The 72,089-nt window shown below is 33.0% G+C and overlaps 1 protein-coding gene across 4 annotated transcripts; it reads left to right on the top strand.

Moving 5' to 3' along the window:
• The first annotated feature begins 1,089 nt into the window (after positions 1-1,089).
• LOC110993955 (potassium voltage-gated channel protein Shaw) lies at positions 1,090-56,197 on the top strand. 4 transcript variants are annotated; one of them, XR_006750913.1, is made up of 10 exons: positions 1,090-1,301; positions 33,360-33,503; positions 33,802-34,012; positions 37,343-37,460; positions 44,703-44,897; positions 45,869-46,549; positions 46,956-47,091; positions 48,907-49,032; positions 50,929-51,108; positions 51,849-51,981. XR_006750913.1 is itself a non-coding variant. In XM_045632929.1 (9 exons), the coding sequence occupies exons 3-9, from the start codon at positions 33,804-33,806 to the stop codon at positions 52,175-52,177; spliced, it is 1,794 nt and encodes a 597-aa protein (XP_045488885.1). In that variant the 5' UTR covers positions 1,090-1,301; positions 33,360-33,503; positions 33,802-33,803; the 3' UTR covers positions 52,178-56,197. The 4 variants fall into 4 exon arrangements, 1 of the variants encoding a protein (XP_045488885.1); XR_006750911.1 differs by lacking the exon at positions 51,849-51,981 and adding an exon at positions 49,631-49,822 and having other exon boundaries at positions 50,929-51,012; XR_006750912.1 differs by lacking the exon at positions 51,849-51,981 and adding an exon at positions 49,631-49,822 and having other exon boundaries at positions 33,360-33,424; positions 50,929-51,012.
• The last annotated feature ends 15,892 nt before the right edge of the window (positions 56,198-72,089 follow it).

The raw sequence follows: 72,089 nt of genomic DNA on the forward strand, positions 1-72,089 counted from the left end.
TATCAGTAAATTTGCGTAAAAGATTCAGTGAAGATGCTTTTTTGGTATTAGTAGTAATAATATAATATAATATAAAACATATTATTAAATCTATTAACATTATCAAGACTTCATGACATAGGACATTTGTAGGTACGGAAAAGTAATATCGTTGAAGAAAAACCAGTGAGTTCTAACACCCATAAAAGCTTTGAAAAATTATATTTGAGGAGCTTTTGAAGTTACTTTTAACCCAACTAAATACTGTCGAATTATGACTACTCAGTAGACAGGCTTGTTGTAAAAGCAATTAAAAGAAACATTGATGTGTTTCTGTTTTGAAATATAAACTTAAACATCAAAATGTTCCAAATACCAAATTTACAGCAATAGACAGCGTTAATAGACACTGATCAATCATAAATAACAAATAGTAAACTGATGTGACAGATCTCGCTGACGATTGGTAAAAAGCTGTCGAAACAATAAGTAATGTTAATATTGTATTAAGTTCGGGTCTGTATTTTTTACACACACAATCTAAATCATCAAGATAGCGTTGTACTGAATTGTTTGCTGCTGGCTTATTTATTTAACATCTTTGAATATCTTCGAATGCGTCCGGCAAAAGTCTCTATTCAAAAGCTAAAATACTCTTCTGAAACAAAATAAAACCTACACATAAATATCCTCTTTATAACTAAAAATTATTCTCGTAAAATAAACTTTATAAAAAGAAATGCATGCATAGAGCTAGTTTGCAGCAAGCATCGCATAGCCCTCCGCATGCAACTTGAATTATATACCAACACGTCAATAACTTTGACACAAATTGTATGAACAATTCATAACCCATAAACAAGAACACTCAATTAAAACACAAATACATTGTCAACCTCAAGAAGAACAAGGACAGAAAACATTAACATTTTCAAACTTCGAACGCACCTTAGTTTCACAACATGCAACTTTAACCCCTATTCACAAACCAAAAAGCCCTATAGTGGAAAATGGGGTATTTCAGTTCATTACAAAATGAAATGTGCTTAGGTATTGGTATAGTTGGCGCATGCGCGAAACGAACCCCATACATCAGTGACGCGACATACGCCGAGTGAGGCGCGCGCGTTTCACCCCATAGTGGGCGCCGGCCCAAAATTCAAATGTGGAATAGTGACCGTTACAGAATAAAAACTTAATCACGAATAAATTTAATAAAACATAGATAATATATGAATCGAGTTTTTGAATTATTAAATGTAGTGCGGCAGTGGAGTGTTTTCAATGCGAGTGAAAACTGCGACCCTTAAAAATTGATAAAGGTTTGTAAATTAAATTGCTTTGTTGCGTGTATCTTTGTAACATGAAAGCTAATAGATTATCCGGCATCGACCGAGTGGTTAAGCCATTAAAATATTTCATTCCTATTAAAGTTATTACATTTTAATTGCGTTGCCTTGACACAGTTTAAAATATGCCGGATAATAAATCATGAGAACCTACATTATGTCATTTCTTTTATGTTTACTATTATATATATTGTAACACGTTTAAAAATAATGATTTATTTAGTTCTGCGAGTGAAAAACATATATGTTATTGCCCTTATTTCAGAAACAGACTGGTACATTAAAAAAAAGTTCCGTTTTTCAACAGTTTTTAAATAGAATTTTAAAACATTTCAAGTATAGAAAATATATTTTTCAGTCACAGCATTGTTACCATTAATTGTGTGTATTAATCATATTCTATAAGACACGATGTAAATAAATACATTTGAACAATCTAATAGGTGCTCAGACATATGTGCCTGACACACGCAGTCGACTCTTTAAGTCTAAGGCAAGCCGGTTTCCTCGCGATGTTTTCTTTCATCGCTCCAGTAAATGTTAATTGAACATAGAAACAATGGTGATGCTATATACAAATTTTATATAACTTTCAACTTGGTTAAAATTCTGATTCAAACTAAGAATATAGACGATCTGCTCAGTTCTTCCAAGTCTTCAGACCAAGTTAACAACTCGGTCAACTAACTCGTAATAATAAAAAAATAAAAGGCCTTTTAATTCTTACAGCAGAACAAGAAGTTGTATTAAGTTAGTTTACTATAATACTAGTGTTAGTTTTGTTAGTAATTAAATTTGTATCCTAAATTTAGTTGTGTTAGTTTTTCCTACTGTTAATTCTTCTGTAAAAACTCCATTGTAGGTGAAGGCCTTCTCCAAAGACAGCCAGTCCTTTCTCGATTGGGCTACTTGAATCCAGTTGGGACCAGCTGTTTTTTTTGTTTCGTCTTATCAGCTAGCCACAGGTCTACTTCTCTTTCTTTTTCCCGGTGGACCCGCCCATGTGGTTACCGTTTTCGTCCATCTCTTGTCATGTAGCCACATGTCCGGCCCACCTCCATTTTGGTGACTGAGCGTGTTCTAATCCATACTAACTAACTCGTAATATTGATAATATAAGTGAATAATTGATGACCTTTTAAAGAAAACACTTTTTTACGGATTATAGTTAGTATTATTGTATTTTGTTTAAATGTGTAAAAGTTATGTTAATAAAAGACAATACTAATTGATGACCTTTGAAAGTCGTCTATTCCTAGGTCCAAGATTTTAATCGAAAGATCACAAACGAATTAATAATCTCTTTGGTTTTTGAGCCGGTTAAAAACTAGTTAAAAAAAAAGATTCCGGTTACAATTACAGATAGTAAGGAAGGGATGATGATACATACAGAAGTATTTTATAACTCTTGTTAAACAGTCATTAAATGTATAATAGATACATGGTTATAAATATATGTGTAAAGATTATATTAATTATTAACAGCAAACTAAAACTGTAGAAACATTGATATTTTTAGCATATCGAAAAGCGAGTCTCCTAGAAAATTTGAGTTCTAAAAATACAATGATTAATGAAGGACTAGTAATAAATCATGAAAATTATTCTCTTTAAACGTCAACTTTAATTTATGGTTGTGTTAAGCCTGATTATTTATCATGACTTTTCTACCTAATCCAATATAAAAGATCGATTGAGTAATTTTTACAAAGATGGAAATTCATCAATGCGAACAAAATTTTGCCTTTATATTAAGAGAGGATATTAAATTCAATATGGGATAGATATTTACGCAAAACCGTGGCTCGATAAGATTACCGTAATCGGCAGCATCATCTCAGTAAGTGTTCAATTACTGTTATAATTCAACTTGGCGAAAGGTCAATGAACTATAGTAATAAAATATATTATTTTAAAATTAGTAGCATTCTGTATTTATTTATTTATTTATTTATTTATTTATTCGGAAACCAAACAGAGACATCCTTATAATAAAAACAAAGTCAAAAATAAAACACAATACAAACACACTGAATGCATCCACAACAGGTTACACTTATACAATGTTACTCAAAATAATATATTTCTCTTGAACTGGTTAATATACACCTGTTTTTATTTTACAAAATATTTATTGCTAACCTTTACCAGTTAGTTACTCTTGTAGCATATTATTCGTAGCAGTGTAGAACTTTAGATGTGATTCGTAGTATATAATAGCATCAATTTTAATTAAAGTAATATTGAATATTTGTTTTAGTTAATCAATTGAAACGAGGCATCACCGGTTATATCATGTTTTTAAGAAATCATAATTTGTGGAATTAAACTGACTATTTACTAGTATTTAAATAAAGGCCCGCCCTTGCATAACCTTTCTTGTGTGAACAAATGTTCCTTGAACAAATTCTATGAAAACCCAGTAAAAGGTTCAGCTCTCCGATAGCGAATTTAACTTTGTTTGAATCTTATAAAATAAACTTGGGTAAAATCGCGATTGCTATAACAATTAAAATTACACGACAGCACGTGGATATGCAGAAATATAATCTGTAATAAAGACACTCGTAATATAAACTATTTTGATTTGATTTTATTTATTCATATCGTATTGAAGTGAAACTTCTTTAGGCGCATGAGGTTAATTTTTTTACGGATGAATCGTCATGAAGATGTGAAGCGTTTTTGTCGAAGAACAGGGTGATAGCGATTGAGACCGATTGAATGCGAGTGAGAATGGGAGATCAAGAAAAAAATGTATTCGTTTAGTAAGTAGTTACATATTAAAATCACAGATAGCGATTCTGTGGCATAATGTCTTGTGCAGTATACGCAGATCTTTTATTTATTTTTATTATCATTAGCACGTATACAGTATGTAAACAGTGTGAACAAAGATACACAAATACATGGAGTTATCATATACTGGTACATGATCATCTATTGGGACTTTTACCTTAGTAATAATTAATTTACAAGAAAGTTTCACTTCTGACATGCATACTTTGTAAGCACGCACTTTTTTTAAGCAGTTGCGTTACAACTTCATTTTGTACTAGCATGAGATTGCATGTATCTTGGGTATTTTGTAATTAAGAAGCCGGTCAGCCTTGTGCGTGGCTTCCAGTTTAATTGGGCATAGACCAAAAGATTAGTACCGCCGTGATACGAAGGCAATTCGAGTACATATACTAAATATAAATATGATTAGATGTATGCCTGTATTAATTTGTGTTGTAAACGCTCTGTAGTAATACTAGTTATTAAAAAAATGTGTAATAATTGCGTAAACAAAGACAAAAAAGACAAAAGTCGGCCAAAACAATTAATCATCGGAAAACGGTTGCCGAATCGAACTTTGTTTAGAAGATTTTACAAACAATTCTGTACTTCACTTTAAGCGTAATAAATTCCTGAAATATTTGGTTATTATATCCAAAGAAATATAACAAATTGTTTTAATATATAGGGCAGATAAAAATAGAAATCAGTGCCGCAACATGTTTAGATATGGGCCTCAGATTTCTGTCTCAGCCTCCTGTGCCTGATACACGCCGTCGCCTTTTTTAGTCTAAATCCAGCCGGTTTTCACATAATGTTTTCACCGTTCGAGCGAATGTTATATGTGCGCCTAGAAAGAAAGTCTATTGGGGCACAGCCGGGGATTGATCGTCATGGATGAGAGTCGCTTGCTGAAGCCACTAGGCCAACACAGCTAAAATGGCTTGAGGCAGGAAATATTTATATTTTGCGAATTTTTCTGCTTACTTAGTAGTTTATTGCCATAACTATCTATCTCCAATAAAAAATATCTATACAGACATTGACTACGTTATTTATTTAAACGATGTAAAGAAAAGAACTAGTTATTGCATGCATAAAAGTAATTAAATTTTCATTATTAAAATTATGTTAGGTATATCGACGTCAATATTGCATATTATAAAAGCAATTTGGTTAGAAGCATCGCCATATTTCATTATGTAAATTTGTGGATGGACGATTTTCTATTGTTTATAGGCCTTATTAAAAGTAAATCACTGTTTATTTACACTTCTATTTATTACTAGCCTGTTTCTTTGTTTAACTTAACAATAGCATATGTTATAAAATGACGTATATTCTATTTATGTTATATTTAATAGACCTTCGATAGAGTGATGATCACCAAATTCTCCATTTGTTTCTTATCTTCGCTACTATTTTTATGTACACACTAGCAGACTCGGCCAAGCGTTGTTGTTGCTAAGATTTTTTTATATTAGGCACATAGTAGTAAACTATTCAAGGGAAACTGTAGGAGAACTGATGTAAAAGGTATCTACCTTATGTGAAACGTTGGTACTTTTAACACAGCGCCATCTGTTAGAATTGTATCAAATAATAAACAAATAATTTGCAATAAAATAAAATTGCGACTATAATGAAAGATCTAAGCTATCCTATCTCTTATGTTAGACCAGACAGCTCATGGTGTGCAACTTTCCACACCAAATTCCGCAACTTACGTCAAAGCAAACGTACGACCCTTCTGGCAATGTAAGTGTCCATGAGCGGTGGTATTACTTAGCTGAGACGAGACTTCTATCTATTTGCCTCCTATTACATAAAAAATTGTTTCTCTGAAAGAAGTGATGCCACAGATGAAAGACAGAAAAGCTAGAAAATCGCGTTAAAATTATACCATAGTCATTACGTACATACACACAATTTTTTCGTGTCTTGCATTATAATGTTAGTTAAAACTGGCAACAAAAATGTATTTATGGAGTCGTAAAAACAAGTTATGTGAGGTTTACGTGCGACCACGTAATTGCCCGTTTTATTTCACCTCAATGAGCTTACAATAATATCTCATATTGTGTCTGTTTAACAATTGTAACGTATATTTTATGGCTGTGTGGAATCTTTTGGAAACCACGCTAAGTGTGTAAACGAACACGAAATGTTTTTATAGAAAATTCACAAAGAAATGTGAAAACTCATAGAATGTTGTCATTATTTTTATTTAATAGTAATTTTTAATATTGACTTTGATGTAATACCCCAAATTAGTTGGAGTATTTCCGCTGTCGCGCGCGCGAATACTTGTAGTTAAAAGATTCAGTGCTTTTGATCTTAACCAGCAACAGTTCCATCAAGTCTTGTATTGTAAAAGGACATTTGATAAAAAAAAGTCGTTCTTTACTAATGAAGTTTAACTATACAACCATTTTTTTACGTCAGTGTGTACCGCGCGTCTGAACTACTTGCTAATAATGTTTAATTCCTACATACTCCTTAACTCGCAATACACGTACACCTTATTAAAGTATATAATGACTATATCTATATATGTAAATATCCTATGACAGACTGACCTTGAGTAATCGAGTACCCGCGATTCCACAAGCATTAATTCCAAATCTAGCAAAGTAAATGACAGTTTCTACTGACTCGCATTTTACCCTACATTAATATCTCAGAATATTCATACGGGATAATCTTTTCCGTTCTGAATCTTGAATATGAGGAAAACGCGTTTTCCACACGTTTCGAATTTTCGGGACTTTTCTTTAATTACCTGAACCGAATATTAAGTTGTAAGTGTACGAGCGAGAATTTACATAATTAAACACGTTCTTTTGAATTATAAAAACTGGAATGTCATTATATTTATAATATATTATATTGATTATATTTTTGTACTTGAATTAAATAATATAGACAAGTATTTAATTACATTGTTTATTAATACCTAAACATAACAATGAAATATAAAGAATTTAAAATATTCATGACATTCATATTCATAATAGTAATAATAAAAATTGATAAATAAGATGCTTGCTGCTAGCTGCCTGCGGCAATGTTAACGCTGGCAACATTTATGTTTAAAGAACGTTATTTCTCATTACAAAACAGAAATATTTTATTTACATGAGAAACTTAATATTAATATGTATATATTATATACGAGCGAGATACACGTCGCCATTAGCCGTAACAATTTTAGTCAGCTATGTTCATTCTAACATGCATCTTTAATGCCTTTTTGAATTTGTCAAACACTCCAATATTGCGAATTTGAGATGGTAATTGATTAAATAATTGCACACCCTCATACCTAATAGATTTCTTCAAATAATTTGTACGCGGCTTCGGCAAGATAAGCAAACTACATTTCCTCGCTGCATTGTTATACTTATTGGTATATTGTATAATTTGACGTATTTCTAATTTTATACTTTTCTTAGTTTATTTCTTGCACTTACCTCAAAATATTTGCTTTTTCTTACCAGGGCTACCTAGTAGAGATCAATTGTTAGAGATAATGAAAAAAAAGTGCTAATGTATATAACAGTCATAAAAACGTGTAGGTTTCAGGCACGACGCATCTGGAAGATGCTTCATCTGTTGTTTGGGGATTAAATTGCATACTTAAATGTTCCCTCCATAGATATTTACTATTATTATTCATGTAATAAAGAAATTGAAATTTATATATTGTTGCTAAAGTTTAATTTACTGAAGAATATGCATGCCTATTTTATATGGGTGATCTAAATGGACCATTTTCATTGCAAAAACGATTTATTATTATTATTAATTAACACAGTTGAAACTCGTTTACAAATAAATAAATGTTTTTGTTAAACACAAAATAACAAAACTTTGCAGGTGTCGGAATTTGCAGTGAGAAAGAATATCTATGAAATTCAGAGTTTATAATGATAAAACGCGTGGTGACACTCTTGTCTTTAATGACTTCGTCCAGAAGTTCATGAGCCTTCTACACGAGTCACTTCAAGTCTGTCGAGGGTCAAAGTATACAGGTACCACTTGTGCGATTGTAATGAGAATACATTTCAACATGGCTGGCTTATTTTGTGGTGATCATTTCAAAAGATTTTTAAAGTGTATAGAACTTGAATGACACGTTTTGGCAGTTAGGATTAGCTTAATTTTGTATAGTACACGGAAGATTGGCATTCAATAATAAACTAATAAATTTATCTATGCCCAAATCGCGAACGGGTTCATATCTTGGTTGGTGCGTAAAAATATTGCGAATTGTGAAAGTAAAATCCAAAGTTGTAAATACCGCAGCTTACTTAAAACTGTCGCTACATACCTTGGTCTACGGCTAAGATATTGGTATTTGTTTGCTGAGACAGGCCGTGGAATTTTTGAGCCTAGGGCGGCCCTCACGATATTTTTCACCTAACGAGCAAATGCTAAATGTGGACATAGAAATCCTATAGGCACAGAGTTCCAGCCTACGCCCTCATGGTTAAAAGTCATCGCTAGAGCCACTAGGCTAACACTGGTCTTTTTAAATAGTTATGCATAGGTAACATACATTTAAATATCACAATGTTGTTCATTTCGTTGATTGGTATAACCCCGTAAGCTACATCAATATGGAAAATCAAACAAATACTAAATTAACTGGCCGGGGGTTGTCGTTGATCGCTTGGAAGATGGGACGGGTTTCGGATGATACTTGTGTGGAGACGTTGGATACGTCTCTGACAAATAAAAAACTAAACAGGCGGAAAAATAAACGACTTAAATATAAGAGTCTTTCTCCCAAATTTTGTTCTTTGGAGTAGATACCCTTGGGACGTGGGGTTCAAGTGCACAGGCGCTTATTAAAGATTTAAGTTGTCTGGTAGATAGTACCGGTGACAGAGCTGGTGCATTCCTCCCTCATCGAATAAGTATCGCAATACAGCGAGGGAATGCTGCTAGCGTTAAAGATATACTGCTACCGGGACCAAACTTTTCAAAATTGTTGCAATTTATTTATTTTCCTTATTACTATGTAGGTTAAGACAATTGTAAATAATGTTTATTATAAATTGGTATTCTTTTGATCCATTACTCATAGCCCGGTCCAATAAAACATTAAGCAAATAGAAATATGAATCATAATCGAAAGATAATACGAGCTCAATTCGAAAATTATCGATAAATAAAGGCTGTTGGGGACAGGCGATCAATCACATCCACCTAATTAGACAAGTAATTGTGACGAATCATTGTTTGCCTTCTTTTGTTTTGCTTTTCATATCATTAAAAGCTTCGGGTCAAAAGGTCTGTATTGATCTTTGCTATGTTTAGTCCATTATTAGTAGGCTCTTAATGATTTTATTTATAATACGGGTATCAATTCATCTATGTAAAATAACGATTAATAAAACTATTAAAGAAAAGCATCATAACAACTCGTAAATTATACGGAGTAATGTAATTAATAGAATAAGTTTTATCAAAACGTGTAGCACTTCATGTCCCAGATATAAATAGTAAATCAGTGACGCTACAACCTTTTTAGGTCTAGGCCTCAGATTTTTTAATCTGTTTCATGATCCTTCTTCAATCTAAAAGGCAATTAGGTGATCCTGTGCCTGACACACGCTGTCAACTTTTTGGGTCTAAGAAACGTTGGTTTCCTCACGATGTTTTCTTCACCGCTCGAGCGAATGTTAAATGCGATTATGGAAAGATAGTTCAGCCAAGGATCGAACCTATAACCTCAGGGATGAGAGCCTGATATTCCTGAATTTTATAAACCCTGTTTCCTCAACGTCTTAGATATCCTAAATATCCTGCATATAAAAGGAGAAGTAAAGGACGGTAATATATGAGAAGAAAACAGAATTTGCTGGACCTTCATAAATTAAGAAAGGAAAATATGGATTTTTTGAAAGCATGCTTCTACCTATGCTAAAAAGCAAGACACGGCTAATTATATGAATACATGCACGAAATATAACTTGAAATGTAGTCTTATTTCACGTCAATAAATGACAATATTATATAAGAGTTGTGTATGTACACAAATTAATGGAAATGTAAAGTATTTAATTAGTTAAACTGTGTAGGTAAAGTAGTTGCCTGGACGAAATCGCTCGAAATCGATAAGGCCGCCAGTTGCCCTTCTTTTCATTTAATAATGTAAAGTTTTTATATTGTAATGTAATGAAGTATGAATAAATAAAATAAATAAATTAATAGTTTTTGTTTCCTCTTCAATTGACAGCTATACTAGAAGTAATTTTGACTGTAAAGTTGGTACTTTTATTGTTTTCATAATTTTTTTTAGTTTTTATTTGATCAAGGTCCTTTAAGCATAAAGTATATTTTAAATGCTCGTTTGCACCAAATTGGCACAAACCCAAAATCGTAGAAATACTTTGTTACTTATTTGAAATGATAAAACATTGAAAAATCCCAATTTTAACATAGGAAGTGTGCCAAGATACTTTAGAAAATATCAAATAGTCAATATGATATATTTGTGTTTACAAACCGTGTGATGCATTGTTTAGTTGATAAATATATACGTTACTGGCTGCCCCGCGAACTTTGTTTCTCATTAATGCCTAGCCTACCTTTCAGTACATACTAACATGAAACAATTTCAGAGTGTAGCTAACAGCTGTTATAAGCGTACGCTGTCTGTGTTAGTTTTTGGAACCTTAGTCATGCCAAGGTACATTATAAGGAATATTATAGCAATGATTTGTTTTCTGTATGTTCAACGAATAAACTCAAAAAGTCTCAAAACCTCTCTTCACTTACTAATAATAGATCATTTATTCGCAAGAAAGTGGTACATTTAGATAGATCAATTATGAAAATCTGCACAAACAGTCCTATAAAAATCAGCGTACAAAAGTCATATTAATCTTCAAAAATTCATATAATAAGAACGTCAATAATCAATAATTTAAGCTTTTTATAATTGTTGTCAAACTTATGGTCGAAGTACTCGCCCACGCTACAACTTGCTTGTAATTTAATGATCACATATTGTTGAATTTTTTGGAGTAAAGACTGTTATATTGATAATATCAGTCAATTTATATTAAAGTAGAACGAATGAACTTCTACAAAACAAACTGTCTATTGCTAAAAACCCAAGGAAACGTTCCATAGTTTTTGAGTGTACCGCGTTCATACATACACATGGTCTAATAGTTCACGTTTTATAATAGGAAAGATAGCCGTGACTTCAAAACCACACCTTTATGTTTATTTGTAATGAAATTCTGCGGGAAGTTTATTTAAAGTTCTAAAATTATACATCCGTTGATTATTAAGACGAAACCATAATATGCTTTTATAAAACTCCAATGAATAAAATAGATGAACTAACAATATGATTTACATACATTCCAGCACAGAAATATACACACAATATTCTTAACCTACATAGTAATAATTATTAATTAATTCTATCATAGTCCCTCTGGCAGTGTAAGTTTAATGCTGGAAGTATTTCCTTGCTGTTTGATACTTCTATGTTGAGCGAGGGAAGCACTAGTTCCGGGGTCACCGGTAGTATCTACTAGACGTCCCAAGAGTCTCTTCTGGAAAGTTGGAGGAGACTGTTATGTTTGGAAGGGATGGTGGCCCATCCTGCAAGTACTGGACCCGATCTTCCCTAGCTTTTTGTAAAAGCGTATGGCCTGGTCTGTGAAGGATACCTGCTGTGTCAAGTATCTAATCCCATCACCCCAAGGAAAGTATCTAAATCCCATTCCCAATTATTAAATTCATAGTTTGTCATTGTTTTTTATACGATAGGTTAGATCTCAGAGGGGAGAAAACGAAAGACGAAGTTATGGTGTCTTCCATTCGATTCTGGAGGCGTGATTCGACCAATTTATCTTTTTTTGTTTTATATAGATCTGGCGTCATATTGTTTAATCTCCTAGTTCCCAATATAAATAAACACATTATCATCAAGCCCCATTAACAATTGGCAAAGCAATTCTTCAATATAAACAAAAATACCGTGAAGTAACAAAATCGAATAAATATTTATCCAAATTCCTTCTTTCTTCAATGACAAGGTGATTTTCGGAATTTCCTAATTTTAATTTTATTAAAATATGTCAAAAATTCTACGGATAAGTAGAAATTAATGTCGATGTAGGATCGTTGGTCTGCCAGACGCGTTTAATTTTATCACAGCTTAAGCACAATTCAATAGAAAGAAACGTAAATAAACAGTATACTTATGTAGTACATAATATGTATGTACTTAAATTAAAAAAGCTCAATTAGAATCATAGAGGAATGATATTAGAATACCGTATCAGCCATACATAAAATGTATGGTATTACTTCCAGTATGTAAATGATAAAAGCTTTTACCTATATCTTGACCCAAAACGCTGCCATAAAATTCTATCGCCAAACCATTACATTGATAAGTCGATACCGTACCGCGGATATAGAAAGGGGTTTCAGATTATCAGGACGGCTTTAAATAGCAGGCTAACTCCGTAAATTCAATACTTTTATTCCGCTTATAATATTATTGTATATTGGTTCTACGTAACTTAATCACGCAAATGATTTTTTTTATAGAACAGGGGGCAAACGGGCAGGAGGCAACCTGATGTTAAGTGATACCGCCACCCATGGACGCTCTCAATGCCAGAGGGCTAGCGAGTGCGTTGCCGGCCTTTTTAGAATTGGTACGCTCTTTTCTTGAAGGACCTTAAGCGTTTCATTATTAAATATTCAAAATTGTTCCATGGCGCTCTTTATACAGGGTGACAAATATCGATGAATATTTTATTCTGTAGATACCTATAAATTTCATTAAATATTATATAGATAGATTATTTCATTACATTACAGAATTGTAAGAAATGTAAGTATTCCATGGCGTTACCATGGCAACGTATTAATATCTTATTGTGATCTTTTGAAGACCACGATTACGGCAAGTTACTCAAAAGATATGTTAGTAATGTAATAACATATCTTATATATTTATAAACATTTAAAAATATACATATTAGGTATGCGACTTCTGTGTGCTATATCTTTATTTACCGCGTGCTACAGGCAACCTCAATGGGCAGCACCTAATGTTAAGTGATACATTGATTAATAGAAATTCTCAAGTGCGTTGCCGGCCTTTTAATACGTAGTTTTCTTGACACTAAGGGCCTGTTTCACAATGTCCGTATAAGTTCCAAATAAGCTATTTGTTACTTATTTGTAGGATAAATAGTATTTTTGCGTTTCACGACTGTCAGATAGCGCTATTTTGACAGAGCCTTAGGGCCTGTTTCACAATGTATGGATAAAGTGCCAAATAGCTATGCAACACATAAATTATTCGAAGATAAAAGTTACGAATAAGAAACTTCGCGTTACATGACGAAAAGCGCCATCTGACGGTGGTGAAACGCAACTATTGTGTTTTTCCTACCAAGTAGTAAATAGTTTATTTGGATTTTATCCGGACATTGTGAAACAGAACCTAAGTCGAATTTATTCGGACTCAGTTACTATATAATTTCTATTTCAAAAAATTCAAGTAAGAAAACTAAACAGAGCTATGTAGATAAAAGAACATTTATATTCTAGATAGCACAAATTATAGTCACAAAGATACTTAGTGGATCTAGGAATTACAGTAGAGCCGATCGGCTTACACTTGTAGCTTCGATACTTAAGTGATTAAGTGGACCTCAACTGCTCTCACTGAAGCTTATTTGTTGGATGAGGGTGCTTCATGGAATTATTGAAAGACTCTGAAATTCTCTTTCATTATTGCAGTAAGTATTTCTATATATTACCGATATCATGGTTGAAGATTGGTTATCAATAATATTGAGTTCTAGTTGCTCTTCAATAATTGATAATTATGTTTACTTTTATTTGATTTTTCTCTTGCTTATATGCCAACTTGCTATTGGTAAATTGTATGTACATTTGTGAATAATTGCTTAGACTTACTAATGTTTTTCGCCTACTGTTATTGTTATGTTCAAATGATTGTTTCGGTGTTATCTATCAAATACTGGTGGTGTATGAGATGATAAAGCCTATCGAAATTTTATGAATTTTGGGCAGTACTTGTATCAAAGTTTATAAGATTTCCATTAATGGCTTTCGAGATCAACACAGCCATCGCCTCAGACATAATTGTCGATAAACCACACAGTAATATAAGATGATAGGTCTAGGCCTAGCCTGCCTTAGCAACGAAAGCAGTATGGATAAGTCCAAATTGTCCTTGGTTTTGAAACAAAATACATTAGTATTGAATTGTAAATTCCTAAAATTCAAAGTCAAGTCAAAAATTATTTATTTATAAGTATAGCTAATACACTTAAGAACGTCAAAAATAAATACACATCAAAGGCTTCTTATATTACATGTACTGCCACTTCTCAAATCAAAGGCGTAGAACGGAAGAGAAGAACTGGCAATAAACTCTCTGCCACTCTTTTTGTTTTACACAACGTTTGTAAGAAACTGTAACAATTACACCATGTTCTACATTACATCTTAAGTAAATATATGTACTAATAATTAAATTAAGATTCTCTATTTGTAAGTTAATCACTACATAGTATAAAACAAAGTCGCTTCCTCTGTCCCTATGTCCCTTTGTATGCTTAAATCTTTGAAACTACGCAACGGATTTTGATGCGGTTTTTATAAATAGATAGAGTGATTCAAGAGGAAGGTTTATATGTATAATAATATCCATTAAATAGTGGAGAAGTACTGTTATTTTTGAGGTTTCTAATGTGATGTCGTAAATAATTACATTTTTTCCGCTTACATTGCAAACGCAAGCTGAACCCTACGAGTTTTATCAAAATAATGCACTAAGTATTATACACATTGAAAAGGTCTACAGAAAAGTCCATGATGGTATATGTCTATCTCTTATGGATAACCCACATTTTTATATACAACGTTCACAGATTTTCTGTTGTGTATTTAGTATGAGCATTGCACCCGTGCGAAGCCGGGGCGGGTCGCTAGTAAATTTATAAATTAGGGGTAGAGTGCATTACTAATGACTGCTTTTAGTTAATTGTAAAACTTATGGCCAGCCCGGCCATCCCTGTAGTCAATAGTTCATGTAGATATCTCACTCTGTAGTGACGTGCAATCGTTTTCATTTCTTTGTCCCTTCTGACCCCCGACAATACACTATAATAAATGAGACTATACGAAATTAATACAGCTGAAAATAATCATATGATAAAACACGAAAATATCGCATATTGATTTTCCTTATTCACCCATCAACCATCAGGTAACATATTTATTTCAAAAACATACTCCCTCAAATTCAATATCAGCCTTATTCCCTAATATTAAGATTTATTTTCCTTCAAAGCACTTATCCGATTAACCTAACCGCTTCAACGTAGCTGAACGCTTATTGGCTTAGATAAGCGTCGATAGGATCTTTATGGGGCAGATATTGTGATGCCTAGTTATCTGATTAAAATCTAGAACGAGATTTAGGTTCAGTAATGTTAGCTAAAGGTCAGGTTATTTCGAAGACTATACTTATCTTTAAGAGCAGTTTTATGCAAAGACATTTTCCGTATCAATTTAAATAATAAAATTGATAAATCAGTAGCGTTACAAATATTTTAGGCCGCATGTGCCTGACACACGACGTCGACGTCTTGGGTCTAAGGCAAGTAAGTCGATTTCCTCACAATGTCTCCATTTGAGTTATTTTAAATGCGCACATAGAAAGAAAGTCCATTGGTGCACAGCCGGGGATCGAACCTACGACCCAGGGATGAAATTCAATCGCTGAACCATCTAGGTCAATACTGGTCATTTAAATAATAGTTATATTTTGTAAATAGAATTTCAAAATGCGTGTTTATTTATTACAAGATTTGGGAACCCCGTGGAAGGAAAAATACCTGTCTCAAACTTCCCAGCTCTTTTATAACAAACAACACTTAATTTCATATTATAGTTAAAAAAAATATTTTATTTATTTATTTTAAACATACTCACATTATCTATAAAGAGTATTGTTAGAATTTAAATGATATATTCTGTATATATTATCATTTAAACTTTAACAATTACCTTCAAATGCGACATTGTATATGATGTTAGTTAGGCATTCGTATAACATAGAATTAGAGTTATAACACTAAGTTAAGTTTATTTAGGCAGTCTTAGGCTTACTCCACCAGTATGTGAAACCCACAGACAGAATCAATATTTCTAAACCAATTCGAAAAGATTATCAATTCTTAAAAGGCCGGTAACGCACTTGCGAGGCTATGGTGTGTCCATGGATCACCCATCAGGTGAGCCTTCTGAAATAGATACTTACATTGTAAAACAACCAATATTAAATTTAATTATTGAATCTTATTTAAATTGATTTTGTACTGATTTGAATTAAAATATTCTGTTATTCCAAGTCAAGTCAGCACGCCAGCTATATAAAACGGAATTTCCTATTCGTACTATTCTTGGTTCACCACACCCTTTTCAACGAAGATTGACGTTTTCGCGTGATCGCTCACGTAGAGGGTGATTGCGTGACGCACAGCAGCAGCTGAAACCCATACTCATTAAAAATGACTAGCTTCGCAGTCGACTTTGCCTATTTATTTCGCTATTGACCTACTTAGCGCTATGTATATTTGTTAGAAAAAAAAATGAATACATATTAAGGATAGGTATATCAGTAACTTTGTTTGTATATCCAGAGCTCTATTAATAAACTAAATTAAATTATTATTATTTTTTTGTTTCTTTTTTTTATTGTTTCTTCAATTTTTTACATCAATATATGAGTATGAGACAACCCCCGTAAGTAGTCAAGAGACACTCGTGTTGGGGTTGACGGGCTACTTCCTTTGTCTATACAAATTCTAAAACGAATAGCTATAAACTTAATCTATGCATGCGTGTTTGTATGTAATAAAAATGCCGTATATGCTGATGTCTTAAGCTATTTATACATATGTAAAACTAGCTAAAACCATATTTAAATTTAAATTATTTTTGTTTTAATTCTTAAAATGAAATGCCTAAAAAATTGACAAAAACTTGTAATTTTTATGTTATATATTTCGCTTCTACTCGAATACCACCATTTTCTTTCTCTAAGCTTTGAAGAATATTTTTATACATCAACGTTTAATAAGAATGTGGCCACATGGGGAGTTCATGAGCTGCAGGTCTATTGAATAAATAATATACCAAGAAAGTATGCAGAAAGTGTATATGGAAAAAGTTTCAAGAGTGCCATCTCTTGGGGCACTTTTCATAATTTTCTTCTAAGTTAGATATCACACTTGCAGTCTTTGAAATAAGTTTCCTTTAATAACTTTAGTTAACCTACGTTTTACGATGTGAAGACCTGAGGTCCGAGATTCGATTCCCGGTAAACAATACGTGTGTTCTTCTGTGCGTATCAGTTTACATTGATGATGTTTGTTCAGATCATAAATAATGGGGATATTTGGTTATTTTCTATACCTATACCTATGAGTGCGTTGCTGGTATTTCAAGAATTGGTTTGATTTATTTTAAAGGACACTAAAACAAAGTCATATTTTGTAAAATAACCTTAAAACGCTTTCTATATTTTTAGTGATTCACTCAACACTGGTTTATTCTCTCACACTTCAGACCTAGTGGTGTACGCTTTGTAACTCTCAACTCTTTGGATGTGCATTCGAATCACACTTGTGTATTTTTCTATCCGCGCAACACTTTCTCCAACGACGGACAGTTTAACTGGAGGAATCAAGGCATAAAAACAAGTTGATTGGTAGAGGCTGACCATCTTCAAAATTATTTCGAACTCAATAATAATAAACGTAAGATTGTCATTACAATAATAACAATAATTAGCCGCCATTTAAATCAAAAGAAGATGATCACAGAATGTTTTAAAAGCTTAAAGGAAATTTTAGATACTACGAAGGAATGGTTGAATTCTCTTGATAATCTTGGCGTGGATGCAATTATTGTACATTTAGTCAGATCAAAAATTCTCTTTTTTTTACGTTTATTTTCGAAACCTTTAATCGAAAATTCGCTGACTTGATTCAGGTTTTAAGGAAACGGATGTAATCAACGACAAGACCCATATAGGTATATCATTGTCATTTCTACTAAATGGAACCCAAGACCATTATATAACTTAAGAAATAAGGTGTCAGCTGCTCCGTTCTGCTCAGACGTTCCAGACATTATTCCATTTCCTTACAATAACCTCGATTCTCTATTGTAAAGCAATTCTTAAAGAAAATATTATACTCAATTTTCAACAATTCTCTAATAATTCGATTCTGTCGAAGCGTACAGTAATTTAATCTTTGGCAAGGAATATTTTTCATTTTACTTTACATTCTTCTCAATTTTTGATGTAATGAGCAACAATTTAACGATGACTTGAATTTTGCTCAAAATATTTTCTATTTTTTTATAGAATATGGGCCAATTTTGCTAGAGGCTCACCTGATCTTAGGATCACCTCTCAACCCTAGAACGTTGCCTTGTATTAGTGTATCAAGAGGTAGACCAAAGGACAAGATTGATTACATAAAGTAGAAGGTGGTAAAAATTGGATCACCAAAGCAAAAGACAGACAGATGCGCCATTTACCCGTAAACAGGGTCCATAATTATTTACAATTTTAATTACTTTTTATTTATTTATTACTTAAAAGACATTAATTTCTAATGACACATGATTGAAATTTAATTTAAGAATAAATAATGTAGTAATAGTTTACATTTTTAATGCATGCACATATTATGTAATATTAATAATTAATGATATACTTGTTTAAAATATATTATTCTTTATTGATATAAAAAGAGTATAATTATTATTATTATACTATTGTAGAAAAACTTAAATTTGTTTTTACGAAAGTGCTGATGTTTTACTTATGAGAACAGTGTAGCCAAATGTAATAAAAATCCATCAATATAGTTTATTATGACGTCGATACGCCTACATTATTTAATATTTTTTATCGATTTCAATAACTTTAGATGAAGGCCAATCCCGATTTAGTTATAAACACTTTAAATATGAGCGTATAGAAAAGATCTATTCTAAGTTTACCATACATTAACTGGAATCTATTTGAAGCGAGTCAGTTACGAAAAAGTTTTATAATAAATGAAGAGTGATATAAGATTTTATAAAATTATCAGTAGATTTAGTAATATGTATGATGTTGTAGACTTAATAAATAAATAAAAAAAAATAATAATAAAAAAGAGTGCTCAGAGGAAATGTTTGCATTACCTGCAGCTGAGTTTCGTCATCGGACGTCAAGGCAGCATACAAAATACCTTGACGTCAGTTCTACAACTGAGCATTACTTACGGCAGTTTTGGGCATCACCACTATGTGGAACCACCACCGCCTCCTGAAGTATTTCCAACTAGTTCCATTCTGTCCTTGTGGGTCCTTCAAGATTTGTGAACCTTCTGGCAGTGTGAGTGTCTAAAAAAAGTACGCCATTGGGGTACTAACAATTACAGTAAATTTATCAATACTGCATAAAAACTATTTATGTTTTATTAGGTATAAGTGATTGCGTACGGAGTTTCTTGAAGAAAGTAAACTTTTATTTTATCAAGGTGAAAATTGATAATGGGCTTTATATATAAAAATTAAATAAACATTTCTATCGTTCTCTTTCTTAACCTGCAATTGATGGATTTATCACCATAATGACAGCCTCTTTCAAAGAATTAAGTAATACTAATAGAGCTGGGAAGCTGCCAAATGCAACAGGTTCGCCAGATGTGATCTTCGTCTAATGCTAGCACTTCACATAATGACCTCTTTACTGATTTATCATCCATTATGATAATCTGAAAGAATTACGATAGGGATAAAGGTTGTATCGCTAATGTCACTGAAATTGCACCTATTATACACTTAACTAACATTGTACTATATGACAGTTAAGGTAGTACGGAAAGTGCCTTATATTGGGAGTCTCAAATTTTACTTAAAAAAATGGATTTCGAAAATAAGTAAATTTTTGTTTTTGAGTAGTGATGGCCTAGTGGCTTCAGCGTCCGACTCTAATTCCGGAGGTCGTAGGTTCGTTCTCCGGGTTTACACCAATGGACTTTCTTTTTATTTCACATTCACTCAAACGGTGAAGGAAAACATCGTGAGTTCGTGATCAATTGGTAAATGGCCTTACACAAAAAGTCGACGGCGTGTGTCAGGCACAGGCGGCTGATCACCTACTTGCCTATGAGATTGACAAATGATCATGAAACAGATACAGAAAGCTGAGGCTTTGACCTAAAAAGGTAGTAGTGTCACTATTTTTTTTACTTAACATATTTAAGGAATGACTAAGAATACCGATGACAACTCACATCAACGGAATCTAGAATCTAAATATCTCCGTCGTTAATTCTTACCATTACTAAAGGACATACAACGGAAAAAAGTACTGGCTATGAAAATCTGCCTATTTAAATAACATTTTGTATTTTAATATTATTATTATTATTTTGTTTTAAAAATGTTTGTAAACTACACCAATAACACTAATAATATATAAACGAGAAAATTAATAATGTACCCTTATAATTGTTTGGACATAAGTATTTTTTATTAAAATCAGCGTTTTTGAGCAACGCAATTTCTGGTTTGAAATATCACCCACTGTCAATGTCTTATTTACTTACTTATGGAGTCTAAAGGTTCGGCTACATTAATACAACTACCTAAGAACTATCAACATAAAGGCAGAAATGATTCTTTTCAATATCTTATGTTACGGGATTTCAAACAAAAATATGGTTATGTCAGATAAATACCGTATTTATCAAACAAAATTACGAGCCGATTTTTAAACGGATGTCTTACTTCTAAAAATCTATTGTCGTTAAATTACTATTGTTATTTTGTATATTAAGCTCCAGTCCACTGTATACAAATTACTAAAACAACTCAACCGCTAAATAACTTTAGTATAAAAGAGAATTCTTATTTAGCAATATTTCTACGTAACATAATATACACTTTATGGTGATAAAAATAGAGCATATTCTTCAATATATTAAGGATTATATAAGCCTCCTACGTACACAGTACATGGAAAATTTTTGAAGATTCAAAAGAAATTTCTGATAATACAAAAACACGCTTAGACATTCGTTAATAAGCTTTTTTACAAAAGTAGAATTGCGATAACCTGTGTTGCCTTTTGAACCATATCTTTGGACTATAAAAGAAACTTACCTAAAGCGACCTTTGACATATATAGAATTCTACAACGACCATACAAAGCTACTATATATGCAAAAAATCTAATCCGTCTCACAAAGCAAAGGAAAGCCTTCTTTCATTAACCAGCAGAATTTACTTTGAATAACATTATGGCCAAATTGCAGTTAAACTAAATTGCTAATTCAATCAAAGAATATGTTGTTAAGATTGGTTCTATTCTCGCTGATAGGAACCAGATACTTGTATACAGTACCGTTCACAAGTATAAATTTCTGTAGTACTAAAGCTGATGACTATCACAACTGTTTAGTAACATAACTGTAGCACTGGAGTGGAGTGGTAGTTAGTGTTTTACTGATAAAGAACATCTGGTTTTTCATTTATCTTATATTTCGTGATATTATTTGAAATTATCTTTTCTCTACTGTATAACGAAGCAATGTATGTTTTGATGTTCGATGTTCTTGCTCTTGTAGTTCATATTTACTCAATTTATATAATCTCTATTTTATCAGAAATAAATGACTAAAGCAGAATTGATAATCACAAGTGATTAACTCAAAAAATATTTTTATTACAAGAGTCTATGAAGTCTATAATATATATTTTTATTAAAACGGTGCCATTATCACCGAATGCCAACGATGGAGCAATTGCTGGGTGTGTTTCCCACTCCAAGAAATGGCAAACTATTTTATGTTTCCATTTTTTGCGGAAGGATTGGAAATGGTGGCGAGAGTAAGACACAATTAGAAGAAATTGGAAAAGTCGGAGTTTGCATACTAATGTTAAACATATCATGAATGCAATCCTTATGACTACATAACTACTTCGAGTACTAACTCGAATACAGGCTGTTTTAATTTATTGGTCTTTGTGGAATAAATATTACGTACGTATACGTATCGAAGGAACTGTAAATATTTAATTTGGTTCATAATTAGAGAGTGTTTTTGGAAGTAAATTCTTGATTCTAGCTACTACGATTGTACCAAAGTTTATACACTCACAAATATCTGCGATTGGTATCGGTGGTCGTCCTTTGGGCCTCACTCTCAGGTTCAGAGTCAAAACTTATAAGTCTCTTCATCACGGTGAGAGCGACTATGCACAAATCATTTAGATAAAGGTTTTAGGCGAAGATGTAAACGTCAAAATGTTTGTTTTAAGGAAATAATAAAAATGTACATATCTTTTGCGTAAAAACCTTGTTATTTCTATTTCTACGAGTAAAAACGATTTTCAATTTTGTATGACATAAACCAAAAGTGTGCCTTTTTTTCGTTGGCTACTTTGTCAGGTCACGAAAAACTGGAGTTTTTACCAAAATGCCGATTCATACTTCAGGGCTGTGACTTACCAAAGTGTTTTTATGCTGATTATTATATACTAGTGGACTTGACAGACGTCCTGCATGATATTTCAAGTGATTAGAATATTAAACAAATTATAAAAGTATCCATTGTAGCACCATCCACCGGGCTGATTTGTATTGTATGGTAATCGGCACACATGGAAATAAAGTGTGAACAAGTGAACAAGGAAATAAATAAAGAAGAATAAAAAAAATTGCCTTTATTACAATTTTATTAGAACTACACCTCCGACGGAGTGAAGGCCTCCTCTTCTTCCACTCCCTATTCCTTGCGACAATTTTCCAATGTTTCCCCGCTACCAATTTATTTCATCTTCCAAAGTTTTTGGTGTATACTCTCTTTCATCCCACTGGGCACAAACGTGTATGGAAATATTTTTAGGAATAAGCAAAACTTATGTTTCCTATGCAGTATTTTTCTTGTTATAACTCGGGATTTGTTTGTGTACCGTCATATAAAACACGCTAGTATCAAAATAAATCTAATTTATTGCACGTGCCACCCCTATCGCGACCGGACAGGCTGAAATTGATACTTTGTGCAGGCGTCAGCGCGGTTTGCCTCCGAATACGTAAAATGAATACGAGCGACGTTATTGACAACGGGTCCACATACATATTCATTTTTGTTATTTAAATAAATTTTACATGCACATTGGGACATGTTTTATGCAGTTTTTCGTATATGGCAATGTTTGTTCTAGTTTGTATGTATAAGTCACTGTCTTAGTGATTTGTTTTTATACATATATATAAATAAATTGGGCTGCTTATCTACGCACCATCCTCTATAATATAAAATAACTGGCTTTTGAACACGCCCTATACAGTGTTGGAGCTGCTTCTGAGACCATGTATGTAATAACACAATTTATTCGTTCACTGACTCACTCAATCGCTCACAAATTTGCACTCACACTCACTCATACACTTAGACTTGTTTATAATAGTTTAAAAATCAAAAACAAAAATTAATAAAATAAAAAATATAATTAAATTATGATTAATATCGAACTATAACGATGTTGCAGTTGTAACAACTAAAGTAGTTATTTTGGAGAAAGACGGTTCCCTTCCCAATTACTCTCTATCTAAATGGTTGTCGAAACCGAGGTACGCGCTCGTATTTAAAATACGTAAAACAAACAAATGTAACAGATTACGGAATCGTTTGCGGGCGTTAACGTAAACAAAGCTACTTGTTTTAAACCAATTTTATTTACTTCCTACGTTTGTTTATGAGTTGGCATGATTTATGCGGATGAAAGGAGTATTTTTAAACGCAAAGTATAGTTAATGAAAACTATATAGTACTTCTATCTTTATTATTATTGATATGTTATTGATATATAAAGCTCAAATCCACGTTCTTTCGATTAGGCATTGCACACTGAACCAATAGTTTTAGTACCACTAGACATATGGAAGGAGGACTGATTGAAAGTTGACTTGTGAACTGGTAGTAAATGTACTTACTAGTAATTTCGAATTATTTTATTTTTATTTTTTTCTGTTGAGGTTCATAAGAGCACTTGGCTCTTAAGTTTGAAATAAAATAACGTTTATGCTAACTCGTATAAAAGCTTTTCTACCTCCCACTATGAAGACTTTTTAAATACTACGTCATTACAGAACAAATTATAGATTAACATTCCATCTAAAATGGTTGAGCAGGTGGCTTTTAAATTAAAACGTTCTGCGTGATTAAAATACCGCTCTTTTCGGATTAACGAAACAATTCCGAATTTTCCGCCATTATTAAAGTAAATATTAGATTTAACAGTCTATAAATTCTTCTTCTTTTATTGCCTCTCCATTACTGGTTGACCGTCAGTCTCTTGAAGTTGGTATTGTTCTGAACCTCATGCAGCAACTCTTCCGTAGTCGCAATACCCGTCTACACATTTACGTTGGGAAACCATAATTTTTTTATTTCTAACAACACGTCGTTTACCCATTATAATTAATTGAAGGAAAAGTTAAGAGAAGAACGTTGTTTGATGTTCTGCATAAGTTTTTGACGTGATAACGTCTCATAATTCGATTCCTTTCGAACTCATAATATACTCAATGTTTCAAAGGTTAAACCTTTGTAATTCTAACAATTCGATCCCCAAAATCCGAGACAAATAGATCGTAAGGGTTGACATAGCCTAATTTCCATTGACGTGCCGTAACAAGGGTTTTTGGGGGGTGGCAATCGGCGCATGTCTCGGTTGTCATGGCAACGGAATAACAACTAGTTACCCAAGGTAAAACTTGGACATTATTTGAGATTCACGACTTTGTAAAAACGTACTTTTGCAAGGTATTTCATAATTTAATAAAATTTATGATGATATTGTTTTACGATAGTAAATATACAGCAATAAATATATATATATATATATATATATATATGTTTTGGTTACCTTCAGCTATTTACATTTAGAACATCCGTGAGCCTTCTCAGCAGTTGATCAACATTCAAATAATATATAATATTTGAAATTACTCTTCAGAGCAGTGTTGGCCTAGTGGCTTTAGCGTACGAGTCTCATACCTAAGGTCGTAGGTTCGATCCCGGGCTGTACACCATTGGAATTTCCTTTTTATCTGTGCGTCAAAATTTATGTGTTTGTTTGTATGTGTGTAAAAAAGTCGACAACGTGTGTCAGACACTGGAGACTGATCACTTACTATTACATTTAAAAATGATCATGAAACAGATTCCGAAATCTGAAAGGCCAGGACCTAAAAAGGTTGTAGCGCCACTGATTTGTTTTTACTCTTCAGATGTTAAGATTTGTAACAAGTTGTCAATGTATAAATGAAATATGTTCAAAGTGTATATAAACATAATAAATAATTCGATTAAGATATTACCGTTCGGTTGGCCTAAATAAAGCCGAGTCAAGTCTTTGTTAACAATTCCTATTTATAGGCATCGCTCAAACGACACACTTAAGTGTTACGACTATGGCAAATTACGAAGGCTCTCCGATGGGTGCTAAACGCGTTGAGTTGAGATGGATACTAAAATTGCTTCGTGTATCTATTCAAATTTACTTACGTGTCGCTGCTTAGTTGACACCTTCCAGTTATACCAATTCTTAAAAGGCCAGCAATGCACTGACAAGCCCTCTTTCAAGTGAGAGTGTCCATAGGCGGCGGTGTCACTTAGCATCAGGTGAGCTATAAAAAAAGCTCAAAATTCCTTCTCCATTATAATGTTACATTCTTGATACACAAACACACACAACTATTTAACAAACACATGCTGTTTATTTTCGAAAATTCAATTTATGCTAGCTGGGGCATGCTAATTATACCTATTGTTATGACCCACATGTCTTTGCCTTCCAATTAGAAATTGATAACCAATAAATTGAGGTATTTCACAAACTATAGCACCTAAAATATTTATTATTTATAACTTATTTTTAAATGATTTCATATTACGTGACAAACCTATCCTAAAATTTATCTGTAAGTGAATGCAAATATATAAGAAATATCTTTGAACCGAATATTATTAATACAAAATATAGAAATCTAGTTATAAAATTTTTATAAAATTATGTCAAATCGTGCTTAAAAGTATAAAAGCTTCGAACATTCACAATTTCATACATATACAAATGCTTTATTCGCTTCGGTTAATATTTCTTGCCAGAATAACATATTCAAATTTCCCAATTACCCTGGCCATTAAAACGTATCCTGTCACCATTCGTTTTCATTTTCCCGGGGCGCTTAAAAGATACTTCAAATGAAACCTCATTTTTCAGGCTTTTTCGCGAAACACAACACTTTGTAAGAGGAATTACTTATAACATTTTTGGGATGTATGTTTTGCTGTACTATTTGAAATAGACGTTAGTATATTACATTAAGATTTGTTTCTCTGTAAACGTTGTGAAAGTATTTGTTGTATTTACTTTAACCTCCAAGAGGATATACATTTATGAAATATCATTTTAGTTATGATACACTATATAAACTGACAAACAGAAACACTAGAAAAATACAAATATAGAAATGTGTTAATATATCTGAATAAACACTATTGTTATTTTGATATAAGCAAGTTGTTTGACGCAAAATGTCTTTTTCTTTTATTATGTTGTCCAGGTTTAAGTACATACTATATCGTAATAAACTTTGTATACACTAACCAAGCTGCTCCGAGGATACACGCTGTGTGTGGACGCGCCTATTGAATGTAGGGCCAAACCCATAAAGAGTATATCTGATTTATCTCTGTCTTTCGGCGGTAGCTCATGTCTAATCGTCATGGTTAGCAAGGCAGTATCAGGAGCGGACAATATGTTTCCACGGATTTTTGTGTAGGACCTCTCTTATCCGTGTATAGTTTAGAGGACGATGAGTCTTTCATTCGGTCGGTTCATCTGATTGATGGAAAGCCACAAAGTTTGCCTTCTGTGTTCCACACGATCAGTTTCTGGAAGTTTTCATCACATTTGCGCAATGTATGTGGTTTATAACGAACATATATTCCACATTGATGCAAACAATGTCGCTAGAACAAAAACTATACGAATTTCCGCCCAGTTAGTTGGCTTACGAAGGTAAGGCTAGCCCGGTAATAAAATGTGACCTTAATTTAAATTGAGTTTGGGAATCACATTCATCCAATTTTATGACAAGCAAAAGAGTAAAGGTTATGTTTATATATTGAAAGTTTTATGTTATCTATTATATTTTCAACGAATAAAATATTAAAAATACAAAGATTAAAATGCGTTTTTATATAACTGTTGTGATCAAGTTATTAGCGTTAAGTGTTTTAAAAGGCGATCTCTTTTTGATGCATGCATCCAAAAATCTTTTACGTACGTACGCTACACTTATGATGGTACTCACAGATTGTCGAAGGTTACTTGAAAAATTATTTATTCAAATACATATTATATATCTACATATAAGTTACTAGGCAGTTCTATCGCAAACAAGCGATTACTTCTAGGCAATCCTAAAATGGAACAATAATTATAAAAGAAACACCTACACAGGGTTAAGTACAAGAAGTGCGCACAACAGTCAAAAAAGAACATAAAAGGGGCTTTATCTGAGCTTAAGCCGTCAGACACTAACCTTCCTAGGCCACATTCGCTTCAGCGGGGGAACAGAGGTTTATGCGTCTAAACGAAGAGATGCTAACACATCCCTGCAAACATTGTACCCGGCCTCCACGTGCTTTATAAAACAGGGCGAATTGGCCGATGTGAATTTCCCTTGCTGAGACAAGGTCGATTCGACATCGTTTGTGGCCGTAAAGGACCGTGAGTTTCAATTGCTAATGGCGGGGCTGGATGCGGACAAGGCTACCGTGTTACCGTGTCCTGATCTGGGCGATTGTTGGTGGCGCCATGGGGTTTTAGTGGTTATGTACGTTGTAGTGGCGAGTCCCACATAACCCTTCACCATCAGGCAAACGTGCCTCGAGAGAGTATGCATAACGCATTTCCCCATGTAAGATTATACTATTCCAACCAATACTAATTTCCAACTTAGTAAGAAATTTTGTTGATGGAGAAATTCAACTTTGCTTTGCCAAAATAAATTATAATGAGCATTAATTAGACTAATTAAAACTTAAATAAGGGTCCAAATCCTTGTTGTAGTTTGCTTTAGCTTCGCAAACTATATCACTAATGATATCTCGGCTCGGATTATGAAACATGAGAATGGGACTGTTTTGATGATTAAATCTGGATTTCTGTATTCAGTATAATTGTTATTACAATAGCAATATGTCTAAGTTATTGTAATATACACAATATTTATTCTTTACACTATATTTGAAATCTATCGTAATCACACTAATAAAGTAACGTTTAGCTAAACCAATTAGGTTTTTACTTCATTAATCATTTGAGTCCAGTTCAAGTAATACATAAACTATAGACTACATAATAAGTAAGATATGGTAAAAGCTTAGTGCCATAATGACTACTTCTTATATAAATCCTATTTTACTGTCAGTGATTATTGAATGGCCCCACTGGACAAGACTTTTAAAACCGCACAGTATTACATTTTTTTCGTTATCAATGCTATCTATTTGCAGAACAGTAATAAAAAATGCATATAACAAACTCATATGTAAGGACACAGAACACAAACGATTGTTCCTACACTTTATTGTTTTTGAAGTTGGTTAAAAGTAATTAAGCCTTAGATCTTGTATTTTGCATTTAAGTTTTAAACTGCGTTATTGACGGAATAACTTGAGGGAAAATCTGCTGGGAGCTGGCAACATTAATTTTCGGAAACAGTGTTTAACTTTGCGAACTACCAACCCTGATGAACTATGAAAGCGGGTTATGCAAACTAAAGTTTTAACAATACAATTCCGCGATAGAATTTACAAATATATCGGTTATTAAAATTACATATAGACAACTCAAGAGAATTACTGCGACAGATGTCAAAATATGTGAAACGTCAAAGTCGATTGCAGACGGCACTTATATACTTTGTATAATATCCTAATTGTAATGTGCAGGACAATGTCGGTCGGGTCCGCCACTTATTAATACAATGTAATCTAATTGACTTATTCTTATTTTGATGCCTTTCTATTACTGGAGGTGGGCCCTTAGTCACGTGATGAGTGTCTTGCCAGATGCAACATCTCTTTCGTCCTTTAGAGCCTCTACCAACACACTGTTTACCCTGGATTTGACCCATTTTAAGGAGATGGTCAAGGCACAATATGTGACCTATGACTTATTCATCATACAACTATTGTGAGCGAGCCTATGGAAGAGTTATAAAAGGCACTTACCGCAACTCATGACGCAACACTTATTGGTTACACTTATATATCAAACTCAAAATATCTTTATTCATAGGTACAAGACAAGTACACTTATGAACGTCAAAAAATTAAAATTAATTGTAAATTGACTACTGGTAGTCATTTTACAATTAATTATAATTCGCACGTGAAGGACGTAGAGGGTGTAAAAAGAACTGGCAAGAAACTTTCCGCCACTCTTTTTAAGTCATACAAATTGTATGTATGACTCAAAACTCCTTTTGAGGATAAGTATGGAGTATTTTAAGTCATGGCTTAACATAAATCCGTTCTGTGAAATAATGTTTACGATTTGGAGTGAGTCAAAACTGTGTTAATTTATCGATGTTTTGAAAAAAAAATCTTACTTCATACAACCAGAAAGAAAGAAAAATATTGTCATACTTCTGACTTCCAATTATACAAAAGCAAATATCGTAATTATCTACTCAAACTAAATTGTAACTCGAGACAGTCGTATTTTAATGAGCGACTTTAATTATTAATTTTAAAGAAGTTAGATATTGCAGTGGGAAGTTGCGAAATGAAAGTTCTTCAACTTTATTATCTTTTTATTTACAAGAAAGTTCAGCTCGAAAGGTCATCTTTGAGCCTAACCTACATTTTTAAAAAGGACAAGAGCTTCCTTTAAAAGTATACTTTAATATGTATATACTTTATCTACAAGTAGGGTTCTTATATAAACGCCAGTTTATTACATTTCTATAGCACCACGATTTCCTTTACAGTGCTGTGGTGTGAGTGGTACACCATCTTCTAAATATAATTTTGGAGTTTAGAGGATTGTAGATCAGTAATAATATATATATATACAAAAGCATGAAAACAATCCTAACCAGACCTAGATACGATGCAGAGGGTATAGGGTTCGATTTATTTAATATACATTAAAATACTACTAGTACAATAACAGACTCGCTTACAACTCTCAGTGACATTCTTAAAAACAAAGTTTACGCACACACTTACACGACTAAGTTGAAGAAAGTTGGCGATTAATAAAGTGGCGGAGAGTATTTTGCTAGTTCTTCTCTGCCTTTCTACGTCCTTGATATAAAAACTGGCAGTAAATGTAAAATTAGAAGCATTTCAGATATTATTATTTTTGACTTTTCTAAGTGTGCATTGTTTTATTTACATGAATAAATTATTTTAAATTTTGAGATGTAACACTTTCTTTAAAATATTATTTAAACATGTACCTACCATGGGCTTTGTAATAATTGTAATCTAGTTACTCGCAACACTGGGGTTCGTGTGAGGAGTGGTGTAACATCAATTTGGTTAACCATATTTGAATCATGAATACAATTTACTTAATATTATTTTATTTTCCATTTGTATCGTTACCATATTATTTCGTTTTTTAAAGTTCGGGTAAAAGTAACATTAAGTTTTGTATACTTTGAAATTATAATCGTCATTTAATTAATTAAATAACAAATTAGTCTAATTGCATTGTTATAACTTAATGTGCATCCTTTTCATGACAGCGTAAACACAATTTGGTAGACAGAGACCAAAAAAGTACTTTAACTGATAACATTTATAATATAATTTACTAATTATAAGAGCAGTGGTTTCAGCGTGCAACTCACACTCACTCTCATCCTGAGGTCGTAGGTTCGATCGCCGGCTTGTGAAAAGAAATTTCTTTCTATGTGCGTATTAAACATTCGCTCGAACGGATATGAAAACATCGTGAGTAAATCGGCTTGCCTTAGACCCAAAAAGTCGACGGCTTGTATCAGGAAGCTGATCACCTACTTGCCTAATTACTTACTACTACTTGCTGGAGCATGAAACAGATTCAGAAGTCCCAAATTTAAAAAGATTGTAGCGGCTTTTTTTAATAAAACCATTCTACATTTTGGTGATTTTTACACGTGCTTTTTAACTTGATTCGTAATCAGCACTTTAACAAATTGTATTTAAAAATAGCTAAGCCAGATTGTATCGGCAGAAAACTCCATATATAATGTCCATACACAGTAACGGAAAGTTAATTTTGATAAACATTTTCATAGAGTAATAACGTATTTGACATACGCTCTAAAGTAGTATTTTCCAATGTGAGGCCAATGCCTCACAGGTGGATAATTTAATTGATAAGGTGGCAAATTGAATTTCAGTTTTTCATTACATGTTTTATTAACAATTTCTTCCTCAAAACTTTCATTTAAGTTTCATAAGTGAACAAAATAAATCTGTTTATATTAAAATTATGTTTGTCACTTATGGGACTTGGGAATTTTAGAGAGGCTTGGCTGGGGCGTTTAAAAAAAGTTTGGAAAACACAGCTATAAAGTCTAACATCATGTAATTTTTTTCCTACTCAATTCAAACGTCTCCAATGACGTAAATTGTACTTATTCCGGTGCAACTTTGGGTTGTTACCTTTTAGATGTTGTCGTGTGCATACATACGTCTTACACACAAAACAATGGAATAATGTCAATCATTTTCGACTCTGAAGTGCACAGAATACTTACATATATATCAGCTGTTTATTTGATTTGTATATAAATAACCAAGATACCAAATGCAGCGCCATCTGCCGGGCTCATTTGTGAATCAAAACTCAAACATCTAAAATCAAAAACACGTTCTGTAGAATCACTACGTATAATAAAACAAAGTCGCTGTCTCTGTCCCTATGTCCCTATGTCCCTTTGTATGCTTAAATCTTTGAAACTACGCAACGGATTTTGATGCGGTAGATAGAGTGATTCAAGAGGAAGGTTTATATGTATAATAATATCCATTAAATAGTGGAGAAGTACTGTTATTTTTGAGGTTTCTAATGTGATGTCGTAAATAATTACATTTTTTCCGCTTACATTGCAAACGCAGGCTGAACCCTACGAGTTTTATCAAAATAATGTACTAAATATTGTACGCATTGAAAAGGTCTACAGAAAAGTCCGTGATGGTATATGTCTATCTCTTATGGATAACCCACATTTTTATAAACAACGTTCACAGATTTTCTGTAGTGTATTTAGTATCAGCATTGCACTCGTGCGAAGCCGGGGCGGGTCGCTAGTATTTATATATAATGATAGGACTTTCTAACGCTAAGTGAGTAATTTCTTAAAACATTTCATGGGCTAACATATCTGTATATTAATTTATTCTGCCTTCAGCCTGTTTGTAATTAATCTGTCAAATGGAAAAGACTAGCTGCCCACGACACAGGGAATTCTCGTATTAGGGCTAGTGCACTTATAACTAAAGAGCCTTTTTTATGTGAAATAAAATCTTTTATTTTCTTAGGGCTGTAAGAATCCATTATCACACGAACACTAACCCTAAGTTAATCTAGGAATTCACACGAGTAAATGAAATAAACTCCACTATAAGTATAACAAATGAAAAAATATGAATTCAAATGCCTAGTAATAGGAATTCCATATAGGGAACTACGATTACAGATTTGTAACTGAAAAACGAATAGTTTTTTGTTTTTTTTAATATTACTCAAATTATTTTACAAACTTGGCTGACTCATTTAAAATAAATGTTTAACTAGTATCGTTTAAATGGATAACTAAAATAAACCGTAGTTTAACCTTGACACCTTGACTCTTTGCTGTCGATCGATTTAGAGGGTGACAAAATTATTAGGGATATTTTATGTGGAAAATTGGAAAACCCATGAAACGTTGACGAAATGTAAATATTACTTTAGTTGATTTTGTAACTGCGGAATAACATCGATTATTGCTTTGTCTACGCAAAATGCATACATACTTTTTATATAAATACAATACATATCTAATAGGTCTCTTTATTGTTACAGAATAACAATTGCCGCCAGCAATGCCACCATACGTGAGGGTCAGATCGGAAAATGAATATATTGAGGTAATGTGGCGACGAGGTCAAAGTCGATCTCCATAGCGCCCCATACAACTGTTCTTTGCAAGCTCCGAGGAAGTTGCAAGTACGTCTGTGCTTTTTCGTTTACATCATGTAGATCGTTACCAAGTTACTAATTCTAAGAATTAGTCTCTCTCTCTTCTTTATCGCTTTTCTTGATGTTAAGTGATAGCCTATATTATATACCCACAATTGGCAGACGGCTCGCAAGTGCATTGCCAGTCCTATTGTTTGTCTGTTAAAATGCTTGTAATCCCGAAGAAGCGTGAACAATCTGTCTTACGTATATTTTATGGGTATTTTTTCAACCACTTCTTACTGATGCCCTCGCCACATATCCAATATAAACCTAATTGTTTCAGGGATGAATCTTCTTAACATGGACGCGGAAAACCGCGTGGTTCTGAACGTGGGTGGTATTCGACATGAGACTTACAAAGCGACTTTGAAGAAGATCCCTGCGACTCGGCTGTCACGTCTGACTGAGGCGCTCGCCAACTACGATCCTGTCCTCAATGAGTACTTCTTTGATCGGCACCCAGGTGTCTTCGCGCAGGTGCTCAACTATTACAGGTAATACAGCACACTACATAGGATTATCTGAAGATAGATATTTTTCGTCAACCGATGAACATGCCGATTAACGCCAGTGGATGTGCTGGTCCACTCCCGGACATTCCCACCATGATATTAACCTTATCATAATATCCTGATGTATCGTGCCCTGTATAATTCTTGTATCTCCTCTTCTTTTGTATTACATCGCTATTAGCTATTCTTGTATCCTCAAGATAAGCTTTTTAGTTTTAGTTAGTTATTAATATTCTGTTTTTTATTTTTATTTTCTCTAGATTAAGGATCAAGTTTAGATTAACATATATATATGCCATTTTCCGTCCGACTTCGTCTGTCTGTCTTCATTTTGTTTCTACGCCTTGTTCACTAAATCAATTCAGTAGTTAATTGAAGAACGAAGAACTAGCTCAGTTACGAGTTTGCTTTTAAATTGGTCCTTCAAACTGGACAAAAGTAAATAGTAAAACGAATAAGAAAAATATTTTCTACGTTACATATTTCATTCAAAAGGTAAGATTATACAAATGTTTGAAGTTTGAGAGCAATGTAAGGTTCTATTATGGAAAGGGTCAGGAAAATATACAACGGGACAAATGTATGCAGGGCCTTTCCCGTTTTGATAAAGGGTCAACATGTCTCAAAATAAGGGTCTATTTTACCTTTGCGGTAGTTTATTTAAATCACTTCTTTACACACTTCAGGATTGGCTACCTAAGGGTCTGGTAGTTAATTCTAAATTCTTACTAATGATAATAAACACAAGTATATTTAGATTTAGTAAATATTATGCGACAATTTTGAAGAGACTGGGGCTACGTGTGCCTTATACGTTGCCTTGAAAACCTAAATATTGCATGTGAGATGGATATTTAGTTGCACACAAGCTGAATTCACAAGAATTGTATTATTTATAATTAGTTATAAAACGCTTAAGTATTTTGTTCTTTATTGTTTTGTTTATATTTTGTTGTAGTTTAATTTTTATATTAATAAGTCTTCCATTTTTTTTAAGTTACTGTAAAAATAGGAAATAAATGAATTCAAACCATATGAAGATAAATGGTAGGTTTAAACACGTGATTCCTTTGCCTTAGGCTTTGCTGGATTTCTGAATGGTGCAGAAAAATATCGTGAGGATACTGAATGTCTGTCCCAAAAATCGATGTCGCGTGTGTGTCACGGGTGTTCACATATTAAGGACAATATTTTTCTTTAAAAACCTTAAAAATCATTTCATAAACAATAAATAGTTTAGCTCAGTGTGCCTTTCATTATTTTTTAGTTTCAGACAATTACCATTAAATCTTATTTAGTACACATAATACAATTAGAAATTGAGATCATTTAAAAAATACACATTTATATATAAATAGAGAATACTAAAAATACACGGCGTTTACATGTTATATCCTGTTTTCTTTATAGGTTTAATGATTAAAAGCCTACAATTCCATAAAATAATGATTTTGTGATTGTAGGCTGAACGAAAAACATTCAATTATATTATTAATTATTACCTAACGTACATACATTTAAGAGATTTTTCTAAATGTTGTCCACTTCCCATAAAACCTACACGTAACAGACTGATATTATATTTAAGACTAATAAAACACACATTAAAAATAATAAATTAAAGAATTTTTATAGAACAGGGGGCAAACGGGCAGGAGGCTCACCTATTGTTAAGTGATATGTTTAGTGACACTCTCAATGCCAGAGGGCTCGCGAGTGCGTTGCCGGCCTTTTAAGAATTGGTACGCTCTTTTCTTGAAGGAGCCTAAGTCGAATTGTAATAATACACACAGAGTGTTGTTGTAGTAACAAATTCCTATATTTCTTGATAATAAATCCGGTCATAAACGATAAGATTACGTCTTAGTTTGTACCTGCAAAAGAGACATTGATAAATTATCCGAATTCAGTCACATTGTCAGCGGATTATCCCAGCATCGCATTAATATCATTGACAAGGGCAAGATGACCTGTTCGATAGTTCAAAACTATCCGTGATTTACATTTTACGGACGTAATGACAGATTAATAGCCCTTTCTTAACTTTGTTTATAGTTTATGCTGGCGTTACATGTTTGTGTACGGGAATTTAGCTTGTTTCGGTTTGTTTGTAGCTTCCAATTTGAAGATACATTTTAAATCATTCTTACTATTTATAGGTGACTAGTTTCCTTCCTTCAGTATATGAGTTAACTTGTAAGCCACATTGGGGTAACGTAGTATTAATTACAATCATAAAGACATTCAAATATATACAATGAGACAAAAGAAGTTTTATTAAGTATATTAATACTATGCACATCATGAATAGGACGAAGAAGATGACGCCTAGAAAAGGAAGCAATAAGTCTTAGCTGTACATTCTACTTTTGTAAAGGAAATTAAACGAGCTTATACTATTATTATTACTAAGCAAGTATGACCATTGTCCGCCCTAAATTCTTACAACACTGCTTATTCAGTAAATTTAAAATTACAAGGAAATTTCAAAAAACACACAATACTTAATATAAAACGTGCCCAATGCGCTTACTCAGTTAAAAAAATGTATCTATATGCTTAAACTAAATAAAATAAGTTACAAGTACATTATATCAATTAATGTGTATAATTCCTTTTAAAAAAATTTAACGACTAGCGATTTCCATTAAGGATTTTAAATTAGAAAAACTCGAGAATTAATTAACTGGGAGCATTCTAATCGTCGATTCCTTTCAATATAAACCACTTCCGCTTTTAATTTTAACGAATTGCGGGTCGAATTGCTTGCGAAGTTTGTTTTATTTACCGGATTGTGGGTAAGAAAATTGCCTGTCTTAATTCACTTCTTAAAAATATTAAATTTTACATTAATAAGTCAATTTAAAAAAAAAACATGTACACGCGTTAGAAGTTACTTAGTTGCTACTACTTAGTTGTAAAAATATAAAAATCTTTTATAAAATTTTATTAGAAAAATACGACAATAACAATAGAAAAAAGGTATTTAATACATTAAAAGTTTTATTAAAACGCATTATCTAGTTAAATATAGTTTATTTAAATATCATAAAAACACTAAAATGTTGGCCAATTTCAGCGTGTCGGTTTTGGGTGACGGTGTGTGTAAAACACACTCTACTAGTAGTAAAAATTTACTTTCATAATTTTGCCCTAACAGGAAAAAAAATATAATTTCAAAAGTAATATGAAAAAAAATATCATATATGTACTTCCAAAAATATCTTAATAGTAAGTAGACACACATACAAGCGCTTTTGTGTTGGTACATCTCTCCATGTGTTGTAGAATTAAATTGTTATATCTTTACAGGACGGGAAAGCTTCATTATCCAACGGATGTGTGTGGTCCATTGTTTGAAGAGGAGCTGGAGTTTTGGGGCTTGGATGCGAACCAGGTCGAGCCGTGTTGCTGGATGACGTATACACAGGTATTTTCTCAATAAATTGACAAAAATACTACGTTTCGCTTAAATATTATATGTTAAGCAATGCAATGCAGTGCAATTTCCCCGTACTAGACTATGTAAAGTTAGTAATTCTTTTTTGGGGAAAGGGATACAATTTTTTTAATAAAATCCCAGAGGCTCTTTTATCTCTGCCTTTTAATAAATTTAAGAAATGTGTTAAAGAAAAGCTGTGTAAAAAGGCTTACTATAAAGTTATTGATTATCTAGTTGATAAAAGGGCCTGGGACTAGTGCTGGGCAGGCTGCCTCTAATTAATTTGATATATTTGTTTTAAATATTGTTTGATGATTTGCTTTTTTAAAAGAGTACCGAGAGTTTTTTACGCCGGCTTTTTCTCTCGGCCTACACCCTCTGTATTTGCCGATGAGTAGGGATGCCTACAAGTTTGAATTGATTGACGTGGAATAAGTGATACCTAGAAGATCTTATGTTCCAAAATAAACGTATTTTATTTTTTTTATTTTAAGCAACCCTTTTTAATAGCTGCATACCATTATATCAAACATTTTTTTGCTACCCTATTGAAACTGTTCACTTTTTCGGAATAAAAATATAAGTAAATTTTAATTTATACTCATATTATAAAGAGCAAATATTTGTATGTATCTTTGTATCGAATAGGCTTAAAAAGTACTGGACCGATTTCAAAAGTTCTTGCACCATTTAAATGCTTATTAATATAGGATCCGTACTAAAATAATGCTACCCAAGACGTAAAAAATTTCAAAACCATGATGATAGAATAGAAAAATGTTCCACAACATTAAAGAACATATCAATATCTACAAATAATGTTTTAAACATAAATGTCCACCCGTGCTAAGCCGGGACGGGCTGTTCTACTGTGATCTGGCGACCAAGTTCGCTCGGGTGACAGATTAACAACTCTTTGTATTTAGCTGCCAGTTTCCGGATTTCCTCTTTAGTGTTCCTGAACTTCGTCATTGGCTATATACCATGGTGCTTTTGCAATTGCTCTAAGGATCTTGTTCTGGTGTCGCCGGAATATTTAAATTTATTGCCAGTTCTTCACGTTCGTTCTGCGACTGATTCTGATCTGATTTGAGAACTGGCACTAGTTTTATATATATTTCTTTATTGAAGTTTATAAGTGTACATTGTGTTACCTAGATTAATAAATTCTATGCAGTAATACGGGTTTCAGCGAAATACATATAATCACTACATAATATTAAAAAACCATGTATGAACGACGATGGACTTATATCGACGCCTCAATCTGAACATGTAATAGTAGGTAAATATAAAATAAAATTGTAGTTAAGACAGAATTTACAAAATTAAATCCATAAAAGTATCCATAGCCTACAGCCAGACAAAGCTCGAAGACAGCAACGCATCTTATATTTTATTTTCAAGCATTAAAAATAGAATCGTTTTGTGTCGCGCAAAAGTCGATTTAAAATGTGCCTGGAGCTCTTGGAGACTGCGTAGTCTAAGTTTTTAAACAACATCTCGTGACGGCTTTGTGTTTTTACGAGCTGTCTCTGACTTCGTTTGCGTTATATGCGATAAAGGCGGCGCTATTGTGATGATATTAACCAAACTTGTTTGGTTTATAAGAGTTTTAATTACGAAACATCTTAACGTTAATTGATATTTCAATAATATTTATAAGAGAGTACGTTAACTAATTAGAGTAAGGGTCCGTTTTACAATGTATGGATACTAAATAGCTATGCACCACATAAATTATTTGGAAGATAAAAGTTCCGTATAAGATACTTCGCGTTTCATGAAGAATAGCGCTATTTGACAGTCGTGAAACGCAAAAATACTGTTTATCCTACCAATAAGTAATAAATAGCTTATTTGGAACTTATCCTGACATTGTGAAACACTCCCTAAATGTCACAAAAAGCCGTAAATCTGAAGTTAGCTATAGTCAACATTTTAGTTTCTTCTGTTGTAAAAATTATTGAAAAGATTTCTATCTTATTACGCCAAACGCCACACGTTTTTTTTTATAATTTTGTGCTGCACTATAAAATATGTGTATAATTATAGTTATGTTAGCAATTGGATCGTGGCTAATTATAGACACTAATTTCTATGAACCATGCCTTATAATTTTTTTTGTATACTTCTTATTTAGTTCAAATATGTTATATTGAATACTATATATTATATAGAACGAAATAAAAGCCCTTAATCAATGGAACAGCACTTACAACTATGTCCATTATGTACGGAATTCTCAGAGGTTGTCATCCACAGCCCGGAATTTAGATTAGTTATAAATACACGACAAGCCAAGATGTCATACACATAACGATAAAATTGAAAATGTTCTTGTAATGTGTGACATAAATTTATTTATTAACAATTCAAAGTCAAGATAAAAATAACTTTATTCATATAGGTAAACGAGTACACTTAAGTACGTCAGAAAAAAGATTAATTTTATTCTAAATTTATATCTACTTTTTAATTTATTCTAAATTTATATCTACTACCACATCGCAAGGCAGGGGCGTAAAGCAGGCAAGAAGAACTGGCAAGAAATTGAACGCCACTCTTTTTAATCGCTAAGTTTTGATTTATAAAAAAGCTTTATTGATTATTTTACATTTGACAAGAGATTAAATTTATTCAGTGATAATTCTCTTATTTCCTTGTGTTTTCTGTGTGCTGTGTGTGAGAGCTCCGTTTCTTACTTTTCGTATTTTCTGATTTTCTAACCATATTTAATGTAACCTAAATTTTAAAATAAGTACATAAAACATGAATAAATATCGACGACTTATGAAACATCTCCAGCGAATAAAATTGTTAACGTTTTTGCGTTGCCCACAAGAAACGCAATTACTTGCAACCTATTCCATGTCGTAGCACATACTCAATGGGGCTTCTACGCCGTAGATAATTTTTTACTACGACACGTACGTACGCCGTTTACTTTGTTGAATACTTTTTATAAGTTGTTAATATAAAATGATATATTATACAAATCCAGTGGCTTAGTTACCACACATGTTGAATTTAAAGATCTGAATTTTTTGATCTGATCTGAAGAGCTGAATTCGATTCCCGATAAAGCTGTATCTATTATGCCGTACCATTTAATTGTCATGAAACTTCAAACAAAAAATTTATTGCACTAAAAAGCTAATGTACCAAACAGTGCATGGTTTCTTTAATTTAATAAAAATTAAAACGAAAAAGCATTACTCCTTACTCAATATAACTACGTAAAATACACTTAATATCTTAATATATTTCTAAGTTACATTTACAACATCAAAGTATTTAATAAAACAAAGTGAATTGTCAAATTGTGACAGTAACATATAATTATATATATGTTTGTTATATATATAAATAAATAACCCCTATTTTGTTTCACCATTACCTTCGTATCAATAAGCGGGATATTATCCCAGTCGAGATCGTGAACTATGCATGCGATGTTGAGCTGCTAGTTCGATTAATAAAGGAACTCGTTTGGTCCTCATAAAATACCTCGTAAGTATTGATTTTGCGACTCTTGTTAGGGCTGGCCATTGTCACTGATATTTTTAAATTACTAAAAGTACTGAAGCATAAAGTCAAAGTCAAAAATCATTTATATAGGTAACACAATGTACACTTATAAACGTCAAAGAAAAAAACATATATAAAATGCTTCTAATCTAACAATTTCTGCCAGTTCTCAAATCAAGGGCCTAGAACGCAAATGAAGAAATGGCAATAAACTCTCCACCACTCTTTTTAATCGCCAAGTTTTTTTTTGTTGTTTTTAAGCTGCAACCATTATACCATATTCCAAATGACATCTAAAGCAATAAATAATAATAGTATAAATTAAAAACTAAGATTTGTCTCAGATTGTCAAAGATCATCTATCAGCAGGTGGTGAAATGGAGGAGCACGCACTTACAGTCTCGTGGGATATTATTTCATATTCTTCTTATCTTAAATGGAAAATGTATCATGTTGCCAGCGAAATCACTCCTTTTTATTAAACGGTTTTATTAAGCTCACCCCGTTTGTTTTATTCTTTCTTGGGTCAAATTTAGTAATTCAAATTTCACCCTCTTCCTGTCAACCGATTAATCTGTCTTTTTTGTATTTTAGTCGTATTAGTTAGTTGTATGTGTGTAATTGTAGTTTTTTAGAATCGCCATCACTTTCGCATTCTACCAAGGAACTCAGCGAATTACCAATTAATAATAATATAAATTGTTTGCAACAAATGAGTTTTTTTTTAATTATTTTCAGTGAGACTTTCCTGTTATTGTATATTACTTCATAATTGAAATTGCAACATTATAGTTATTTTGACTTCCATATACTTCTAAAGATGTTTTTCATTTGACAAATAAGGCTTTATACAACATCTTCTGATAGTATTATTATTTGAAACTTTTCATTTGGAAATTCTATTTCTCTTACTTTTTATTGTTAACATTTTCACTATTTTTCTTTTGCTTGAGCTAGCACTATTCAATAGTGTAAAAGATTTATAAGAAAGTCTTCTATGAATTTCTCCAAACACAAAAAAAAATTAACATATAACAAAACAATAAACCTTCATTTTTTATATTATATAAATATTATTAACTACAAAAATTAAAATACAATATATTCTCCCTATATTTAATAATGAAATTCCGTATCATTTAAATGTCACCTTCATACCTAACATCTGTATGAAATATCCTCATATCTGTATTAAATAAGTATTGGAGCCTTTTCCAACAAAAAGATCTTTGATATTGATAGTCAATCCTTACACTCGAACAATATCGAGAGTTACTATGAAGGCCTCGTTCAAAAAGAATTTACCAAAAGGACAAAAAGCCTACAAACGACTTTGTACTACAATGTTTTTTCGTTGCAAGCATCTCGTCAATTGTACTGTCGATTTTAACAAATTATTATTTTAGTAAGGATTCAATAAAGCAAGCAACATACTAGTATTTATATTCTCAGTTTAAAATTTATTTTTGAGATATAATCGCACGGAAAGCACAGCACAAAATTTCACAGTCACATATATTTTAGCTTCCAAATGGTGCTTCTACTTGCTGCAAATAAGAATGAAAACTATTTCAATTAAATGTAAGTATGTTGTAATAATGTAATGAAATAATGGTCTTTATTTATTCATTTCACCCGTGTCACCTCGTATCCTCTAGCATTGAGAGTGTTCATGGGCTGTGGTATCACTTGTAAGCTTTTGCCCCCTGTTCTATAAAAAAGTCAGTGAAGTAAAAAAACCTTACCTTGCATTCCCGGCTACATCTGTCTGTCATTCATTCGCGATACATTTCTTCGTAGGTTTATCGATTTTTATGAAAGATTTTATTGTATGAACTATAAGGGTTTTATATAAATTAACTGAAATATTGTTTTATTGAAGAAGAAAACAAAATGTCTTGCTTATCTACGAGACCCACGCTGTTATATCGTCAGTAGAAGTCCAGTCACACTTTAATTAAGACCTAATATATTATACTGTTTTCAATTTGTTATTATAAAATGCTTAGTAGCAGCCCTAGTTCCAGCCTGGAGTTTCATACAGTGAGCAATTATGCAACGCGGCTTAACGTACGCTTCGATTACTTTGTTAAATATTAAAGCTTTTATCGAAACTTATTACAATTTTATTTATTCAGCGTTTTAATTACTTGCCCATGAGTATTTCGATACAATTACTTTATACGATTTTCTTAAGTTGACTTGTTTTATAATTCAAACAACAAATCATTTTACTATCTACCAACTTCTAATAAAATACCCACTAAAATGTATTTATTTTTATTCCTTCCATTATTAATTATACTGGCAAAGTTTTAATTATCGAACGGTTCTGATTGCTAGGTATCTTATAATATATTAATAGTAGAACTGAAGAAAACAATTTTTTACCGGATTGAAGCTTTGTATTTTTATTGTAAACTTATAATTATTTTACATAATTTTATCCGACGTTTTGCGTGTACTAATGTAGTTTTTTTCTACAAACGTAGAATAAGGCGATATATAAAAATTTTAAAAATACTTTTATGTTGTTAAGCCAAAGAAGTATAAATGCGTGTTTTTTAATCAAAGTCGGTATTTAGTTTTTATTTACTTTTAAGAATTATATAATCGTGCTTGCTGGCGACAGGGTACAGTGGAAGATGCGACGCCACTAACACGGCCTACAGAAATGTTAGTTTCCCAACTATGCTTTCATTCATAATTACTTTAAATTTTACTATTATTTATTCATTCTGATATTTCCTATCATTGTTCTTCGTAGCACGATACACATCAAGATAAATTATCGAAAAACTGACTTCGTATTCTGTAAATGTTAATAATGGAGTTAATTACAGAATAAGCCTTCCGATTCATAATTCAGGATTAAGGATCAGCCTTCTATGCTGGACACACCCTGGATTTCCTCACGATATTTTTCTTCGCCGTACAAGGGAGTGTTAATTGCGTACATCTAAAATGGTTTCCATTGGTTTGAACTGACAACTCCAGAGATGAAAGTCGCATGCTGAATCCACAAGGCCTATTCTGCTCTAAATTCATATAAATACGCTTTTTGACGTGGTAAAGATAGAGAGGCGTAGACGCATACATATTTATTATAAGCCCATTAAGAACGTTGTGGATTCATAAAAATATATGAAAGAAATAAAATGTTTATAACCTCATATTGAGCCGTCATGAGAACCCAAAAATTATATGAAACATGAAATATTATTGAAAGTAATAAAATTCATTGGAATAAATTTCCATTGATATAAAATATATCATTCGTATTCAGCAGTATTGAGTAGGTAAAAAATCAGTCAATAAATTTATTATTTTCCATTTTGAAGGCGCAGTTTGTCCATCCGAGACACCTTTATTTATTTCAGTTTTTTTTTGATCCTTGTATGATCCTTTAACAATCTTATAGGTGATCAGCCTCCTGTGCTTCAACACACACTTTTTGGGTTTGGCAAGCCGGTTTCCTCAGGATGTTTTCCTTCACCTTTCGAGCGAATATTAAATGAGTACAAGAAACAAAGGCTTTTAGTGGCTTTACCCGGGTTCAAACCTACGACCTCTAGGATGCAAGACTGCAAGACTGCTCAATTAAAAAAATCCTTTAAATCAATAATTCATTTAATCCTTTAAAGCTACGTGTTATAATATATAAGGTTCTATGTATCAATGTTACTGTTATTGTTTTAGCACCGAGATACTCAAGAAACCCTGGCTGTGCTGGACCGTCTGGACCTGGATACGGAGAAACCGTCTGATGAGGAGGTGGCTCGCAAGTTTGGCTTCGAAGAAGCCTACTACAATGGGACAGTGTCATGGTGGCAGCAGCTAAAGCCCCAAATGTGGTCCTTATTTGATGAACCGTATAGTTCTAATGCTGCTAAGGTAAGAATCTGATGATGAACAATGAAGTTGGAATAGTCTCCGTTCTATCAGTATCAGGTGTCTGAAAGAGTCTAACATACAAAATTTCTGAAACTCATGCAAATATTCATGAATTATAATTATTAATTATCATTTAATACCTCCACAAAAAAGTAATATCCGTAAAAATTAAAATAGTATCCTGGCAGGACTTAGTACAATAAAGTCTCATTACAAAAAAAAAATATCTACTCCAAAAAATAACGGTCATAATCCTTTGATAGTTAAATTTGACGAACCTTTATAATTCAAATTAATGTTAATTAAATTATTTTACACCCCGAGGAAGGCTTACTCTTGTTTAACGACGGCTTAAACCTTTTTTAAGGCAATTAAAGTCGGCCCCCCTGACCTACAAGCGGGTTTTGAATTAAAGATTAGTTTGCATCCGTTGAATAGTTGCTTCACATATTTTCTGTTCTTTTCTAGTTTAGATTGTTCTTGTTATATCATTACAGTGTATGTTGTGAGTTATTTTTTAAGGCTAATATTATCTTTGTAAATATCACAAATGCATATAGTTTCTTGGTTTTCGCAAATATGGTTGTTTTTCTATATATTCAATTCAAATCATTTATTCATATAGTTAACACAATGTACACTTACAAACATCATAAATAGAAATATATATGACATGTTTTTAATTTTATATTTACTGCCAGTTTTCATATCAACAGCGTAGAACGGAAGAGAAGATCTGACAATCAACTCTCCGCCACCCTTTACTCTTTCTACACTCATATACAAACAAAATTAATATAAAACAAACTACCAGCTATATATGCTTCTTTTTCCATAAATTTCAACTCAATATTCATCACCGTAATAAAACATCTCAGAACTACGTTATCTACAGGTTAATTTAAACTTTTATTTTTAGTTTAATTTACGAGTTAAATACTAATCTGATTGATAACCTTTTTTCTTTTTAGATAATCGGTGTGATATCGGTCTTCTTCATCTGCGTGTCCATCATATCGTTCTGTCTCAAGACTCACCCGGATATGAGAGTTCCAGTGATAAGGAACTATTCTGTGACGACCGCTAATCAAACACAAAGCTGGGCGTTGGATAAAGTGCAGACGAATGCCCACGTCGCGTTCTTCTACATTGAGTGTGTGTGCAATGCCTGGTTCACCCTGGAGATCCTCGTTCGCTTCATCTCCAGTCCAAACAAGTGTGAATTCATCAAATCCTCTGTCAACATCATCGACTACATTGCAACAATGAGTTTCTACATCGACCTCATTCTCCAGAAGTACGCGTCTCATGTGGAGAACGCGGACATCCTGGAGTTCTTTTCCATTATTCGTATCATGAGACTATTTAAATTAACCAGGCATTCGTCTGGTCTAAAGATTCTAATACAGACATTCAGAGCATCAGCGAAAGAGCTGACTCTGCTAGTGTTTTTCTTAGTGCTTGGTATAGTGATATTTGCAAGTTTGGTGTATTATGCTGAGAGAATTCAAACGAATCCCCATAATGACTTCAATAGTATACCTCTCGGTTTGTGGTGGGCGCTGGTTACCATGACAACGGTGGGGTATGGAGATATGGCTCCGAAGACTTATGTTGGAATGTTTGTTGGTGCTTTGTGCGCCTTGGCTGGTGTGAGTATAATATAGTTATTTACAGTAGAATTCCAAGTGATAACAATTATTTTGTATTTATCATTTCGAACGTTAGTTTTTTGTTTGTCTTGCTTAAAAAGTACTGAGTGGTATTTCAATCTATTTGTTTTACCTGGTAATAATAAATACATATTTATATCTTACTTTACAGTCATAACTATATAAATTTTATTTTAATTTTTTTTATTTACCTTTGTATTTCCATTTAAGAGGCATTAGTCATGGAAAGCCTCGCCTTTCCCAGAACATTTTTACTTGTCACTTAGTTTTTAACTTTCAAAATTTTAATTTTTTCATGTCTGATTTAAATTTGACGCAATTTTACTACATTAAATTGGTTTTATTAAACAAAATGTTCATATAATAATCATTATTATGTGTTCAGGTATTAACTATAGCTCTACCAGTACCCGTAATAGTATCCAATTTCGCAATGTACTATTCGCACACACAAGCAAGGGCGAAACTTCCGAAGAAGAGGCGAAGAGTCATCAATGTAGAGCCTACCAGACCACCGATGCGTAAGCACTTTTTATGATATTTCATATGTTTTTTTTTGCAATATAAGGTAAGTAAGAAAGGGCGAACGGAATATGAAGGAAATAGCCATGGAGCGAGAGTAGGCAAACAAGTGAGAAAGATGTAAAGAGAGTGAGATAGGGCATTTAACTTAGTAATAATTTATTTGCAAAAAAATTCTGACATTGCACTTTGTACACACGTTTATTTCATTTATTCTTTATATTATAGGCCGGTAAACAAATCCATCATAAATATAGGTATTTTCTTAAAACAGTTAAAATTAATAATGTAATTACCCGTTCGAAAGCTAACAAAACAACACTGCCTGGACGATCACGTTTTATGAGCGTATAATTATGACGTTCTTAGAAACATTGTGAAAAGGAAATTCCTTGAAACGTAATAATTAATTCAGAGGGTGCTCTATCCCTTAGTATCATCAAATTCAACACGCGTACAGCATTAATCTCCTTCAACGGTACCATAGAGATTGTTTTTACAGAGGCGTCTGTTTTTGTTTATGCAATTTATATATATGTTTCGTGATGGTTTGTCAATCTTATAGCGATGTGTATCCTACTGTGCCTGACACATACCGTCGATTTTTGGGTCTTAAGCAAGGTTTATTTCCTTCACCGATCGAGCGAATATTAAATGCGCACATAGGCAAAAAGTTTATTTGTGCATAGCCGGGGTTTGAACCTACGACCTGAGGACTACACTGCTTCACGCATTCTTTTATGTTATTAAACATAGTCAACAATCTTAAAATACAAGGCAGGAACAAAGATGGATGAATTTTGATCAAAATTTGTTATAATATTCATGCAACTTTTATGACGATAACTTTCACTGTGATGTAAATAATGTTATAGCTAGTTAGTAGGTAAAGTTAATATTTTTAAAAATCTTTTAAATTCATTTGAAATTCTTTTTGCATTGATATTTACGTAATATGTATGGCCTCATACCTCGTAAGATAAATATTTTGAACAAATCAACAATACAGACACAAAATCGAAGATCGATAGCCTACTAAGATACTAAAATATATCTCCCCATAACATTAAGTATAGTTTACTTATGAATTTACTTGTACATTTACATATATTAATAAGCCTCTTGAAACATAAATATTCCAATTTTAAGCACTTCATAACGCTTCGAAACTTTCGTTTTAAACTGAAGATCTCGTATTGAAGTGAAATATTTTAAGGGGCACTTAAACTTCTTCAAAACTTTATTTCATCTTATAAGAATAAAACAAAAGTTGAGGTGAGGTTATTAAGTTCAATTTTAATATATTATAAAGCAGTAAATAAATATGATTTTTAGAAAATATATATGACTGTATATTATTATTTATTTTAAAAAATACATTTATTTTGGAACATAAGATCATCAAGGAATCACTTATTCCACGTCATTAAATTTGAAACTCTAAACGAATTTATACATTTTATTTCTACAAAGTAATAATATAAATAATTAAATTTTTAAAGTTTGGTCCCAGTGGCAGTGTAACTTTAACACTGACAGCATTTCCTCGCTATATTCCGATACTTATTTCTTGTGCGAGGAAACCAGATCTGGGGTCACCGGTACTATGTCCCGCCAACTTTAATCTTTAATTAGCGCCTGTGCACTTGAACCCCATGGCCCAAAAGTCTTTATTCCAAAGGGAACCAACTCGAAGTATATTAGTAATTACTAATTTTTTTTACTAAAAATCCAGGACGTTAGAGAAAATTAAAATAAAGGAAGTAAATAAAACACGTCATTTCATGTATTAACCTGTTGTTTATAATAATTAGGTGCACCAGGTGCTCCTGGTGCCCCTGCGGGTCCTATGGCTCCAGGGATGGGCCCACAGGCTGTGAACAGAAGAATGAATGCAATCAAAACTAATCATCCTAAAGATATGATGGGACCGAATATGGGTATGTATTTTATATGTATATTACTTCACAATATGCATTTGTACATTCGCTATAAAGGTAATTTATTAAAAAAATATATACATTTAATATTTGTTTAATAAGCTCTAAATATTTAATTGTTATTTTGTATATTTCAAACTTTAACTAACTGATCGTTCTAACTTAATAGTTAAAGCGATAAACTAAGGAAAAATAAATGTGTTATTAATTTTAGAAATATTATTATTAAAATATATTGATTAAAGTTAATAAACTGTACCATTAATGTTTTTAAATAAATTGTTTGGTTTCATCATAAAACATATTATTTTAAAAAACTAACCTATCTATTAAATTAGTAATCACAGATAAGTAATTGTAAATAAATTCTAAATTTAGTAATTTTACAACACACTATCTGTTATTCGGAGACATTAGAACTTTAATTGGCAAACTCAATTTATATACAGAAAGCAATGTGTAAATACAACACCAAATTAATAATGTATTACATACCCAACCCACTTAAGAGCTTAGCATTGTATATAAGATACTGTATCTAGTACGACAGATAAAATTAACATTCCACTAACAGCTTATGCGATGTAATCCTTCACAGATGGTGATCGTAGCGAACTAGAGGCTATGATTCAAACAACACCAAACAACTGCAAAAGAAAAAATCTTAACATGCTTTAAGCTCCGGAAATGGGCTTAATATTACGCCTATACGGAGTCACTAACATAATCACATTGCACTTGAAGTAACCAGCCGCCATAGGTCCCATAGATTCTTCGATGAAACACCAAGGTTTGATTCGGCAGTTTAGATACACGATATTGAATTTAAACCGATTTTAAAGCAATTAACTGATACGTATTACAACATACAACTTCATATTTAAATAGATTCTACATAATAAAGAATATAACTTACGATTTGAAGAAAAATATTTGAAGTCGGTTTGAATTCATGTGTTTGAGAGCTTTGTCATTCATTTGTGTAAAAATAATTAAACGTTATTATTGCATATGAAGCGCCTTACAAGTAAAAATGTATATTAGCGACAAAAACTTTTTAAGTTATATATGACTATTGTAATCATAGACTACAGTCGACGCATTATGAACTGAGGGTTTCGGTCTTAAAACATATATTTAAATATATACATATATGTCTTGCTGGCAGTTATAGGTCTGTATATGTAGAGGTGTAGTTATGTGCGTAAGAACTTTAGACGTGCATATCGATAACGGAATCGTACGATCGATATGCTAAACTATGTTATGTATAAGTAAATATAAGTTTTTAATTTGATAGATAAAATGTTTATTTCGAAACCTTGTTAGGCAATAGATTCTCCATTGTGCCTAATGAGTAACAAAGCGTAAGTAATAAATATTATAACAAAAAATCTTTAATTTATAGAAAAATCGGTCATCTGTTAAGTCGGTGTAGTGACCATAGTTGAACTTCACAACATCATAAGAAAATACTGATCCTTAAATGGAACGCCTCAGAGCGAGGTAACGCCGCATGCATCATGTTTTTCGTGCTCCATCGAATTATAAGGCGTTGTCACGTTAAAAACCAAAACTAAAACGTTAAAAATCACCCTTACTCGTAACGACCAATCAGGAAAGTCAGAGTGCGTGCGCAGGTAGCTAAGTATCGATAATGGGTTGCATTGCGTGCCTGTCACTGACATTTATTACCCGACGACTCCGTTGAAAATCCGTCGACTTTAGTGCCATCCAGTGGTTCACTAATATAATTTATGCAATAATTGCGTTTAATTTATAAGGCTGAATAAGATCGTATGCTTATTATATAGCATGTTTTTCCTTATATAATATTTGCACGATACACACTCACGTACAGTTTTTGCTAGACTTTTATTTAATTTTATATTTCAGGTAACCAAACATCTATATGCAAATCTACACCACAAGCTACTCTCCCCACTTTGAACACAGCGATTCAGAAGTTATAAGTTGCATTATTAATTTAATTATTTTGTTCATATGTTAGTCCAAATTCACCTGCGGGTTTAGTATCAGTAGGTGTTTTAGGTTCCAGCTTTCATTCAAGATCAGGTAAGCTTGCTGTGGGTGAAACTTACCCATATAACGTGTTTTAAACCCCTGTTATTTCCTTTGAAGCTAATTATATTGTCTTTTTGTCTATAGCCTAAACGGCTTGATGGATTATAAATGCGAGGTACAACTCGATTTAGTTCCAATTTTTAACCTCTTCCTTCAATACTATAGATATGTAGATGTAAAATTATGTTGACGAAATCTTGCATGTCTGATAATTATCGGAGAACTAAATTCTGTGATTTATGACTTATTTTCTTTAATCCTTGTAGTCTTTTAGCTTAACAAACACCATCTCTCATCTGGATATATTTAACAAATCAGATATAAATATAACATTTTATAACCTTATCATTAGAATACTTGTCTAAATTAAATATAATATCACAAATCTACAAAGTATTTTTCATTACACTATCTTTACAAACTTTCACAATACCGACATTGTCCTTTGTTTGTGTTATCAGATCCTTTTAAAGTTAATTCGATAGAAATTATAAATGAGATTCAAAACTTTTGTTTCGTTTAGTCCATGTTGAGAATTTCGACGACATTTTGACGACAACTGTTGTCAAATACTAAAGATAACTTCGTAGTGATACCACTAGCAAAGGCATTAAAACTTTCATATCTATACGTGTTGTCTTGCTTTAGGATATGTGTTTTATTCAATGTATTTTGGTGTCTATATCGATTGGATAAATTTCATACAAAACTGTACTGATCTTCTTCCACAGTCGCAAGTCTAATGCCCGGAATGGACTTGACCGTAGCGTCTCGCCTATCACCAGGCCCGCGAGACCTCAGCCCAGCCTTAGCCATTGCCATACCACTCATGAAGTCAGTCAACCTGGTTCCAGCACAGTGTTTCGACAACATGGCGTATAACAGCGAGAAATTGGATGTTAAAGAACCTCAAAATTCTATCGAAGATACTGCATATAAAAACGATGATAAAACGGACGTTAAAACCCCATTACTGCGAGATCATAAAATTGAATCGATGGACGAAACGAAATTAAGAGACACTAAGGTGGAGAAACGGAAATCGTCCGCTTCGACGTAACACAATTACGTAATCCGTTATGGTCTGCAAAATTGTGCGAGAATGTATCAAAAAGTATCACGTTCTGGCTACCACGTGCAACAGCTGGCGGACGTGTAGCAAATACTAATAGTTCTAAAGCTATGTGCAAACTCCACTATACAAGTTCAAAACTAGTTGAAAGTTTCGGGCTTGCGGATCTCGATAGAAGGCTTTTAATTTAATGGTGTTAATGCAATAAATTTCGCCCAATTATTATTAAGCAGCTTACATTGTAAACACGACCAAATCCCTAATGATAGTGAAATTTTCCCATGTAATTTTGTATTAAATGGTTCCATTGTTTTATTGATAAATTTAAAAAGAGAACTCTTAAATTAATGAATAGGATGAATTTGTAATTTTATTTTAACTTAAATTGCAATTCACATTTATGTTTTAGGCGGTTTTAAAGTTTTTAAAGAAATTTGGAACGACTGAACGTAAGTCATGATTGGTCTGACAGTGATAGGTTGACATGTAGTTTATATAGCTCTCCTTTGTATATCCATCGAGCGTACAATTATATTTTTTATAAACAACTAATGGAACTATAATTATTTATTTATTTTGGTATTAATTCAATCTACCTCTCTACCAGACTCAGACTAACACGCCTATACAGTCTGTCTCACTCTAACGCGCTTACGCTACGTCAACAATCTCGTCAGAGAGATGTGAATACGCAGTATGCGTTCTGTTCCACTCTTACGCGTATTGGCCGCACCTATATTACGTCATCGTGTGTTAGGTTTATTTTCATTACGGAATTTCTTGATTCGGTCGCTGCACTCAAAGTCCGCGATAAAATCTATGCAATAGCTTAAAACACATTTTTTTGCAAATTTATTAATTACTACTGGATTCAGAAAAAATATTTTTAAACCAATATTTTTTTCTAGATATAGATAGTGCTTGATGGATTCGATGTCTACTAGTTACAATGTATACCTATTCACATATTTCTAGCTATAGACTTCCTCCTATAAACGCGCTTCATAGTATACAATCGTAGTTAATATAACCATTATTCATATCTTATAACAGTCCATAATGTAATCTTTAGGTAGGCACATTAAAATATCGCGTTCTCGTAATTATTTATTTATCTCTATTCATAATAATAAAGTATAGTTGCACTCTTTCACTAAAGCAATCCGTCTGCCAAATTGTGTTTACGCTGTGACGAAAAGAGATCTGTAAGAACGCTCTATATAAATTAACTGCAATTAGGTTAGGTTATAATTTTTAATTGGGCAACAATTATTTTTCCGTTTTAAGTCTGAATTGTCTTCTATTTTTAGCTGTACATCACAATTTAGACCCACACACATTACTAAGCGTTCTTCATGTTTTGTAAATATTAAAATTTTTATATTCGTCTCACAAAACTAGAAACATATCACGTGCACATGTTACTCTTGGTGTATTTTTATATTTGTAAATTTAATTGTAGATTAACGCGAATAGAGATGGGGAACATTCTGTCAGTTGCTGTAACTCACTACTCCTATTTTTCAGTTTGACAATCAACTTTTGTATATAACATATTCTCCGTTCGAATCTCATTTTAAGTTTGAATTATCTTAATTTTTTCCCCTATTATTCTTGTATTAGTAAATTCAAAATTTGAATTTGAAGTTTACAGTCCGATTTAAAAAAACCATTAGCAGCCAAGTGCGAATGTTAGGAGTATTTTAGTATGTTTACTTTCTAACCTCATCAGAAAAAAGTGAAACCAACACAATTTTTGTTAATTGTCATCTTTCAATAATAGACGTCTATCAAATTGTGAAACGATGAACGAGTTAGTGAGTTGGCGCAAACATTTCGTTGAGTTCGCCATCTCTATATGAATAAAGTACTGTTTTAGCGTCTCAACGTAACGTCAAGGAAACAGCATTATATTTAACCAATGTAGATAGTTTTAATAAAATGTTTTCTAATAGTTCTCAACCTGTCCATGAATATGTTAATGTATCTTGCCTAAATATTGGACAAATATATCTACTATAATCAGAGTAAGAGTATTGTCAACCAACACACCCGGTTCGAAACATGTTCGGCCGTAATCAAACAGTGTCTAAGAAGTAACTTGACGAGAATACCACTCGCTCTCCCGCGTATCAGCGAGTGTGTTCGGCTGCCATAATATGGTAAAAGTAAAGTATTTTTGTAGAAGTAAGTAAAGAATATCTTGTAATTTAACACATATTTTTACTCTGCTTACAGTGTAGACTTTTATAAGTACCCTAATAATTCAATGTTACGCATAAAATGCAATAATTATAGTAGATAGCACGATAATTTAATTTATAAAAAAGTATGTACAGACATTTAGATGTAATTCATGAAATATAACAATATAGTGAGATCTTTTTAATCGAATCATGTTCGTTTTGTACCATTGTAATAAACCATTTGTGGCCCTACTGATTAAAATTTACTATCGTTCAGTATGGACTTTACTATATTACAAAAAAGTGTATTTTCTTTTTTTCATGCTACATTTTATTTCAGATATTTACGTTTGATTGATCGCTATGATTAATGATATTAATTAGCCGTTCAATTAACATCCTAGCCTTTTGACTAAACGGCGCCGTTTAACTAGTGGCCTTAATGATATTCAGCCTTAACATTTGTTACAACATTTAATGCTTAAGCCATTCATACGATAAACTCATTATTTGGCACAAATAAAAATGAAAGAAGATGTATAATGTAAATAAGAAAATATTAGCTATAAAATTAAATTGCTTGAGTCTTATTCACATTATTATTGTCACTACAATCTTTCATTGTACTTATTATTTTTCATGAAACTTTGGAAAACACCATCAAAGTTATGGGTTGCTGACACCACACGATAGTTTGAAGAGTTTCGTTTCGAGTTTGAGTGTAGAAAGTGAAATTAACAATTGACAGGCTAGGCAAGTAATGGAACGTCATCTATCCGTGTCATTAGCCTAGCTGTGTGATCAACTGGCTGAACACCTTTAAGGCCGCTAGTTAAACGGCTAGGCAGTTAATTGAACGGCTTTAATTAAGTTAGATGGCTGCGACATTGCTATAGCGAGGCGAATAGAAGGAATGGGGCAGAGATGTAAACTTGTGTGCCACCCGAAACACTATGGGAATAAAATATGTGGGGATAGAATCAAGTAACGAGTCATCATAAATACCGTAAGGGCCACGAATGATATAAAAATGCTTAAATTGTACAAAAATCATCACGATTTTGAATAATTAACGCGGACCAGTTATGCATACGTATTTATACATTTTCATTATATTTAAGAGTTTAATTTATTTGATTCTTTTTTGGAGAGCCTTAAACAAGAAATTTTTCAGCAACTTCTGCGTAATTATTAAAACATCTTTAACAATACACTAAGTTCTTAAATTAAAATTAAATTGTATATAAAATAAATAATGAATTCTCATTACAAAGTCACAGTAAGATAAAATAACTATATAGTTATTGAAACCTCCTTAGTGATATCGTGGTAGCGCTTTTCATCAGCTCCAGTACTCTGTAACTTGAAGGAGTAATACGGATCCAGATATATTCTGAACAAATGATGTCACGCTATAGGTATTAAGAAAACTGCATTAAAATAAAAATAAAAAATACATAATACAAGAAAAGTTACAACATAAAACAAATTTGCATTGATAACGTCTGTTTCGGGATATTGAACTCTGGAAAAAGTTTTATTTATTTATTTTAAAAAGGCTTTACTAGAAAAGCATATACAAACACAAAACATTCATGTGCTTGATGCACGCATGAGTAGTGTGCACAACATAAAATATAAAAGATAATAAAGATAAAAGAGAAAATAAATTATACAATAAAAATAGAACATATCTTAGAGAGTTTCTTGTTCAAGGCTACATTATAGTTTAATAAAGTTAATTTTATATCTATAATTATGTACATTTATATAAGGTTAAGGGCCTGTTTCACAATGTATGGTTAAAGTGCCAAATAGCTATGCAACACATAAATTATTTGTAAGATAAAAGTTCCCAATAAGATACTTCGCATTTCATGACGTATAGCACTACCTGACAGTCGTGAATCGCAAAAATAGTTTTTATCCTACCAATAAGTAATAAATAGCTTATTTGGAACTTATCTGGACATTGTGAAACAGGCCCTTAATATAACTTGTTAACATTCGCCATTTGAACTGTCATCAACGTGTCTCATTTTCTCTTATCAGACAATATTGGGTTCCTTAGAGGTCATAAGTATCTTTAAACGAAGTCAAATCGATTTTATTCGTAAGGTTTTTTTATATTAATTTACTATAGTAAATGATTTTACAAAAAGCAACATACAAATATATGTAATTTAAAAAGTATTTTTATTACTTACTTATTTTGATTTCTTTTAATTTCGAAATGAATTTTAACAATTATCATTGATATTCATTGTTTAGTTCTATATTACTTTCTTAATCAGTAATAGGTATTAACACTTACAAAATTTCCCAAAACGATTGAACATAGGTACTGAGACACACATATATCCGTACGTTAAAATATAGTGTTTGTGAGAGTAACCTCATGCTGGAAGCATCTCCTCGTAGTATTGCGATGCTGTGCTGTGTGAGAAAGATGCTTGCTCCTGTCTAGTACAGTGTTTCCTAAGATTTTTGAACCATGCCCAGCGTTTCTACAATTCTTATACCCTATACATAATTTTAATATAAAATTGAATTATTCACTTAAGAAATTTTCAAAACTTATAATGTAATAAAATAAATGTAATAAATCTTGGGAATCACTGGCTAGTAGGTGCACTTACACATAGGCTATAAACTCATCTACTGCATGTAACTATCGAAATTTCCGGAACAGTTTTGTATTTCATTTTATTTTAATAAACTCGAATTAATTTATGAGAAAGCCATATTTTAAGTAGCATCGTTGCAGCACAGTTTGTTTATAATCCAAATTCATTGAAATTCGCCCTCATTATAAGATACACTGTATAAACCACATTATTTAAAGATACCGTATTTAAAGATTTAAACATGTATCATGGCACAAAATTAGACTAAGGCTTGAAATGAATAAACAGGGCTTGGATTGTATAGCATTCTATATACAACATAATATTAATTATACATTTTTGAACAGTATGTAAGATTATTTGAATATTGTTCAATAAATATGTGAAATTAATGTTTCTTTTTATTTCCTTTACCTCTTCAGTGTTATTTGTTTACAAAAGCCAACGGCACATTGATCCATTGGTACAAAAAAATACAAGATTAAATGTGATTAGCCCATAAGGCCTGTATTCACTTTGATTAGTGCGAGTGCAATTGATTAGTAACTGAGGATTATTAGTGCAGGTGTGTAGTGCAAGTAGATACAATTCCTATTTAGTGGCTCTGTTAGTAAATTCAACAATCGATAGCTGTCATTAATCTTACAATATGAAAGTAAAAATCTAATTATATTAAATCAGCTTCTTACTTTGTTCATTGCTTTAGGGGTGTTTTATTCGCAATTACAATGAATGGTGCACCTCGAAAAGGAGCTAAGATCGTTTTCATATCAACCGATACATATTCCATGAACTGCAGTCTCAGGTTATCACTACTTATTGTATGTGCATCATTAATAGAATAATAATAATCTTTCTTAAAGTAAAGCTTACATACATTTAAAAATAAATTAACTTTATTATGGAACATAAGATACAGGTTCACTTATTCCTCGTCAATAAATTTGAATCGGTAGACATCCCTACTCATCGGCAAAGAAGACAGAGGGTGTAGGCGGAGAGAAAAAGGCCGCGTAAAAAACTCTCGGTACTCTTTTAAAAAAGCAAACCATCAAACAGCACTTATTTTAAATATAAAATTATTTATTAAATGGTATCTCAAGGTTTTATGTATATCTCACTAAAACGAAGCACGTACGAGTACCTAACTGACAACTTAAATGTCTCCTTTTCACAAACAAACTCTTTATATTAGGCAAGCCAATTGCGTATGGGTGTATGCAGGACTAAAGGACGTTGAAGGAAAGAATAAGGCTCGGTGAGGGCGTATTTAACCATTTCATATTCGCAGATACAGTTATATTAACGTTTATTTTAGTCAAAATGCAAGAATAACAACATTTTTAAATTCCCCGAAGTAAACTCTTGGGAATTCATATAAATTGAAACAAACTCATATGACTAGAAACTAGCAAAATCTCTACGTTTTTTAACTTTCAGTCTCCAGCTTAATTTTTCTCCTTGATTAAGAATAATGTATGAGAAAAAGTATTGGGTTATTTATTTATTTTTTTTTCGGAATCTTGCAGCTAACATGAACTATGTATATAAACACTGGAAATATAGCCAGAGATGGAATACATAATACATTTAACTACAAAAAGGTTAAAAAATTAACAAAAGGAAACAAACAAAGATAAATTATTCTATACACTTTACTAAGTAGTACCTGTTTTGGCTGTGTTGAGTGATGGTGTCAAAAAGAGGGTTAGTACGTGAAGGTGTGTATGCGGGGCATGCTCATGACTGCAATGCATGATGAAAGGAGTATGCGTGCAACGCACTCTTTTCAACCATATTCCGCGATAGCTTAAACAAGTCAAGGCAATATTTGTCGTTGTATGTCCGGGCTGCGCGATACAAAACAGAGTTTATTGTTAGTGTTAATGTCAGGAACATGAAACAAAGCACGATTACGAGTCTGGTAGGCAGGAAGAAGGCAGGGCAACTTCTCTAGAAAGAGAGAGGGAGCTGCAATTAATTTTATTTGAGATGATGTCATGAAGTAGCAATAATAATCCGAACCAATTCAACTTAGGGTCCTTCAAGAAAAGAGCGTACCAATTCTTAAAAGGCCGGTAACGCACTCGCGAGCCCTTTGCCATTGAGTGTCCATGGGATGCGATATCACTTAACATCCGGTGAGCCTCCTGTCCGTTTGCCCCCTGTTCTATAAAAAAAAGTTTTCGTCAAGATTCTAAGATATAAATTTTTATATTAAAATGTTCACACGTGTCTTTATAGGATGAAACTTAGTAAAGGTCTAATCTATAATTTTTTTAAAGTCTAGATATTTCTACATAACTCGACGTTTTGACGTTTTATAGGTACCTATATATACTTAGAGTTTTCAAAATGTATACACAAACCTATCTAACTATTCAAGGCACATATTTAGGCCAGTGAAGGTACGCCATGTAATAATGTGAGAAGAGGTCAATCGCAGGAATTTGCAATAAAACGAGCTGTTACACCCCTAGATTGTTAGTTATAATGCTAAGCAATGATCTGCATCATCTATGCAGACTCTCAGAGGACTAGGTCGTTAGCGTCTTCAGTCAGTCTGCGCGCATAATTCTAAGAGAGCGGTCGTCCAATTTTGTATTGCTTTTTCTATTTCAATTAAATCCTTTTTTTTAAAAAGGCATTTTAATTCCACGGCCTAACATTTGGTGGCAGCGGTGGGATACGAAAATCCCCAGTGTCTGACGTCGCTCTGCAGACTCGCTCTTTATTCTTGGCCGTGTCAGTCAGTTTTATATATATACAATTGTGAAAAGTGTAATAAAAACGCATAAAAGTGTATAAAAGTGCAAAATAAAAGTGAAAAGTGTGTGTCTCCGTCCCTCCTCCGTGTCTCCTCTCAGAATATCATATTCAAAGGAAATCTATATAAGAACCTTTTATTTCATTAAACTGTCTAACGAAATATCAACCAAGTGAATTAAAACATCTGGAAAGAAATTAAATCGTCGCTAATCTATTCGGAATGCTGCTGCACGTCGTCTCATTGTTATCGGTCGCCCACGCAGTAATTCAGTAAGTCGCTGGTCATTGTTTATCTATAACGTTGTTTATCTATAAGTTAAGACTGTTCATATTCACATTGAATTAATATATAATATTTCTGTTTCTCGTTTATAACTTGCTCATTTATTACGTCGCGAATTTAAAATTATGCCAAAGGCGCCAAAACTTGAAGAAGGCAAAATCACTATCGAAATTCCCGAACTCGAGCAAGGTACAAACGAACTTAAAGACAAATCACCTGTTACCTCTCCTCGTGTTACGAGAAAAACTGCCGCAGCGCTCGCCATGGCTGAATTAGATATAAACACCCTTTTTAAATTTATTAAATCATATGACGGGAATCGCGAAACTCTTAACTCATTTCTTGTCAACTGTGACAATGCATTTGAATTAGCATCGGAGGCTCAAAAAGACACTTTGTTCAAGTATGTGCTAGCACAATTAAGTGGTAAGGCGGAAATTGCCTGCTCTATAAAAGATTTCACAACCTGGGAACAACTAAAAGAATTCTTAAAAACTCAATTCAGCGAAAGGAAACATTATTCACATCTTTTGATGGAACTACAAGAGAGCAGGCAAGGTCCTCAAGAGAATGTTAGCCAGTACTCATTGAGAATGGAAACTTACTTATCGCAATTGCTTACTGAAATATCTTTATCCACTTCAAAAAATAAGGAGCTTCCAGGCAGAACAGCTGCTATGGAAGACCTATCACTTCATCATTTCCTTATGGGGTTACAACCTCGTATTTCAAATATAGTCAGGTGCAAATCACCCAAAACATTAAACGAGGCCATTAATTATGCAATTTCCGAAGAGCGTATACAGTTGACGTTATATCGACGCCCACAAACCGACCAGAAGCCTAATAATAATGGTAACAATAACATCAGGTTTAAATCAGGCCCTTCAAAGCCTAATTACAATTTCTATCCCTCTCAAAAGCCTTTACCTAACGCCAACTCTCAAAGAGGGCCAAACAATAACAACATTGCTTATTGCCGTTATTGTAAGTTAACTGGTCATGATATATCGCAGTGCAGAAGACGAGAATACAACAATAAGCTACGCAATCAACAGAATGGCCAATCGTTTAGACAACCCCCTCGCGTTAATTTTGTAGAGCAGCCCGACGAAGAAACGGGTTATGACGAGGTAGACCAAACCCCTTTAAACGAATAAGTGTCTCGTCCCGGTGTCTTTCGAGACAGAATACTAAAAAAGACACCAAACAATATTTAACTATCTCTAACTCAAGGGACCACTCGGGTAACCAGCCCCCAACAAGCGCCCATTATCGCAATTCAAGGGACCACACGGGTAATCAGCCCCAAATAAGCGCCCATTTTCTTAATTCAAGGGACCACACGGGTAACCAGCCCCCAACAAGTGCCCATTCTCACAATCACAGGGACCACTCGGGTAGCCAGCCCCCAACAAGCGCCCATTCTATTAATTCAAGGGACCACACGGGTAACCAGCCCCCAATAAGTGCCCATTCTCTTAGTTCAAGGGACTACTCAGATAATCAATCCCAACAATCGCATCGTCCTAACTTCTCCATCAAAATTCCTCCAAATCCCAATAAAGAAGTTTATGAAATCAACATAGATACAACAAAAAGATTATTACCACATATATTAGTAGAATCTCAAGTTTCAGACATTCCGTTATCTTTGCTCGTGGACTCGGGCTCTGCCATATGTTTATTAAAGGAATCCAGTATTCATATTAACCGAAAACTTAATAAGGAATTAATAAAAATTAAAGGTATAGATCCTGGAGATGAACCAACACAAACTGAAGGTCATTTCCAATTAAAATTAAAAATATCTAAGGAAAAGTCAGTTTCTTTTAAATTCCATGTTGTCAAGAATATTAATCTACCATATGATGGTATCTTAGGTACAGATTTCCTAACAAATTTCGGCTGCAAGATCGATTATACCAATGATATATTGAAAATTGGTAATGAAAAGGTTAAACTACATTTTTCCAAACCTTTTTATATTATTCCTCCTCGTTCTGAATCTGTTATAGAATGTTCAGTTAAAGAAACTAATCTTAAAGAAGGAATAATAACAGATCAACATTTATCCTGTAATCTTTTTATATCAAATTGTATTGTCAAGGTTAAGGATAACAATCGAATAAATCTTACCATAGCTAACACTTCAGAAAACATTGCGTATGTCAAACCAAACTTAAATTTAAATATAGAACCATTATGTCATATGTCCTATTCTATAAATGCAGTGAACCAAAGAACTCTTAATCGAACAGAACAAGTGATAGAATCTCTAAGAACTGATCATCTCAACCAAGAGGAGAGATCTGCCCTTATAGAACTTTGCTCTCAATACTCAGATATTTTTCACCTTCCAGATGATCAATTAACCCATACGTCAGCCCTAGAACACCATATCAAAACTACTACTAACATCCCAATACATACTAAATCCTATAGATTCCCCGAGTGCCATAAAAAGGAAGTCGAAACCCAGATTAGTAAGATGTTAGATGATAAGATTATAGAACACTCCTCGTCCCCTTGGAGTTCTCCAATATGGATAGTCCCAAAGAAGCTAGATTCCCAAGGCCAGCGCAGTTGGCGTATTGTTATAGATTATAGAAAATTAAATGATATCACAATCGGAGAAACATACCCAATTCCACAGATATCGGAAATACTCGATCAATTAGGTAAGAGTAACTATTTTACCACTCTGGACCTAGCTTCTGGCTTCCATCAGATCCGCATTTCTCCTGAAGATGCGTCCAAAACCGCATTTTCAGTCCCGCAAGGACACTTTCAGTTTAATCGAATGCCGTTTGGGCTAAAAAATGCCCCCTCAACCTTCCAAAAACTCATGAACACCTGTCTTACAGGTCTCCAAGGTTCCAGGTGTTTCGTTTACCTCGATGATATTGTCGTCTACTCCTATGATTTAACCTCTCACATCCATAACCTTAAATCGGTATTCCAAAGAATCCGTAATTTTAACTTAAAAATACAACCCGCAAAATGCGAATTTCTTAGAAAAGAAGTTGCATACTTAGGGCATATCATCAGTCAAAATGGTGTTCAACCTAATCCAGACAAAGTCAAGGCTGTCAGTAACTTCCCTACGCCTAAATCCTGTAAAGATATTAAATCATTCTTAGGACTTGTCTCATACTACAGACGGTTCATACATAACTTCTCCAAGTTAGCCAAACCCTTGACTAACTTACTTAAAAAGGATGTACCCTTTATATGGGATCATACCCAACAATTGTCGTTTGAAACCTTGAAAAACCAACTTGTTTCAGCCCCTATACTAGCGTATCCTGATTTTTCCCAACCATTTATTCTTACCTGTGATGCATCTAACTATGCGATATCAGCAATATTATCTCAAGGCGTCATAGGGCAAGATCGACCCATAGCTTTTGCATCCCGTACACTTAATAAAGCTGAAAGTAATTATAGTGTAACAGAGAAGGAATGTCTCGCAGTAATTTTTGGTACCAAAGTATTTAGACCCTATATTTATGGGTATCGATTTACAGTTCTAACAGATCACAAACCATTAGAATGGTTATTCAAATGCAAGGACCCAGGGTCACGCCTTATAAGATGGCGTTTAAAGTTAGAGGAATTCGAATACGATATTAAGTATAAAAAGGGAAAAATAAATACTAACGCTGATGCATTATCTAGATTCCCTGTAAATCCTGTTCAACCTGAAAACGTAATTAAATCAAACCCAAATATAGAAAACGTTTCGACTCGAGAGTTAGATAGAGACCTGATGGATTTATTAACATCACCACCTTCTTTTAATCCCGACGAACTTATTTCAACTCCCGATCCGCTTCGAACCGACGAAAATATCGAATCGCTACCTGAACTTAATTCTCCTTTACAAGAACCCGATTTAGTCCCCATAACAGACTCAGTCTCACCAGCCATTGCTGAAAATCCTTTGGAAGAAGAAACCGGTAACATTGCACCGGAGTTAATACAACCACCTCATGATGATGATCATGCTGTCAAAGGTTCAATTCCATCTTTGAGGCTTTCACCTGGCCTAAGTTTACCCGACGACAACTATTCTACCTTCCTCAAGACAATGAGTAAGAATGATAAAATTTTCACTACAAAAATCTTAGAATACAATGACGATATAACTAAAACGAAATGTACAACCATCGTATTACCAACTTCAATTGACCTTGATGAATCCAATCCATATGTTCAGGGTATTCTTAATACCGTACCTGAAAATTCAGAAATAATTAACAAAGAAAGAGTTTTAAACTCATGCATATCCTTTAAACATAATAATAAAACTTACTTTTTATTATTCTTCAAGGTTCATCATTTCGATAATTCATCTTATGTAGATATCTATAAAAGTCTTAAAACTCTAAGGGATGAATTAGTGGCAAATCCTGAAAATAATAATGTCACTGATATAGCAATAACAGATTTCAAAAATCCTTTTGACACGCATCAGTTTGTTAAAATTTATAACATGTTCCTTTTCCTTTTTGATAACTCTGAGATAACTATACATATTTACAGAGATAGAATTATATATCCATCCCTCTCCGAAATACCTAAGATATTAAAAGACAACCATGATATCCCAATTGCTGGACATCTTGGTTCCAATAGAATGCTGAAGCGCATTCAAGAAACGTTCTACTGGAAGAATATGCGAAGTGATATTGAGCACTTCGTAAAGAAATGCCCTCAGTGCCAAGTTAATAAAGCACTTAGACAAGTAAACCGATCTCCTATGCAGATCACCAGTACTTCGACTGAGCCGTGTCAGAGAATTTCTTTAGACATTGTAGGACCTTTACCCGAATCAGGTCCGGCGAAACTCAAATATATTTTGACTATTCAGGATGATCTCACTAAGTTTTCCTCCGCTTATCCGATCCGTAGTACAACGGCTGAAGAAACAAGCGAATGCTTAATTCATTTTATTTCAATATTTGGAATTCCGAAAACAATCCTCACTGATCAAGGCACTAACTTCACGTCAGAATTATTCAAAGAAACTTGCAAATTCTTAAAAATAAAAAATCTGTGGTCTTCTCCTTATCATCCACAAACTCAGGGTGCTCTGGAAAGGAGTCATTCAACTCTTAAGGAGTACCTAAGATCCTTCGTAGACGAGGGTCAATCAAATTGGCCGCGTTTTGTTTATACGGCCATGCTTACTTATAATACATCAGTCCACTCAACGACCCACTATACTCCTTACGAATTAATGTTTGGAAATAAACCAGTAATTCCGAATTCCGTCTATGAAGAAAAACCAGGTGCAACGTATCCAGAGTATGTGCGCATGCTCCAAAGTAGACTAAAACATTCACGAGATAAAGCATTAAGTTTTATTAGGAAATCTAAGGAGCATTCAAAAGCTTACTATGACAATCATACCCGTCAAGTAAAATATAAACCAGGAGATTATGTGTATCTCAAAAATCATTTGAGAATGCGAAAAGCACTCTCAGCCCTCTGGAAGGGACCATATAAAATAGTTAGGATAAATGGAAATAATACACTGACTCTATTGATAAATAGACGCCATGTAACGCATCATTTTGATCAGGTTAAGTTGGCCGAAGTAGCCGCAATAGATGTTTAAAGAATAATACTCTAGTGGTTATTGAAAATCTATGTAATAAGACTCATATCGTAGAAGTTATGTCAGAATGTCAAAATTTGTTACTCCCTTTAACAGCACGATTCGAAGATATGAACAGGCAATTTTCTACTATCTCACATCTTATCGACAATAGAGTAAAACGTGGTGCCTGGATAGGAGGTGTAGGAACCATCTTAAAACGTATATTCGGTACTTTGGACGAAAATGATGGTTTAAAATATGATGAAGCTATATCATCTTTACAGCATGACGAAAAGCGGTTAGTTTCTCTCGTGAAGGAGAATATTTTAGTTAGTAGATCAGTATTAAAAAACTATAATGATACTATATATAAATTAAAAGATAATGAAAATAAATTAAGTGTAGCTATCGACAAGCTCTCTCAAAAAACTAAAACTATTAACGAGAAAATAAACGGATTCAAAATACTCTTGAATGTAAATGAAATATTTAATATTTTAGAGACATCAATAATCACTCTATCATTCCAATTGGAGGATGTTATCAACGCTATTTTATTTAGCAGCCAAGACATACTCCATCCTGCCGTGATAACATCTAAGCAGTTATATGAAGAGCTTGCTGATAACTATAGGCATCTATCTAGCAACTTAGAGTTGCCAATAGCTTTAGATATTAACTCTATACACCTAATTCTAAGTATATCTAAGTTAATTTGTTATTATATTAATAATAAGATAATATTTGTTCTTCAAGTACCACTTGTTAATATTAAGGAATATATAATGTTTCATGTTATCGCTCTTCCAACGCCACATAATCCTAAAGAGCCAAATTCATTCTCTTTAACTATTCCTAGTAATAAATATATAGCAATGACCACCGACAAATCCCAATACTGTGTATTTAATAAACTGGAAGTTTGTAAAATGGTGAATCCCGGTAACTTTATTTGTGACATTGAAAATGTATATTCCACGGAAGCAAAACCTATTTGTGAAAGTGAACTATTAGTTAAGGTAATAAGTGAAAAACCGTTGCAGTGTGACTCAACGATTATAACTGGAAAGGTTGATATTTGGCAACCGCTAATGAATAACAAATGGTTGTTTATACAGTCAGATCCACAGAAGATATCCATAGACTGCTCGGGATCCAAGTTATTTGAAACAAACATTTTAGGCACTGGAACACTTCATATACCAAAAACGTGTGTGGGATATTTCAAAAGTACTACTCTTGTACCAAAGTATAATAATATTCTAAATATTTCCTCACCTATCAATCACTTCCCTGATTTTAATCTTATAAATGATACATGTTGTGATTTAATTAAGCTTAGTGATAAGACTGATAATGTATCTCCTGTTCACTTAAATAGTATAAATCTAGATGATTTGAATTCAGAAAATAAATTAAAATTAAACTCAATCCTTGCCGATTTAGGTAAGTTGGAATCTTCAAAACAACCTCATATTGTGGAATATGGGACACATTATTCAGCGACAATAATTGTAACTTTTGTTTTATTAATTTCATTTTTATTGTATTTAGCTATTAAGAAATTTTGTAAAACCTTTAACAACCGCCCTCTTCAATATGCAGTAAATTTCAATAAGACCATCACTGAACCTCCTAATGAGGAATTAGAAATTACAGATAGGGAAATTCCTGAAATGGAAATTGTTCACCAAAGTGCTCCACTTAGGACTAGAATATAAAAGAGCCTTTGAATTTCTCACCAAAGGCTCTATCTAAAAGGGGGAGATGTTACACCCCTAGATTGTTAGTTATAATGCTAAGCAATGATCTGCATCATCTATGCAGACTCTCAGAGGACTAGGTCGTTAGCGTCTTCAGTCAGTCTGCGCGCATAATTCTAAGAGAGCGGTCGTCCAATTTTGTATTGCTTTTTCTATTTCAATTAAATCCTTTTTTTTAAAAAGGCATTTTAATTCCACGGCCTAACAGAGCGCTGTAAATACTTACACATATTATTTATCTCAGATAAACTGGACATAATCCTGATACCACCTATTCCACTATGGCGAACCCGACATTATCAAAACCATACAGATACAGTGATGAGCGACAATGGACTGGACCCGTAGCCCAGATGGAGGATAGAGGGCTCTTGGATGGAATCCCTGAATGTTGGCAAACCGCGGCAAGCCAAAATTACGATGGCGGATGGTTTTCAGCAGGACATTCTTGACTGAAATCACAAATCACCGGCTGGAGGTTCTTCCTCGACCAGACCAAGGCCCTTTGGGTTATAGACCCTTGATGGTGATGATAATATCTCTTGTAGACAGTTTATCGCTTAGTTAGACAATTTTCATTTAGGAAATAACCTAACTTTTGTTACAATATTTCGACGGGATTCGTACCCAAGACTCTTTTTGTATTCCATTTGTGTGGTTCTATTTGTTTGATACAATCATTTTAACTGTCACGCAAGCAATAAAATTGAATGACATTGTTTTAAATGTATGACGAATGTCGCCCCATATTGAATTGTTACACATTTTTTGTTTTTTAGAAATTTATTTTTAACACATGAAAACCGTGGATAATAACTTGGTAGTCATTAGGGATAAGCTTTAAAAACTTTAAGAGCTGTACAAACGTGATTATCCGAGACACCATTAAAAGCAGATTATCTAATCTCGGCTTTAATTGGAACGACGAACGCCTCTTCGAATCTAACTCAAATTAAAAACTCACGGGCCAATTCCTACCTGAAATAATTTCTAAAGCAATTCAAGAATTTCTGTTATATATTTGGTCTTACTTTTATAAACTTATGAAACAGAGGAAAGTTTTTACTTTGCAATTCATATATACAAAAACTTCAGAAAGCGTACATATATATTTAGATACTAAGATATCATTAATTTAATGTAGATAGTCATAATAATAGTTAAAACGTTTTGTTCCTGTGGCAGTATTGTGATATTTATTCGCTAAGCAAAGAACTCACCAGTTCTATGGTCACTAGTACCATCCATCTAATACCAGGTGCCAACTTGCCTATGAATCCCAAGAGCCACTACTACAAAGCGAACGAAATATTAATTTAATGTCATTTCTATCAAGAAAATAACAAACCAACTGCAGTAATTCTTTTTTATTTCAGTTTGATTAATATCATAATATTTTTAGGTGTTGATGCCTCATTGTCAGTGCCTTTAACATTCGAAGAATTTGAGTAAAGGTGCTTAAATCGGTAACTACTGCTTCAAATAGAATTTTTTTTTGCCGACAACACTTGGAAGCCTTTTGGTAATTATGTGAGTGTGATTGGGCGGCAGATAACATCAGGTGAGCTGCGCGTTTGCCTACTAATACATAAAAAAAGCTCCACGCGGTATCGAAACATATTTCTACAAAAGGCGCTTTAAAGCATTCAAGGTGTGGTGGTATGGTCGCTTCGTATCTGGATCTAGATGGTCTCTAAGAAGGAAAGCTTTTAAATGTATTGTCCAAAAAACTTGCAGAATATTAAACAAGCAAAAGTTGCGTACCTTTACCACGTGTTGCGCCATGACCGCTCCCACCTCCTTCAAAGGTAAACCAAGGGTAAACGACGCGTTTTGAAAAGAAAAGAATTGTAGCTTTTGAATATTAACGAATGGAATGGATGGGTACTCCAACTGTGCAAGAGTTGCTGCATGTGGTACAGAACAAGATACGCTGCAAGAGGCGGACGGCCAATTAATGAAGAGGCACCAAATGTAGAAAATTGTGCAACGAAGTAGTTAAATTGTAGTAAGCACTGGCAACATTAACGTGTAATAAATTAAACAAGAGTTCTTTGTTAATGTTAAGTAGAGCGAGCAATGAATGGTTTAATTAGAATTAAGTGAAGAGTGAACAGAACAGTTTTTACGAGTCTAAATGGAGATATATTTAAAACCAGGAATTCGGGTGGTTTGTATGAAATGTAATGTAATGCAAAGTTTTTTTAATCATTTTATTTTTATAAATACAGAAAAAATAGGTTTTTTTTTCAAGAGAAAAATATTTAATGTAGTTTATAAAAAAAAATATATATAATTACATTAGTAATTTTTAAAGCACTTTTTTAACAGTGAAATCTCTATCGTATCGGTATATTTTGATAGGACGGCTAACCTATAGACCGCTCCGTAACTTATGGTTTAATGCATATATCTCGGCAGTAGCGGATTCTAATCCCGGCGAAGCAATAATTGTTTACGGTTGATATATACTAGCCTAGCTACGACTTATGATTTTTTTTTAATTGACATATTTTTCTTGAAAGGGTAGGAAGAGACCATCACTTGATACTGCATCCACTTTCATGACATTCACCACGACCACTCTATGACGCAAAACGGAGCAAATTTGAGTCTAATTGCGGAAAATGAGTCCACCTACTACACTCATCGATTTGAGTCAATTTCAAAGTCAAATCATTTATTCCAATTAGTTAAATAAAATATAAAGATGATCACACGAAACTTTCTTTTGTTTCGTGGAGAAGAATGAGCAAGAAACTCCACACTTACTCCTTTAAAATAGGTTTTAAAATATTTGTATTCATTATTTAAGTAATTATATGTGAAAACAATGTACTCCTAGAATAAAACTATTATTATGTATACATTTAACTTGCCTCTTCTGTAGTACTTCCTGGATTTGGTCCAGGTATGTTTTTTTTATATTAACACAGGGGGAAAACGGGCAGGAGGCTCACCTGATGTTAAGTGATACCGCCACCCATGGACACTCTCAATGCCAGAGGGCTCGCGAGAGATGTACTACAAACCTGACTCCATCCACGGTGGCCTTGTGTATCCTACTTCTCAACCTCTCATTCATTCTACATGGGCACACCACTTAAACATCCTGTTTTAACCCACCAGCCGTTTACATTTACTGAGTAATTCATTTCGGCTCAGTAAATATTCAAGTTAACGCAAATCTACCGAAACTAACGTGAAGTTCAATTATTGGTTCAATAATGTAACGAATCTATCACTCCAATCGGCATTCCGGTCGAGTCACAGCTAATTGCCCCGGGGACAATGCTAAATTCATCAATGTCCACGTTACAGATAATAAGAAATGGTAAATAATTGTAATAACTGGTGTATTTGATAGTGAATTGTCATCTTGGATTCTGAGACTGAAAAATGCCGTCATGCCTTTTCTTCCACATTTATAAGCGTACGATGGCTCCATCTTCACCACCATCGTATTATAGTTATATTTGCTGGGTTTGTTGGTCGAAAAGACGAAAAGAGTGGCGTAAAGTTTCTTGCCAGTTCTTCTTACCCGCTCTACGCCCTTGACTTGCGAACTGGTGGTAAATGTAAATTTACGATTAATTTAATTTGTTTATCTTGACGTTCATAAGTGTACATGTTTACCTAAATGAATAAAGATATTATGACTATGACTATGACTATGAAAAGACGAAGCTCCGTCTGGCACGGCTGCGTAAATCTACCAAATAATAAAATACGAGAGGTATCCTAAAACACCTAAACTACACGCTGGTACAAGGGACTGGCCGACCCTTCCGCTATCCGCTACCCTCTGACCGTTTTCTGGACTAACATCTGGCTATCAGCCTGGTCTGTAACAAGATCTTACGGATATTTTATAACAATTCGGTTTTATAGAATTACCTGTAACTTTACTAATAAGTAGGTCACTTAAATAGCTTATTTCTAAGTTTTGGCTTATATTTAATGATAATATCTTTCCATGAACTTTATCGTAAATAGCTATTGCATTGCGTGTTAATGATTTTGGTTATTTAAAAAAAAATGAAGTAACACTTTATTTTATCCAAATTGTAGCCATATCAGGTTATGAAATAAAGAGCTTTAAAATTTTTGAAAAACCGAATTAAAAAAAAACAACGTCGCTATAAGAGTCTTGACTTTAGATTTCTATAGACCCTTATAGGTTTGCTTAAGACTCCACCGATGAACACCTGCAGAGTTTCATCATTAGACGTCTGGCAGATTACGAAATATTACCCGTACCACCTCAGTCTGTCGCTCCAAAACTGAGCGTTATTAATGCAGTTTTTGCCGCCTACCAAGACTAAGGGTCCTTCACGAAAAGAGAATTCCAATTCTTACACGACCAGCAACGCACGTCTGGCAATGTGAGGCGGTACATAAAAAATTGTATATATTCCTTCACCGTATGAACCATACATAAAAACTAAATTGCTTAAATTATTAAGTTTGAGGTTGAGACAAGGAAGGAAGTGTGACACTCAGAATATCGTGAAATAATAATTCTACTGCGCAAATTACTCTGTCAAAGGCAATGAATATTCTATGAGACTTTTTAGTATTAAAATTTAAACTATAATCGATTTACAACTTACAATAGCCAGACACTCGAGACTCCCCAGAGTTTGCAAAGCTCATTGGATGTA

This window comes from Pieris rapae, chromosome 21, assembly GCF_905147795.1.
Source record: "Pieris rapae chromosome 21, ilPieRapa1.1, whole genome shotgun sequence".
In the NCBI taxonomy this organism is placed as follows: domain Eukaryota; kingdom Metazoa; phylum Arthropoda; class Insecta; order Lepidoptera; family Pieridae; genus Pieris; species Pieris rapae.

Coding starts and splice junctions, on each gene's coding strand:
- LOC110993955 (XM_045632929.1), top strand. CDS start 33,804: ATGAATCTTCTTAACATGGACGCGGAAAACCGCGTGGTTCTGAACGTG. Junction 34,013..37,342: donor CAGGTGCTCAACTATTACAG/GTAATACAGCAC, acceptor ATATCTTTACAG/GACGGGAAAGCTTCATTATC. Junction 47,092..48,906: donor GCCTACCAGACCACCGATGC/GTAAGCACTTTT, acceptor TATAATAATTAG/GTGCACCAGGTGCTCCTGGT.